Source organism: Lolium rigidum, chromosome 7 (assembly GCF_022539505.1).
Source record: "Lolium rigidum isolate FL_2022 chromosome 7, APGP_CSIRO_Lrig_0.1, whole genome shotgun sequence".
Lineage (NCBI taxonomy): Eukaryota > Viridiplantae > Streptophyta > Magnoliopsida > Poales > Poaceae > Lolium > Lolium rigidum.
The window spans coordinates 65,860,345-65,931,395 of record NC_061514.1 but is presented as its reverse complement, the minus strand read 5'-3'; the positions used below and the strand labels follow the sequence as shown (position 1 = coordinate 65,931,395).

General features: G+C 44.1%; 4 protein-coding genes and 1 non-coding gene across 5 annotated transcripts; 2 read left to right on the top strand and 3 right to left on the bottom strand.

The window, feature by feature from the left end:
- Positions 1-11,347: 11,347 nt before the first annotated feature.
- TRNAV-UAC lies at positions 11,348-11,420 on the bottom strand. Its single transcript has one exon. It is a non-coding gene; the product is annotated as a tRNA-Val (tRNA).
- Positions 11,421-12,042: 622 nt separating this feature from the next.
- On the bottom strand, positions 12,043-14,363 carry LOC124671471 (cytochrome P450 87A3-like). The gene is made up of 9 exons (XM_047207839.1): positions 14,164-14,363; positions 13,748-14,072; positions 13,506-13,652; positions 13,123-13,392; positions 12,934-13,035; positions 12,746-12,824; positions 12,484-12,590; positions 12,237-12,367; positions 12,043-12,133 (listed from the first exon to the last, which is right to left on the bottom strand). The coding sequence occupies exons 1-9, from the start codon at positions 14,361-14,363 to the stop codon at positions 12,043-12,045; spliced, it is 1,452 nt and encodes a 483-aa protein (XP_047063795.1).
- A 3,126-nt stretch (positions 14,364-17,489) lies between these two features.
- On the top strand, positions 17,490-20,501 carry LOC124671470 (protein FAR1-RELATED SEQUENCE 5-like). Its single transcript, XM_047207838.1, has 6 exons — positions 17,490-17,647; positions 17,781-18,045; positions 18,158-18,848; positions 18,946-19,403; positions 19,496-19,783; positions 19,872-20,501. The coding sequence occupies exons 1-6, from the start codon at positions 17,490-17,492 to the stop codon at positions 20,499-20,501; spliced, it is 2,490 nt and encodes an 829-aa protein (XP_047063794.1).
- A 16,554-nt stretch (positions 20,502-37,055) lies between these two features.
- Positions 37,056-40,763, bottom strand: LOC124674620 (probable methyltransferase PMT15). Its single transcript, XM_047210663.1, has 6 exons — positions 40,037-40,763; positions 38,845-39,055; positions 38,454-38,751; positions 37,969-38,361; positions 37,800-37,877; positions 37,056-37,632 (listed from the first exon to the last, which is right to left on the bottom strand). The coding sequence occupies exons 1-6, from the start codon at positions 40,742-40,744 to the stop codon at positions 37,410-37,412; spliced, it is 1,911 nt and encodes a 636-aa protein (XP_047066619.1). The 5' UTR covers positions 40,745-40,763; the 3' UTR covers positions 37,056-37,409.
- Positions 40,764-63,691: 22,928 nt separating this feature from the next.
- On the top strand, positions 63,692-67,368 carry LOC124677112 (E3 ubiquitin ligase BIG BROTHER-related-like). The gene is made up of 8 exons (XM_047213107.1): positions 63,692-63,831; positions 64,374-64,539; positions 65,110-65,338; positions 65,421-65,485; positions 65,579-65,623; positions 65,893-66,017; positions 66,719-66,827; positions 67,292-67,368. The coding sequence occupies exons 2-8, from the start codon at positions 64,393-64,395 to the stop codon at positions 67,328-67,330; spliced, it is 759 nt and encodes a 252-aa protein (XP_047069063.1). The 5' UTR covers positions 63,692-63,831; positions 64,374-64,392; the 3' UTR covers positions 67,331-67,368.
- Positions 67,369-71,051: the final 3,683 nt, after the last annotated feature.

Genomic DNA, 71,051 nt, shown 5'->3' with positions numbered 1-71,051 from the left:
TGTTGCCGTGTCGTGCTGACGCCGCGTCAGTTCAGACTTCAGAGTCTCGGCCTGTTGCAGCACCGGGCACTTGTTTACTGTACGTAGTCTGTAGGGTAGAAGCGTAGTCACGGTCACTGTATGGCTCTTGTGAGATTGCTTTTGATATGCCGCGTATTCAAACGATTACAAATTGCTAGTACTACTTGTCATCCTTTCATTTTGCCCCTATCACATGGTGTAGAGAGACAAGTAGCAAGTTAGCAACTGCTCCATCCTGCAGCATTACGGCTCCCACCTAAAAAAACATAACGGTTCCTACCTCTTGAAGCCGTAGAGGAGCATAGAACTCGTTCATAAGATAACACGGTTCCCAAGTCCCGAACTTTTTGGAGATTCGGAGCAAGCAACAAGCTGGAACTCTGAAGTTAAGGAAAGCCTGTTGACATCTAGGTAGATTGGAACGCATGTGCAGTTTCAGAAGAACACGGCCAGCTACATGCTGGACTTGCTAGAGTACGTGTACGTACTCCAGTACATGATACATCACTTCGTGAATGGATCACAATAATAACTACACGAACAGATATTAGGTTGAAGTATATTAAAGAGGCTTATTCGTGGCAGGACACATAAAAAAGCCGACGCTTTTTAAACATAAGGCTTCGTCTCCGACTTTTATATATAGATAAAAGAACGAACAGCAATGAACAACATAAGTTCAATCCAACCCAGATCAGGCCATGAGGGAGGATCATATGTCTAGTACAGCACAATCTCTGAAGCGGGCCAAATAAAGATATGTAGATGAAGCTCAAGCCCTAGCCTGCGAGTGGCCCCTCCAAAGGTGAAGTTTTTTGCATAGCTTCTCTACCAAAACAGGATTTGGACGGCCGATCGCCTCGCCAAGCGCAGATGGCCAAACTGCGGATTATGTCCCCTATGTAAACAATGCACGGAAACCCATGACCACCTCTTCGTTCATTGCCGTTACACCACCCACCTTTGGGGCTTCGCCAAGGATTGGATGGGCATCAATGTGATCAACCCCTTACAATGGGCAAACCATGGCATTCACTCTTGGTGGGACTCCATGACGGGGGGCATGTGCCTAACCGGAAGGCCATGGCCTCGGTGGTGCTTCTTGTGTCGTGGGAGCTGTGGAACGAGCGCAACGCTAGGGTCTTCAACGCGAAAAGTGCACCGCCACAGGTAGTCTTCGATAAGATTAGGAAAGAGGCATATCTTTGGGTGTTAGCGGGTGCCAAAAGGTTGGGAAACATGATGCCGCGAGAGTGATTGTTGTATCCGTGGACCTTGTGTCTGTTTTCTTTTCCTTTTCGCATGATCTCTCATGTAAAACACCTTCTTAATTAATAGATTGGAGTAAAGTTTTTGCCCCCGTTTCAAAAAAAAAAGTGCACCCACTGACTCGTCCGGTAGCATCTGGTCCCAACGCCCTCCAACACTGTATGTACCAACATTTGGAAAAAGGCATCAGTAAGGTTACCAATCATTTTCCCTTCAATCGTTTACTGTGAATGTTCCAAAGGGCCAAACATTTGACCGCAAAGGTTAACCTACCCAATCTGTGAATGTTCCAAAGAGTCCCTGGGCACTAGCTAAGAAGTCTCCAGCCCGGCTGGATTCCCCTCGTAATGGAAGAATTCCCTAACTCCGGCCCAAATGAACCTTGCCATGATGCATGTGAAGAAGATATGGTTGTAGTCTCCCGGGTCTCTACAGGGGCCGCAAAGATCATTAGATGGGCCTTGCCGATTTGCCACCTGAAAACTAGATAGTAATCTCCCTTCGATGAGCTGACAAAGAAAGACTTTAATCATGGGTGTCACCCTCGTTCGCCACGTTACCCTAGTTCGTCAATGTAATGTTCCACCAGATCCATATCGTGTACTGCTCGTGCAGCTCCTTGTCATTCGGGGATGTCTCGCCGGCCAGTGGGCTGCCACGTGTGCATCCTTTGGCGTGCGTTGGAGAAGTAAAAGGTAGTGAGGATGATGGGGAGGATGAAGTGGGCAGGTGGTCATGGAGTTGTGCTAGATTCGGTGGTCTGGGTGGTCGGCCTCGCGTGAGTAGGATGTCTTCTTCAATGATGTGAGGTGGTGGGATCTCTGGATGCCAGGGAGGCGGCCCTAGTCGATGGGAGCTGTAGCACTTGGCGGGCGTCGCGGATTGCATGTTGCCCAATTTCGCGTGGGCATCGTTGTGACTGATGAGTGGCTAGCGGTGGGTATGGTCAGTAGCTGCTAGTCACTCTCGGGTTCGGATACGAACTTCTTGTCGGGGTGAAAACCTTCATGGCCTGTTCGGGGCCAGCAGCGTGCCAATGGGAGAATCGTCGCGGCTTCCTCCCTATCCCTTACGATGCTCTGGGTGAAAACCCTTGAGCCGCTTGGATCAGGCAGCGGCGGAACCTTTTGGTGTCGCTTCCTTACCGAAGGCGCCTTCTTGGAGCCCACTATGTGTCTCTTAGTCGGCGGTGATGTTGGCGATGGCACTGAAGCTTCCTGGAGACGATGTTTGGGGTGGTGGTGGTGCACGTGTCTTGGCCACGTGCAACATATGTTGGTGCGCCGGCTCGGGTTCTAGGATGAGCTTTGCCCCAACGTTGATGGTTTCTCTTGCTTGTCTAGGGACATATTTTCTCTCTGGTGACAGAGACTGAATCCAAGATGATAATGCCCTGACGTACATCGCGTTACTCATTTTCATTGGCGTAGTTCACCTTAGGAGTTTCTTGCTTTCTGTTTGGCGCTTCGGGTTAACCCGGTTTGCTGCCGGTGTCCAGTTCACTCTGCCCTCCTAGTCCTAAGAGCATGTATAAACGCGAACCAAAAATCCCGAGTTCAGTGTCTTAAATTATTCGGGTTCGATGATTTTAGTCGTGGCGTAGAATAAAAATTGAAAACACGAACTGAAAAGTAGAAATCAAACGTCGCGGAAAAGTTTGCTTCGATCAACATGTGAAATGAAAACATTTAAACATAATTTACATCTAGAAATCCTAATCCTACACCATCGTGCTAATTTGACCCAAAATTGGCCTCGGGATAGTCACGGGGGCTTGATGTCTACGGGAGCTTCTATTCTTGTAGACAGTGTTGGGCCTCCAAGAGCAGAGGTTTGTAGAACAGCAGCAAGTTTCCCTTAAGTGGATCACCCAAGGTTTATCGATCTCAGGGAGGAAGAGGTCAAAGATATCCCTCTCATGCAACCCTGCAACCACAAAGCAAGAAGTCTCTTGTGTCCCCAACACACCTAATAGGTGCACTAGTTCGGCGAAGAGATAGTGAAATACAGGTGGTATGAATAAGTAGTAGCAACGGCACTGGAAAAGTGCTTTGCCCAGGACAAGTAACCAAGCAGTAGTAACGCAACAAGTAGTAACGCAGCAAGTAGTAACGCAGTAAAACAAGAAACAAGCAGACGATAGCGATATTTAGGAACAAGGCCTAGGGATTAGACTTTCACTAGTGGACACTCTCAACATTGATCACATAACAGTAATAGATAAATGCATACTCTACACTCTTGTTGGATGATGAACACATTGCGTAGGATTACACGAACCCTCAATGCCGGAGTTAACAAGCTCCACAATAATGCTCATATTTTAGTAACCTTTAGTGTAAGATAGATCAAAAGACTAAACCAAGTACTAGTATAGCATGCACACTATCACCTTCATGCATATGTAGGAGGAATAGATCACATCAATATTATCATAGCAATAGTTAACTTCGCAATCTACAAGAGATCATGATCATAGCATAAACCAAGTACTAACACGGTGCACACATCTGTCACCTTTGCACACGTGCAGGAGGAATAAAACTACTTTAATAACATTGCTAGAGTAGCACATAGATAAATTGTGATACAAACACATTGCAATCATAAAGAGATATAAATAAGCACCTCACTATGTCATTCAACAAGTGAATAAGTATTCTGTGAAATATAGCCTAAGAGACCCACACGGTGCACACACCGTCACCTTTACACACGTGGGACAAGGAGTCTCCGGAGATCACATAAGTAAAACTCACTTGACTAGCATAGTGACATCTAGATTACAAGCATCATCATATGAATCTCAATCATGTAAGGCAGCTCATGAGATTATTGTATTGAAGTACATAGGAGAGAGATGAACCACATAGATACCGGTACAGCCCCGAGCCTCGATGGAGAACTACTCCCTCCTCATGGGAGCAGCAGCGGTGATGAAGATGGCGGTGGAGATGGCAGCGGTGTCGATGGAGAAGCCTTCCGGGGCACTTCCCCGCTCCGGCAGGGTGCCGGAACAGAGACTCCCGTCCCCCGCATCTTGGCTTCGCGATGGCGGCGGCTCCGGAAGGTTTTCCGTATCGTGGTTCTTCGTATCGTGGGTTTCGCGACGGAGGGTTTATATAGGCGAAGAGGCGGCGCAGAGGGTCGAAGGGGTGGCCACACCATATGGCGGCGCGGCCGTGGCCTCGGGCCGCGCCGGCCTATGGTCCGGGGGCCCGCAGTGCCCCCCTCCGGTCCTTCCCGGTGTTCCGGATGCTTCCGGTGAAAATAGGAACCCGGGTCTTGATTTCGTCCGATTCCGAGAATATTTCGTTACTAGGATTTCTGAAACCAAAAACAGCAGAAAACAAGAATCGGCACTTCGGCATCTTGTTAATAGGTTAGTTCCGTAAAATGCACGAATATGACATAAAGTGTGCATAAAACATGTAGGTATCATCAATAATATGGCATAGAACATAAGAAATTATCGATACGTCGGAGACGTATCAAGCATCCCTAAGCTTAGTTCTCGCTCGTCCCGAGCAGGTAAAACGATAACAAAGATAATTTCGAAGTGATATGCCATCATAACCTTGATCATACTATTTGTAAACATATGTAGTGAATGCAGCGATCAAAACAATGGTAATGACATGAGTAAACAAGTGAATCATAAAGCAAAGACTTTTCATGAATAGTACTTCAAGACAAGCATCAATAAGTCTTGCATAAGAGTTAACTCATAAAGCAATAAATCAAAGTAAAGGTATTGAAGCAACACAAAGGAAGATTAAGTTTCAGCGGTTGCTTTCAACTTGTAACATGTATATCTCATGGATAATTGTCAACATAGAGTAATATAACAAGTACAATATGCAAGTATGTAGGAATCAATGCACAGCTTCACACAAGTGTTTGCTTCTTGAGGTGGAGAGAGATAGGTGAACTGACTCAACATAAAAGTAAAAGAATGGTCCTTCAAAGAGGAAAGCATCGATTGCTATATTTATGCTAGAGCTTTTATTTTGAAAACATGAAACAATTTTGTCAACGGTAGTAATAAAGCATATGAGTTATGAAAGTTATATCTTACAAGTTGCAAGTCTCATGCATAGTATACTAATAGTGCCCGCACCTTGTCCTAATTAGCTTGGACTACCGGATCTTTGCAATGCACATGTTTTAACCAAGTGTCACAATAGGGTACCTCCATGCCGCCTCGTACAAAGGTCTAAGGAGAAAGCTCGCATTTTGGATTTCTCGCTTTTGATTATTCTCAACTTAGACATCCATACCGGGACAACATGGACAACAGATAATGGACTCCTCTTTAATGCATAAGCATGTGGCAACAATTATTATTCTCATATGAGATTGAGGATATGTGTCCAAAACTCGAAACTTCCACCATGAATCATGGTTTTAGTTAGCGGCCCAAAGTTCTTCTCTAACAATATGCATGCTCCAACCATAAAGGTGGTAGATCTCTCTTACTTCAGACAAGACGGACATGCATAGCAACTCACATGATATTCAACAAAGAATAGTTGATGGCGTCCCCAGAAACATGGTTATCGCACAATAAGCAACTTAATAAGAGATAAAGTGCATAAGTACATATTCAATACCACAATAGTTTTTAAGCTATTTGTCCCATGAGCTATATATTGCAAAGGTGAATGATGGAATTTTAAAGGTAGCACTCAAGCAATTTACTTTGGAATGGCGGATAAATATCATGTAGTAGGTAGGTATGGTGGACACAAATGGCATAGTGGTTGGCTCAAGTATTTTGGATGCATGAGAAGTATTCCCTCTCGATACAAGGTTTAGGCTAGCAAGGTTATTTGAAACAAACACAAGGATGAACGGTACAACAAAACTCACATAAAAGACATATTGTAAACATTATAAGATTCCATACCGTCTTCCTTGTTGTTCAAAACTCAATACTAGATATTATCTAGACTCTAGAGAAACTAAATATGCAAACCAAATTAGCAAGCTCTAAGTATTTCTTCATTAATGGGTGCAAAGTATATGATGCAAGAGCTTAAACATGAGCACAACAATTGCCAAGTATCAAATTATCCAAGACATTTTAGAGTTACTACATGTAGCATTTTCCAATTCCAACCATATAACAATTTAACGAAGATGAAACTTCGCCATGAATACTATGAGTAGAGCCTAAGGACATACTTGTCCATATGCTACAGCGGAGCGTGTCTCTCTCCCATAAAGTGAATGCTAGGATCCATTTTATTCAAACAAAACAAAAAACAAAAACAAACCGACGCTCCAAGCAAAGTGCATAAGATGTGACGGAATAAAAATATAGTTTCAGGGGAGGAACCTGATAATGTTGTCGATGAAGAAGGGGATGCCTTGGGCATCCCCAAGCTTATACGCTTGAGTCTTCTTATAATATGCAGGGGTGAACCACCGGGGCATCCCCAAGCTTAGAGCTTTCACTCTCCTTGATCATATTGCATCATACTCCTCTCTTGATCCTTGAAAACTTCCTCCACACCAAACTCGAAACAACTCATTAGAGGGTTAGTGGACAATAAAAATTAACATGTTCAGAGGTGACACAATCATTCTTAACACTTCTGGACATTGCATAAAGCTACTGGACATTAATGGATCAAAGAAATTCATCCAACATAGCAAAAGAGGCAATGCGAAATAAAAGGCAGAATCTGTCAAAACAGAACAGTCCGTAAAGATGGATTTTATTAGGCCACCAGACTTGCTCAAATGAAAATGCCCAAATTGAATGAAAGTTGCGTACATATCTGAGGATCATGCACGTAAATTGGATTAATTTTCTGAGCTACCTACAGGGAGGTAGACCCAGATTCGTGATAGCAAAGAAATCTGGAACTGCGCAAGTAATCCAAATCTAGTACTTACTTTACTATCAAAGACTTTACTTGGCACAACAAAACATAAAACTAAGATAAGGAGAGGTTGCTACAGTAGTAAACAACTTCCAAGACACAAATATAAAACAAAGTACTGTAGCAAAATAACACATGGGTTATCTCCCAAGAAGTTCTTTCTTTTTAGCCATTAAGATGGGCTCAAGCAGTTTTAATGATGCACTCGCAAGAAATAGTATTTGAAGCAAAAGAGAGCATCAAGAGGCAAATTCAAAACACATTTAAGTCTAACATGCTTCCTATGCATAGGAATCTTGTAAATAAACAAGTTCATGAAGAGCAAAGTGACAAGCATAGGAAGATAAAACAAGTATAGCTTCAAAAATTTCAGCACATAGAAAGGTGTTTTAGTAACATGAAAATTTCTACAACCATATTTTCCTCTCTCATAATAACTTTCAGTAGCATCATGAGCAAACTCAACAATATAACTATCACATAAAGCATTCTTATCATGAGTCTCATGCATAAAATTATTACTCTCCACATAAGCATAATCAATTTTATTAGTTGTAGTGGGAGCAAATTCAACAAAGTAGCTATCATTATTATTCTCATCATCAAATATAGGAGGCATATTGTAATCATAATCAAATTTACTCTCCATAGTAGGTTGTACCAAAAGACCACTATTATAATCATCATAAATAGGAGGCAAAGTATCATCAAAGAAAATTTTCTCCTCAATGCTTGGGGGACTAAAAAGATCATGAAAACCAGCTTCCCCAAGCTTAGAACTTTCTATATTATTATCAACAATGGTGTTCAAAGCGTTCATACTAATATTACTACCAGCATGCAAATAAGATTTCATAGGTTTTTTAATTTTCGCATCAAACAATCCATGTTTTAAATCAGGAAATGGAATAAGAAGCTCATTGTTGTCCATTATGCCAAACTAGTGTAAACAAGAAACAAAAAGATGCAATTGCAGGATCTAAAGGAAATAGCTTCGAGCACACACACAACGGCGCCAGAAAAGTACTTTACCCGAGACCGGAGTATGAGTGCCTTTTACCTTTCCTCCCCGGCAACGGCGCCGTAAAAGTGCTTGATGTCTACGGGAGCTTCTATTCTTGTAGACAAGTGTTGGGCCTCCAAGAGCAGAGGTTTGTAGAACAAGCAAGCAAGTTTCCCTTAAGTGGATCACCCAAGGTTTATCGATCTCAGGGAGGAAGAGGTCAAAGATATCCCTATCATGCAACCCTGCAACCACAAAGCAAGAAGTCTCTTGTGTCCCCAACACACCTAATAGGTGCACTAGTTCGGCGAAGAGATAGTGAAATACGGGTGGTATGAATAAGTAGTAGCAACGGCACCAGAAAAGTGCTTTGCCCAGGACAGGAAACAAGCAGTAGTAACGCAGCAGTAGTAACGCAGAAAAACAGGAAACAAGCAGCGATAGCAGTATTTAGGAACAAGGCCTAGGGATTAGACTTTCACTAGTGGACACTCTCAACATTGATCACATAACAGAATAGATAAATGCATACTCTACACTCTTGTTGGATGATGAACACATTGCGTAGGATTACACGAACCCTCAATGCCGGAGTTAACAAGCTCCACAATAATGCTCATATTTTAGTAACCTTTAGTGTAAGATAGATCAAAAGACTAAACCAAGTACTAGTATAGCATGCACACTGTCACCTTCATGCATATGTAGGAGGAATAGATCACATCAATATTATCATAGCAATAGTTAACTTCGCAATCTACAAGAGATCATGATCATAGCATAAACCAAGTACTAACACGGTGCACACATCGTCACCTTTGCACACGTGCAGGAGGAATAAAACTACTTTAATAACATTGCTAGAGTAGCACATAGATAAATTGTGATACAAACACATTGCAATCATAAAGAGATATAAATAAGCACCTCACTATGCCATTCAACAGATGAATAAGTATTCCGTGAAATATAGCCTAAGAGACCCACACGGTGCACACACTCGTCACCTTTACACACGTGGGACAAGGAGTCTCCTGGAGATCACATAAGTAAAACTCACTTGACTAGCATAGTGACATCTAGATTACAAGCATCATCATATGAATCTCAATCATGTAAGGCAGCTCATGAGATTATTGTATTGAAGTACATAGGAGAGAGATGAACCACATAGCTACCGGTACAGCCCCGAGCCTCGATGGAGAACTACTCCCTCCTCATGGGAGCAAGCAGCGGTGATGAAGATGGCGGTGGAGATGGCAGCGGTGTCGATGGAGAAGCCTTCCGGGGCACTTCCCCGCTCCGGCAGGGTGCCGGAACGCAGAATCCTTGTCCCCCAGATCTTGGCTTCGCGATGGCGGCGGCTCTGGAAGGTTTTCCGTATCGTGGTTCTTCGTATCAGGGGTTTCGCGACGGAGGCTTTATATAGGCGAAGAGGCGGCGCAGGAGGGTCGAAGGGGTGGCCACACCATATGGCGGCGCGGCCAGGGCCTGGGCCGCGCCGGCCTATGGTCTGGGGGCCCAGTGCCCCCCCCTGGTCCTTCCCGGTGTTCTGGATGCTTCCGGTGAAAATAGGAACCTGGGTCTTGATTTCGTCCGATTCCGAGAATATTTCGTTACTAGGATTTCTGAAACCAAAAACAAGAAAAACAAAGAATCGGCACTTCGGCATCTTGTTAATAGGTTAGTTCCAGAAAATGCACGAATATGACATAAAGTGTGCATAAAACATGTAGGTATCATCAATAATATGGCATAGAACATAAGAAATTATCGATACGTCGGAGACGTATCATGGCTCTACGCGCGGCGGAGGAAGAGGGTTTTTTCGCGCCGGACGACGCCTATGCAACGACAACTGCGGCGACTCGAACTGTACCGCCTCCGCGGAGCTCCCGCAGGTGAGGGGAAGAGCCGGCGCGTCTTCGTCGTCGTCGTCGCTGTCGCCGCACGGCGGAAGCATCGGCATCTGCGGGCGGCACGAGCCGCCGGATGGGGCCTCGGCTTCCCCATCGCGCGCCTCGGAGCGCATTGGCCGGCGCGCGAACCTGCGCGGCCACCTGCGGGCCGCCCGCTTGCGTGCTCCCTTGGAGCGCGACCACCTCGCGCGGTCCGCCTCCGCCACCGATTCAGCCCCCTCCCCTACCGCCCCGTCGTGCGCGCCATTGCGAACGGAGGGGAGGTCCAGGCGGAGCGGCTAAGGCGAAGACGCGGAAGGAATTGCTCGCCGGAGGAAGAGCCCTTTCGCGACGGAGCGGCGACGGGGAGTAGGGTTTTGGAACCCTACTCCCCTCCACGACTCGGGTCCCCGAACTGAGTTTACGGGCTAGGCCGTGAATTTAGGCTCTAGCCTTTTGGCCCGAACTCGTAAACTCGTCGGAAAAGTACGATTCCGACAGGTTATTCGGTATCTGTTAGAGTTGCTATAAGGTGATGGTCTTTGGTCAAAGTGTCAAAGGTCCGCTTCGCTATACATGCGTGCAGCTAGCTAACGAGGCTGGTCAACATACTTGCACTACTCAACGTACACATACCTCTGCGTATATGTAGGCGCTCTGCGTTCCACACGGCCAACACATTCATGTGCGCCGAAAACGTACACGCAAACACGGTGGAACGGCCTGAATTAATTGTGTTGCAGGCCTGCACCTTTTGCAGATGGAGTCTCTTCACGACCAAGCTGCTTCGCGGGCATGACATCGGAAGTGTCCAGTGTCCACGAACATATCGATGGAGTTCTTTTTCATCTTTTTTGACCGGATTCTTCGAGTGAAGATTAAGTCTTTGACCGTATAAAATTCAGATGAGTTACCTTGCTACAGTCGCATGACAGGAGGAGACAAGCGATACTGCCATCATACGTATGTTTCATTGACTAATATTCATTGGGTCGGGAGTGTTTTACTTTATTTATTCATTTGTTTTTGATAGGAAGGAGTGTTTTACCTGTTGGGTCCGTGGCAAGGTTCGTCAGCAATGGATGAATGGGCGGAGTGTGGCCATCTGATTTTTTTGTTTTGCTTTTGATGAGGGGCTCTGAACTTTTGTGTGCGCGTGTGCTTCCAGGCCTGACCAGGGAGACGTAACTCCGAAAAAAAAAGAGGTCCAATGGGCCTGGCAAAGACTGTTTAACCGACTAACCTTAAAAGGCAAAAAAACATTATGCTGCTGCCCAGGATCGAACTGGAGACCTTCAGTGTGTAAGACTGACGTGATAACCACTACACCACAGCAGCTTCGTTGTATAATTAAAGAGTTGTATGCATAACTACTATATTTACAAGTGACATGTCAGCAAGGTGATGGTTTTCAACAAAATTAATGCTAGAACATACTGGCCTAAGGATATAATATGTCCGACACAATCCGTATGCCCTATGGCACTTGTTACATTGTACCGATACCATGCGTCCATGCCTTAATGTTACTAGTAGGATCTTTGGTGACTTGTGTGTTAACTGTACTGATTCATAAAGTTGTTCATGCCACTACCAAACAATTGATAATAAGGCTGCAATAGAGTGTATCCAAGTTATTCAACAGGAGGAGATACAATATATCTGGCTCATGCTTTATTTTCTGTCACACTCTGCCATTGCCTCCGTTTCAAACGAAAAAGCTGGCATCCCCAATTTTTCATTTTATTTTGATTTCTTCTGTAAGCTATTTGTTGGTGTTTTCCTGGCAGGTTGAGGATTTTAATTTACGAGCCTTCCATGTCCACAGAATCAACAAAAGATAAGTAATTCTGCGCAACTGTTATTTCATCCGACAGTATACTAGAGTGATAAAAGCACCAAATGTAACGAGTACTTCTATTCTATGCTTTACTACTGCTATCAGGACAGCCAGCGCTGATTAGTTTTTCTGTCTGATTTGGATGTGGTAACCATCAGGAAATTCTAGCCCAGGAGTCCGTACTATCTTGCCTCCACCTAATTGTATCCACCTGAAATATTTTGAAGAACACGGTGACAAGAAAATGGAAGAGATGTGAACAATTACAAAAATTTGAACCCTATGTCGGGTCGTATGAAAAACAAAATGAGCACCTATATTTGGTGACAAGAAAATGGAGGAAAATGGCCATTTGTAGCTTGCTGAAGTCTGCTCCAACACAGAAACGGATACCTCCTCCAAATGCCATGAAGTTTCTTGACCCACGGTTTATCTCCATTTTGTCCTGTGTGCATGTGGAGCCCCTGTTAACTAAAGTACCAATAACTTGTACGTGGTACAGTACCCTGTATATGCATACAAGGGGTTGGGCTGTTTGATCCTTCACGAATTGAGCGTTACCTTAAACCTTGAAGGGTTGAAGGTGAGGGGATCTGGGTAAATTTCTGGATTCAAGTGTACTGCTAGAGGGCAGACCATCACTCCCCATCCTGCTGGTATTGTATATCCTGTCGGCAGTTTGTCAATGAAAAGTACTCACTTAATTTTCTATTTCTTACTTTGTCAGAATGCATGATTTATATCGTAACATCATAATAAAATGTTTTGGTTCGTAAGTATGAATGCATGATATATCGGTCTTGTGCAGTAAGGACGACCTCACCTCTGAACTGAACATCTTTCAGAGTCTTTCTGAAAATGCCAGGCGCAATGTTGGCTAATCGGACCGTCTCGCTTATGACCTGTAAAAAACAGGAGGTATAAATCAGGAGTAGTGGGTTTGAGTGTGATTAGCAGCAACTCATTTTTGTAAATTTCTGAGAGGAACATGGATTGCATGCTGTCGGCTACCTGGGATGTGAACGCCATGGATTTGTACTCTTTCCATGTGACTGTATCACCATCAGACTCGTTGCCTGTCTGACGCTGGTTCAGAATCGTTTCATGCTCCACCTACAACCAAGCCAAATTCTTAGAACACACAGCTGCTCACTGACCACGCGAGCATGCGGGGGCACACACACACACGTACGTACTCACCGTGAGCTCATCCAGCACGTGAGGATGGTCGGAGATGAGCTTGACGGCCAGCGTAAGCGCCAGCGACGTCGTGTGGAAGCTCGCGAAGAGGAGCAGAAACATCAGGTCCAGCGCCATTCCCTCCGTCAGGACCGGCTTCTCCTTGGTGATCTCTTGGACGACATAGTCGAGGAAGTCGCCGTGGGGCCGTGCCCCTCCTCCGAGCGCCTGTGCCGACTGCTTCCTCTCCTCCAGAACTTGCCGCAGCACCTCCATTGCGCTCATCCGTCCCTGAAAGTGATCCTAAAATTCCTTAATCCCCAACTTGTGCACATAAATATATCGACTTCCAGAATCCAGATACACAGGCGAGGCGAGTATAGTACAGTAGGTAGATTGATCACCTGCATGCATGCGTAGTAAGCTGTCCCTGGCAAGTAGAGCGGGAACGAGATGAGCCCTCGAACGAAGTCGAAGAAGCTCTTCCGTAAAACCTTGGACCTCGACGGCTCCAAGCCGAGCAGCTTGTTCGCGGAAAGCTCGAACACCATCTGCAATTAAACACCGTACGTGAGGAAGCGACAGATCAGAGCTGAAAATTGTGTACAGGCGATCGAACCATAAACGAGATGGACAGGGGTTTTACCGTGGAGACGGCTTCTTTGAGCTCGACGGCCGGCAATGTGGACCAGGTGCAGAGTGAGCTGCAGACGGCGTGCTCGACGTCGCGGAGGATGGACTCCCTGAGGCTCTCCGGACCGAAGAACCTGAGCACCATGTTCTTGAGGTACTTGAACATGGTGCCCTGCTGCTCGCCAACGTTGTCGCGGCCGAGGATCTCCACGAACGAGTCCGGGTACCAGCTCTGGAACAGCTCCCCCTCCTGCTGGAACACCATGTGGTTCAGCTCCTCGTCCGCCGACACCACCACCGGGTGCCCCACCAGGCTCGTCTTGAAGATCGGGCCGTACCTATCTCACACCCCAAAAAGGAAATTGACATAAGAAACTGGCCAGCTAAATTCTCTTGGGCCTCACCCCAACAGAGAACGTGCAGGTGTACCACGCGAGCCGTTGCCGGATGAAGGGAGGAATGTCGAAGGAGGCGTCGGGGGAGAAGAACTGGAAGGTCTCGCCGATGAGCGGGAGGCCCATGGAACCCGGCGGGAGGCGGCCGTTGCAGCGAGGGTTCCTCCACCTGTGCACCGTGTACAGTAGCAGCATCGCCACCGCAGCAAGGGCAGACGCCGCGTAGTCGATCATCTTCTAGGATGGAAGCGCGAGTACCTCAAAGTTGCAGACTTTCTACATGCCTAGGGTGATCGATCAGTTGATCGAAAGACAATGGAGTAATCGGGTAACGGAGGGACACTAGCTAGTTTAGCGAGCACGGTCAATCGGTATGTAATGCGCGCTGGGCAGGATTTCGGGCGTGGTACAGGGGGAGCCGCCCAACGTAAAGGTTGTGACTTGTGAGAAGAACAGTGGTTGCTGAACTCGTTGCAGTTGGTGGCAAGGCTCGAATGTTCGGTTCGGCGGTAGCTTTGAAATCCAGTGCTCTTCCTATATGGGCCTCTAATAAAACGCTCCGAGTGTAATGCGCTCGGGTTCGTTTAATTGCGCTGAAAATCCGACCTAGGCCTTAAGAATACTGACGCAACTAGTAGGTTTTCAAAGGCAAATCTTATTTGACGCCCATAGCTTCGGTAGATCATATATGCCGCACTGGTCGGCGGCTACCAAGCGCCGCACACCCCCCATACTGAAAAAAGTTCAGATTAAAAATGTACAAATTTGAAAAGAAACACAACAAATCAGAAAAAGAAAAAGGAAAGAAAATCAAACAAAAGGCCTAAAAACAACTATGCTGACCCAACACCCAGCATGGGGTATGCGGGGCGTGGCACCTATCGGCCAGGTCGGCATACAGACCCTCGCTCTGGCTTCGGCTATCGCGATGATGCTTACACGAATATCGTGGGTCTCGACCCGTTTACACCAGAGAAGACAACTTTGGAGGAAGAACACGATGCACCATAGAACATGAAGAAAATTCACATTATGGTGGTAGGTTTTGGTGTAGGGAGTTCGTCGGTGATAGGGTATTAGGATTTAGGGTGCGAGGGAAGGCTCGCCAGCACCGGAAAAGGCAGGTGGGAGAGGCCAGGACGGTGAAGGTCTTTTCTCTAGTTGTTGTTTTTTGTATCCTTTAGTTTATTTTTGTTTATATTAGATTTTTCTTGTCTTTCCTTTTCTTATTGGTTTTCCTTTTTCTTTATTTTTATAACATAAATTAATTAATTATTTTTGAATCGTTTGACTATGCATTTCCCACTAAAATGTTTTCTAAAACACATGAATTCAGGAATTTATAAAATGTAAATATGAAAATGTACTTGCTAATGGGCTCCGACAAAAGACCTTTTTGAAATCTATTAAATTAGAGAATCAGGAAAAAAATAAAAATAAATAAAACCTTTTATAGGGTTGTGCCTAATGTGGCCCAAGTTAAAACATGCTCCATCCATAAGCGAAGCTCCCACGAGAGATGCGTGAGCTCGTGTGCGATGTGTCGCCTAAAGAAAGTCGTTCCTAGGAGGTAGTATCTGGACCCATTAACAGGGTGATTTTTTATTTTCTTTCTTGTTTTTTCCAACCCCTTAACATTTTTTAGATGCATGAACATCTCAAAATTTAAGCATTTTTTAAAATAAAATCTGAACATTTTTCAAACTAAACATTTTTTAAATCTAAACTGTTTTGAATTTGAACATTTTAAAAATTATGATTTTTCAAACAAAACATTTTTCAAGTCTGCACATTTTTTAAAAAGTGAACATTTAAAAAATTAGAGCATCTCCAGTCGCGTCCCCCAAATAAGCCGCGGACAAGAAATGGGTAAAAAAGTCATCCAGTCGCGTACCCCAAAGCTAATTAGCGCTAGAGTCTCTACCGGGGACGCCGGACACAAAATGAGGCGTCCACATGCATGCATGCAGCCCCTAGTCCCACATGCTAGTCTCTTTCCCCACTCTTTCTCTCACCTACTTTTCCCACATGGTGTGGTCCCTCTATTAAAATGCATGCATCCGGACGTCGTTTGAGGGACGCGGCTGGGAAGGGTCTCTTTTTTGTACAGATTTTTGGTCTCTTTTTGTCCGGCGCGGTCCCAAACGTGCCCCAAATCACTTGTGCCGGACGCTTTTTGAGGGACGCGACTGGAGATGCTCTTAAATTCTAAATATTTTTCAAAATTAAATATTTTATGAAATCTGAAGAGAGAAGAAGATCCAAAAACCTAGAATAAGGACAAAATACCATAGATGAAACTGTCAAACACTACAATAAAAACCCGCAAAATGAGTGGGCCCAAATCATCGCAGGGGGTGCGCGTATAGGATTTGATACGAGTACAATACTTGATCATGTTTGATTTAAAAAAAAACTGAATTTTTTTACTTCATTTGAAATTACTATTTTTTTAGGTACATATAGGGTGCCCCAAAAATTCCGGTCCGATTTTACTCTTTTGTCCTCCCGCTTCTTCTTGAACCTGGGCAGTTGGCGCCAGCGGGAGCAGAGAATTTTCTTTCGTAGATGAGCACGTCTTGGTCCAAATGTCAGGTTTCTTTGGAACAGATCGATGCTCCCCGGAATCTCCTGCGGTCCTGCCTGCCTCCAACGAGCCATTGTCCCTGAATGCTTTCCACTTGTCCTAGCAGATGTTTGTTTGGTCAGATAGAACTGCATAGCTGGATGTCCCCGGACAGGGCGTTTCTGGTCACGAGCTCAGATGCACTCGTTTTGTGGACCGTTCGTTCTCCTGGGGATGCGGTCCTGTGGGGACAGTACGTGTCAGCGTGTACGACTGGAACAGTGGGTAAACAGGAGTATACGCGTATGTCCCGTGCGGGTACGGCGTCTCTGGCTGGGACGGACGTTGCGGTCGGAGAGACGGATGAGTAAATGTGCCAGTGGCACATGTAGGTAGGATTCGCTGTACCCGCGGCACAGAATCGAGCTTCCCATGTGCGTTAAATGGCGGATAGACTGGTAGGCGCTTTCTCTTTTTGCAAAATGAATCTGAGATAAAAGGGGATCGTTCCCCTAGCGCCGACCGGCGGAAAAGGGGATCGCCGTCGCGGCGAGGGGAAGAGGAATAAGATGGATTTCCCGCTGGATCCGGTGCCAGGGTATGCTCATGAGTGCTTTGTATCTGTATAGAAGTCGTATATAATGGTTGATTCTGTAAGGGTAATGTAGATTGTTCTTTCAACTTGCTATGGTAGGGTGGCGGTGTACGAAGGCGGCGGGGAGAGTTTCGCTCCCCTGGAGCACTATGCGTTGATGCATCGTCCGGGCGACGAAGGATCCGGTGTCGTCGCGGAAATGGTCGCGGCAGCAGAGTCAGCTATGGGGATTCAGACAGGTTTGCTGGGTGGTGAAGAAGGAGGCGTTCAGTCCGGGAGCTGTGCGGCGGGCGACATAGAGGAATCAACACAGTCGGTGGTGCGCCCAGATCCAAAGGCTCCAGGCTGGTTTAAGAGGTACGTCCGAGAAATTGTGGTTGGTTCAGTACAGGGGGTTTGTTAGTTATTATGAGCAGCATCAGACATGGTAGGATAATCACAGGTGGCAAGCAAAGTGAACCTTTTTTTTGTTTGTTCTGGTACTTTTCAGGGTAAGAGTAGGGAAGGCACCACCTGATAGAGCACCTTGCCCAGCTAGACTTGGGGCGCTTGAACAGACCGTGAGAGATTTTGCGGAGAATCCTTCTGATCATGTAATTAAAATTGAGTTGGGCCTAAGTTTTGATTCGTTGAACGAAGCTTATGATCTCTACAATCTGTATTCGTGGGAGAATGGATTTGGTATAAGGTATGGCAAGAGCAGGCTAAATGTGGAGAGGACAAAGTGTATGCAGGAGATCGTCTGCGGCTGCTCGGTGAGTCAAGTTAACTTTTTGGTTTTTTCTTATGAAATAAGCACTGTGAAAATGTTGTCATGTGAGTAGATGAAGGCTGACACAGTGGCAATCCAATAATATGGATTTTCAGGGGAAGCCAGAGAAGGAGCACACAAGGTCTTGCAGGTGTGAATGCCCAGCTATGATTCGGTTGCTCCGGACTGATGACAACGGATGGTTTATTGCTGAGCACCGGGTATCGCACAACCACTCGTTGTCTTTAACTTGTGGCGAGAGGGTTCACTGGCCTTCGCACAAACACATAGACATATACACAAAAAACCTTGTGAAGCAGCTTAGGGAAAACAACATAGACATTGGTAAAGTGTATGCCATAGTGGGAAGCTTTTTTGGTAGTATGGAGAATGTTCCATTCACGAAAAAAACCCTGAAAAACCTATGCGGAAAAATCAGTCGTGATCAGGCTGATGATGATGTACACAAGACGATGCAAGTTTTCTCAGAGATGGCGAAGAAAGATCCTGACTTCACATTTAGAGTACAAACAGATAATGAGGGGCGCATAAAAAACTTGATGTGGGCAACTGGTGCTGGAAGGGCACAGTATAAATATTTTGGAGATGTTCTGACCTTCGACACGACATACAAGACCAATTTGTATGACATGCCATTTGGGCTGTTCGTCGGGGTTAATAATCACTTCCAGAGCATTATACTGGCTGGGGTGATGGTTAGGGATGAGCAGTTGGAGAGCTTCGAGTGGGTTTTCTCAGAGTTTGTAGCAATGATGGGAGGCAGCCCTCCACAAACTATTTTGACAGGTTAAGTACCTATTGTCGTTTGTAATGAGCTTGTAGTTGCGGCACATTAGGAATAAAGTTCATGTCTATATCTAACCCTACTGTACCCAAATTGCAGACCAGTGTAGGGCCATGGAGGTCGCAATAAAGAATATATTGCCGAGCACAGCCCACAGGTGGTGTAAGTGGCATGTGCTGAAGAAGGCGAAGGAGTGCCTTGGTACACTGTACACGAAGAGAAATGAGTTCAGAGCCGAGTTTCACAAGGTAATCAACCACATGATTACGGTCGAGGAGTTCGAGACTGCTTGGAAGATGCTGGTTGAGAAGTATAACCTCCAAAACCATCCGTACATGGTTCAGCTCTATGAGATCCGAGATAAATGGGCAAGCCCGTACTTCAAAGGAGTTTTCTGTGCTAAGATGACAACCACACAGCGCAGCGAGAGCGCGAACAACATGTTGAAGACCTATGTTCCACCGGCGTGCCCAATGCACATGTTTGTGAGGCATTACATGAGGCTACAGTTCGACAGAGATTCAGCTGAGTGTGCTGAGGAAAAGCGGACACGTCTGGTGAGTGCTTTTGGGTCTACATTATCTTACTCTTCTGCTGTATGGCCCCTGCAGTTATATTGTTGAGTAACATATATCTAATTCTTTGGCAGGCGCGGCCCCTGCTAAGAGTGAATCGAGCCTTCGAACGGCACGCGAGCAAGATATACACGAGGGCAATGTTCGAGAAGTTCGGGGAGATCCTTTATGAAGCAGGATACTATGAGGTTGAAATGGTGGAGTTTGGGAAGATATATATTGCAAAGAATATACAGGCTGATAAAAGGGAACAATGGAGCAGGGTGCGATTCAGAGTGACCGTCGCAGAAAACAGGGACGAATTCGACTGCGAGTGTGGCCAGTTCCAGCACATGGGTTTGCTGTGCTGTCACATATTGAAGGTGAAATGGTTTACATGGTTGTTTCTATTTGTTTCATAGCACAAAGCTCCGCTGAGCTGGGATGGTAACATGTATTGTATGAATGCAGATCATGGATCACTTGGATGTGAAGGAAATACCTGAGAAGCACATAAAGAAAAGATGGACGGTGGATGCAAGGGATGTACTACCAGATCACTTGGCACACTACCAACGAGACCAACTAGCAAAGGGCACTTTCACTTTCCGACACTCGAATCTATATATTCAAGCCATGCAGCTGGTAAGGCTGGGTGACACGTCGGTAGAGTCGTACGAGAAGCTTATGGACATTTTCAAAGATGCACTTGTAGTAATGCAGCCGTACGGAGAGCAACCAGACGGACTTGGCCTGGAAGAACAGCTAAAGGATAAGCAAAAACAGGTGCAAGCTTCGGCGGGGGTACGAGCCGGTGGGGTAACACAGTCGGAAACTGGAATTGATGCTCTGCGGGCGCCGTCGAAGAAGCGTCCTGCTGGCAGACCAACAAATAGCAGAGACAAAGCACCGTACGAGGGGACAAGCAAGCGAACAAGGTTCTGTACGATATGCAGAAGGCCAGGGCACAAAAGCACGACTTGCCCTGATAGAGGGGACCTGCCGAAGAAGCCACGAAGGGCGGGGAGATGCACAGTTTGTGGAGTTGAAGGGCACAGGAAAGACACTTGTCTGAAGCCCAGAGGGCTAGAAGGTTGCTGATGTTGAGAGTGAATATGAAGATTTAATATGGCTTTGTGGCCACATGTTGTACTTTAGTAAAGTTATATATTAATACATGGGTCATAGATTCTATACCTTTTAGTTTTGTTGTGGTGATGAGGCGATGGTAAATGTGATAGATACTATAAGATGATTTATGTATTGGGTGTAGAGTTGGCTGTAGTAGTCATGTGTGTGAATTGTAAACTGGAATAATGTTTGTGGACTTAGAACTTTTCATTTGTGGGTGCTGTAGTTTAAACATGGTGACAAGGATTTGCATTTTGAGTTTTTTGCTGACATGCTTTGTGAGACATGGTGTGTGCAGTGTGTCAAACTGTGAAGTCAGGTCAGTGGGCTGTAGTTTCAGCTTGTCAGTTCAGTTTTGGTAGAAATGTGGTTTTGGAATTGAATGTGCTGCATGGTACTAGCTTGTGGGCAGGTTTCCTTGGACACATGGCCACTGACGTTTTCAAATTTTGAATCTGTGTTTGGTATCGGATTTCAAATTTCGAGCTAGGCTGGTGCTGGAGGGCTTCGGCTATTTAAGGCCAAGCTTCTTTGGTTGGACCAGCAGCATGCGCATAACCAGCTTTGCAAGAAACACTTTGGGGGAGTGCCTGAAGCAGCGAGATGGCACCTGCAGCAAGTTCTCTTTGCACGCAGGCGCGGCTGGTGCTTGAGGTGAGCTCTGGTCATGGCGAAAAAAAGGTTAAGTTTCCTTTCTTCGGTGTGAGATTTGCTAACCGATTTTACCTTTGCTTCCGGATAACAGGGATCCGATTGGAGGAAGGGGAGGGACGAAAGCGGTTCAGTTGGAAGAGGAGGCCTCCCGGACCGGAAGGAAGTTGTCGACGTGGCTGAGCTGAAGGAAGAAGATTTGAAACCAGCGAAGGCAGAACCCATCAGCGTACCTAATGAGGTCAGTTGGCCTACATCGTTGACCCTTTTTTTTTGATGTGCAAGCCATCTATGAACAAGCAAAAATAAATCTAGGTTTATTGTCTGCAGGTTGTTGGTGTTGATTCGAGTGGACTTGGGGCTGAATCTGAAGAAGGGTTCGGCGAGCACGATCCGCTGGCTGATCAGGATGATGCAGATGAGTGGCTGGACTTTGAAGAGGGTGATGAGTCAGGGGTTTGGGACAGCGGATGCTCCTGCAGCGAGGAAGAGGAAGACGATGAAGTTTCGAGCCCACCGGAGAAGAAGATGAAGTTTGACTACTAAATGTGGGCGAGGAAAGAGAGCAAAAATGCCTGCAGCTAGGAAAATTAGTACTTTGGTGTTGTATCCGTGCGTGTGTTGTAGTCAACCTAGTTTAGTTGACTGTGTGTTAGCAATAATCAAGTAGTTTAGAGTAGTTGTGCGGTGCCATGTGGGTGTCTCGTATGGCTGAGCAACATGTGCCTAGGGATTGATTACTGTAGTTGTGTTAGTTGTTACTGTTCCTCTCGGCCAGACCGTATCTCTGGTTCGCACAGCGAAAGTACTTGTTTTATGGCTCTTTCTGCGTGGGGATCGGACGACATCCTCTTTTTTTGGCATGATGCTGAACTTTCCATGTTACTACATTGGGCCCTGTCCCAGATGGAGGAAGAGATCTCTGTCCTGAGTGGTCCAAATGCAGCAACTACTGTAGCCAAACAGGATTACGCAACTCCTTTTTGCCCCCTCACTCGGAACTGGAGTGCAGATGGTCTCGGTTCCATTTGTTGATATTACCGATTTTTAGTGGGAGCATATGTGCTGCCGATGGCTAGGTTAAATTTAACATGCAGTCAAATAAATCAAGTTTTTTGGGTCATTTTGCATCCATGTTGTGTCGATCTGCGTTTCTTAACAGGGATTAGATGCTTGGTTTGACCAACGGTTCCTGCATTGGACCAAACAGTGCGGCCGGAATCTTGTAGAAGGGGAGTGCGCGGGAGAAATCCCGCCACCGCACAAGGGAATTAGTGAGCAGTAGCGTAATTGTGCTGAAAAAAGAAAGTGAAAAATGAAAACAGTGTTGCTTGAACAGTGGTCACTGACAGCTTAGCGGTGGTTCAAGGCAGCTTTATATTTACTGCTCCCCTCTATCTCCTAGCTGAACTCGCCGCTCCTGCCATTTCCACCTCTTGTCTGAACCACAAAAAAGCTGAGTTGATCTAGGTCTTCGGCGATTTCGAAAGGAGGTGGATGCGAAGTTCTTTGTGGCGGTGTGCTCTTGGAAGGTACGATTCTTGCGTTCAAACCTGGTTGGCATCGTTCTGTATGTAGAAATAAATTGATTTGGGCAGTGGGAAATTTTTTTTATCCCCGTTGTTGTGATTTCTGAAGGTCGAGGTGAGAGCTAATGCCGCGGTCGTCGGCTAACCAGACGAGGGGAGGGAAGGCGAAGCGGGAAGACGATGAGGCGAGCGGATCTGGGAGCAAGAAGCAACGCGCAGCGGCCCCTGACGGAGGGATGGAGGTGGAAGAGGCAATGGCTGCCCAGTCCTTCCGCAGCGGTTTCTCCGTCACGGGGATTCTGGGCATCGGCAGCCATGTGTACCCGCATGTGGAGAGCACGGGGCTTGCCAGCCTTCTAACACTGAGGTACTCTGGCACGATTGACCGAAAGTTTTATGCCGCTCTGCTGGCAAAGATGGATACGAGGATGATGACGCTGCCGTTCCCTGACGGAGCTGTGAGGCAAGTCAGTGCATCCGAGGTCGGAAGGTGCCTTGGGCTCGTTTCTGGCAAGAAGCCAATAGATATACGAGCGCCGAGGCACAGATCCCGTGTGGTGCAACGAGTGCAGGAGCTCATGGATATGGATGTGAACAAGTCGGGTACAATCTCGGTGGAAGACCTGAAGAAAGTTCTACAGATCTGCAGTACAGGTAAACTATCAAAGAAAGTTGGGGAGGCCGTGAAAGTAGCGTACACGTTGCTCGTGTGCGCGACGTTCCTGGCGCCAAGGCAGACGGTGGCATCGGTACCAGAAGAGTTGTTGTCGTGCGTGCTAGTCCCTGGCCGAATCGGACAGTACGACTGGGGGCAGTACGTTGTAGATCTGGTGAAGGAATCGGCGGAGAAGCTGCAGGCCGACATAGCAGACCAAGCGAAGACCCCGGTGCTAGCAGGTTGCAGCTTGTTCGTGCAGGTATGCCCAATGCTGTCATCAGTAAGTCTACATTGTTGTTTCCCTGTTGGAAAATTGTTTACTGAATGAGTTGATGCATGCAGATGTTCTACCTTGACTGGGTTGATTTTGGCAAGCTGAATGTGCCACACCTATTTGTGCCTAGAGTGGCTTTCTACACTGCCGAGAAGTTGAAGGAATTAATCAAGATCTTTGCTGACAAGAAAACAACATTGCAGGTTAGGAGTAGACAGTAGGTACACTGCAGAAAACATGATCAGGTGATTTATGATAGGATCTAACTGTAAGTTTTCCATGCAGACTAAATCAGAGGGATACCTGAAGGGAGAGAAAGAAGTATTGCATCCTTTGATTCTGCCAAGCAACACTGCGCTAAACAAAACTGAGGTATGTGCAAAATACAGTGTGTGTGCTATGTTTAAGTCCTGGTATTGTACAATATGAAGCTTACAGTGTGGGTGCAGTTACACATAGTCTGTTGCTGTCTTATGAGATATGTACCGAATAAAAGGTTACACGAAACGGTATTAAACTAGGATACAATTAATGGTGGATTAAACTAGGCGTAGGGATGGAATTTAGTTGGTACCCTTTAATAAGTTGTTGGGTTTATTACAAGTCATGGTGAAGCAAGGCTCGATGTAAATTAACAGACTGCAGGTTCACTGTAAAAAAAATGTATTCTTTGCAAATCAGATGTAGCAATGGTGAAACGTTTCTGTTGAGTGGCTAACATGTTTTTTGCTGCCGTTAGGTCAAGGGGAAAATTACTGCAGTGGTCAGAGACAATGTTATGTGTATGATGAAAGATGCCGTGATAACATATGCCGCTGATGCTGCAAATCTACCAGCTGACCATGGCATGGAGGAACAATCAGAGTTAGTGAACAACCTGTTTGCACGTTTGGGGATTGAAGAGGAAGCAATTGTGGAGAAGTTTGTCAGCATGCTCCTGCCAGAGCATGAAGAGGAAGCTGATTCTGCTATGACTGGTGAGTCTGGACTTTATATATTGTTTCTTCTATTGAACTGTTGTAGATATTTCATGATGTTCAGGTGAAAACATCTTTTTAATTTTAAAAGATGTTGTGCAGGTAAAGGGCAGGGCATGAGGAATGCGGGAGCTTTGCAGATCAGGGAAAATGTATCAAACAAGTTGGTTGCTGGTAAGTGCCATAGAATTTCTGGTGTGTATTTTTAATCAAACATGGAGCTATATAGTAATTATGACACGCTTCCAGCAGTGGGAGAGGCTGCTGGTTCAACGGTGGCTGTTAGTCCGACAGTGGGTGCACGTGTTGGAAATGTGGATAGAGGAAAAAAGCCAATGGTGAATGAAGCAGAGGATGATTCTTCTGATGAAGATGAGAGCATGATGGAGCGAGATGCTCGGATGGCTAGGAAATGTCAGCTGGAAGAGTGTAGGGCAGGTATGGAAAATGTGCATGATTTGTTCTGATGCCACATAGGAAAATTGATGACTTGATCCATCTGACTAGAGTATTCTCTTTCTGACTGAAGCTGGCATCACGGTAGGCGAAGCGATACACTCTGCTGAAGGATATAAAACATGTGCAGGTACATTCAATCAAACCATGTATGATAAATTGGTTTATCGATGTTTGAAATGGCAGAACTGCTTATTTAGGTGAGAAGTAATTTGTTGTCTTCTGGAGCAGGTCATGATCAAAGTGGTGGGCAGGGCGTAGTGGATGGTACTTTGGAGCATGGTGATGGCAAGGTCGGAACACATGTTCGTGAGGAGGGATGCGATGAAAGAAACTTCATCACTGAGGATGACATTTCAAGCAATGATGCTCCAATACCAGAAAATACAGTTGCGGACGCAGCTGCTGTGATGGCAGCAGTTACAGATAACATTGTCCAAGCCGATGCTGCAATATTGAGGGCTATGGAGAATCTAGAGGGCAACACCGGTAAAAAGATCCTTAGTTTTTTTTTGATAATTCACTTCGTACTTGCGCTGAAATTTAACTTAGGTGCCACTTTTGTTCGGTACTAGACCGGGAAGTCGTCGACCATGGCGGTGGCATGGACGTTGATGGTGCAGATGACATGGACATTGATGGGCCGGACTTCATGTCTGGGAATTCATACAATGTATCGTACTGGGTTGCTGTCATAGAAGGTAGTAAATTAGTTATTGCTTTGTGGTGTGCATCCGTTTACAAAAAATATATGATTGGGCATTAATGTTCATAATGCTGGCAGGGTGTGGATTGGTAAGCTCTGCTCCATTGGGTGGAGAGGACATGGACATTGATGTTCCGCAGTTCACGGATCGGGCAATGTACACCTACTCCCACTGGGTTGCCGTCATAGAAGGTACAAAAATATATGATTGGGCTCCATTTTCATATACACATTATTGTGGTAGTGTAAGAATAACATTGGACGGCTCGTCACAGGCTATGGATTTGTGAGCTCTGGTCCCTTGCACGGAGATGATGCGACGGAAACGGGTGGAGATGCAACAAGTGAAACAGGTAGGAGAGGAACGAAGCGTTCCGTCTGTACTGTAAGTAGTTTTAGGGGAAAGAGGGTGCGTTTCTGTGATGACATAATAATGGTAGATGCACCAGGAGTGTTGTTTGAACCATTGGCAACGATGCCACCTGTGGCGGTGCAAACTAGTGCGGAGGAAGCACCGGCACTCCAACTTGGTAAATTGTCCATTTACTAACTTTTGGTTCAGCAGCTATTCTAGATTTTTTTTTTCACAAGTGTGTTGATATATATTTAAACTACTGAGCAGGGTACGAGGTTGGCGAGCCTTCGTCGCCACCAGCTGAGACCACCGACAACACACTGGTGACTGTCCAGGAGCTGCCTGCAGTTGCAGCTAAGCCCACTATGGGGTCGTGTTTTGGGGAGAAGCATCCAATAGAGTTTTATAAGGCACACGCGGTGCCCCACCCCATAGCCGTCGCCCAGTTCTACGACAGCATGATGAGTTGCAAGCAAGGGGAGCTGGACAAGTGAGATCAATCTTTGCTTTGTCCCGTTAACTTATATGAGAGAATGTATCGAACTGTGTTTCAGCATTGTTGCGCGTGGCATAACTGAATGTGTATGTGTTCTCTTTAGGAAATGGTTCAGGCACAGGAAGCCATGGATGGTCGTGCTTACTGGTAATACATTCCGGGATGCGTACCGCCCCCGAGGGGAGGTTGAACCGACTGACTGGTGTGCAATCGAAAGACTGGTGTGGGAACAGGAGAAAAAAATCTACGGAGATAGCCCGGAGCGCTACAGGGCAATAATGCCGCTTCAGTTAACAGTAAGTAATTCATGTGTCTCCTATGTGAAAGCAAACTAGACGGTGAATGGGTATGATAAAAGTGTGGGTTGAATTAATTGCAGCAAGAGCTCGCTGAGGACCTAGAGGACATTGATCTCGAGCTTGTGAAGAGGATTTTGTCTCCAGAACAAGTAGGCTGCAAGATACAATTTGCCAAGAAGGTATGTGTCGTCGTTTTTTCGGAATTTCTAAAATGGATACGCACGGTATGAGAACTTAAAATTGCGGAATAAGTGTCATGGAATGAAATGGAGGAATTTTATGTTGCAGCTGATGCTACCATCGTTCGTGCAAGATAGCTACAGCCTCTATGTGGTGGACACGAAGAAGAAACATGTCCACATAATGGACCCAACAGAAACCTGTTCTCCAGAGGACGACGTGAGGGAGAAGCATCATGCTGTGGCGGTGAAAGTTATCAAGAATCTCCGCAAGTGCATCAACGCAATTTTTGATGACTGGGAAATGGAAGGTGGTGAATGGAGGTTCGAGTACAACCTTGATATGCATCCAATTTGTGAGAGGTAAGGGTTTGTATGACTCAGGAAATTTATGTTGCGGCATGAAAAGAAATGAGCTGATTGAAAAAATGAATAACATTTGCAGGGAGGACAGCCCATTTTACGTGCTCCATTACATCAGGGAATACAAAGAGGGGGACCTACGATACGCCCTCACGGAGGTGAGATATACAAGTTTGTTGGCCGGTACAACTAAGGTGAAAATTATTCTAATTAGTTTGTGTTTGATATGGCTGCAGACAAGCATCCGGTTCGTGCGAGAGGCAACCGCACTGCAGCTGGTAGGAATGGCGGACAATGAAGGAGAGCTGCCAAGGTTCTTCTATGATGTGAAGGTTTGAGAACCATGTGGTGCAGAAGAAAGTGGACAACATGGGTGCCTAGCCATTCATGTACATGGATGGCATGTTTGTGACGCCGTTGTCTAAACAGTCCAGATATTATAAAACCTATCGTATGAGAGCCTTGCCAGAAGTTGACGGTTAGCCATTAATGAGTAGAATGGCATGTTTGTGTCTTCCTGGTGTCAAAGGTCGACAAATCATGAAACCTATCCTATCTTATTGTAATGTGCTTGTAAGACCTGATGCATTATATTCTGAACCTGGTGTTTATCGTAATTGCATCCCATATATTTCTCTAAGACATCTTGTTCGATATGCAGAAGATGTAGACTTACTATGGTTCTAGTGGAATTTGTTGGAATCCAAATCAGTATATGGAGGTCTTTAAAAAAAGGTACATGTCTTTAGAGCTGTGATTCGACAACTAGGCGAATGAGAGAGTACAAACATCCACAAGAGAAGGGTTGAAAGCTTAGTGGTACATTAGATGGGTTCAACACTTAGTAGTACATGCAAATTAAAAAGTTCAACGCGTAGAGAGAGTCATAGACATCTGGTACAACTAAATGGTGGTAATAACTAGCATGAAGCCGAATTGGTGAGCATATCATCAACGCCAGGAGCGAGCACAGCCCACAAAGCATCATTTGCAAGGGTGGTCTTGTTGTGCTGTATCTTGAGGACCTCATGGAGAGTATCCCTCTTGATCTTGTATAAGTTGAACTGATGCAATAGATAGCATAGTGAGCCAGTGAGCACGGGGAAGGAAAAAAAAAGTTGCAGGCGAAAGGTCACCTTCGTTAGAGGCAGTTTGAGATGATGTCCATCATAATGCCTTGAGAAATGGATAATGGCTAAACCGGACTCCTCCCTGTGAAATGAAAAAGTGATTACGTAAGACATGCGCAGTTAGTTAATGGAAGAAACACAAAAGTATTCTGAAAAAAGTACAGACTTGCTGAAGCTGGTGTCAGATAGATGTGGGACTTTGATGTCCCATTGATCCTTCGGTGTTGACCAACCAGCATAGAATTCATGCAAACATGCAAACAATGCATCATGTAGCTTGGAAGCAATGAATTCAAGCTGGCCGTTAGGTCTTTTGCCTCGCGAGGGATCAAGCACATGCATTTCCCTGGATTTCATGTCCCACATGATAAGGATCCAGCCATCCTCGAGCGGAACAGAAGCGAAAAACTGGTACGACAAAAAAATGTTTGAGAATAAATAGTGGTGAGTGCTGGGCAAAGCAAGCAAAATGTGGACGTCGTATTGATGAAATGTTGTACCATTTGGCAGTGTGTGACGTCGTATGGGATATGATCGCCAACAAATTGATTCTGGATGGATATAGTGTGCAGGTAGTCAACATCGGCAAGGACAAGAGTCTGCACGTATGGAAAATAAAAAGGGGTGAGTGAAAAGTGTCAGATAGATACAACGATAACTATAGTGCTGAGTATGAGTGTGTCCTAACAGCGAATTCTGGTTCTAGTTCATGCTTCCAGCTCAGGTAAGGGAGTTCCTTATTTGCGAGATGGTCTGCCTGAGCATACCGCCTTGATACAATGGTTAACATTTCATGGTCCATTGGTCGATGCCCGACCAATTGCTGCTGCAGTGTGAGGCCAGTAACTCTAGCAAGCCGTGGGATATGGTGAACTATGTAAACCCTGTGCAGGGAAGAAAGAAACATATTTGAATAATCATCATTCCAGGATAAACGACAGATGGAATTTGAATCAGCGGTTCGCTATGATGAACTAACCTTTGCAAATCTTGTTCTGGAGCGTCTGAAAAATGCTTCTGAAGCTGATCACCCACAGAGATTGAAGGAGGGTAGGGGATAGCTCCTCTATTCCATGGATTGGTTGCAAAACCAGTGTGAAACACATACTGACGCTTCGGTAGGGATGATGTGGTTTGTCCAAAAACGATTATATCTCCCATGTCTGGCAAGTGTGAGTACAGCTCGCTTGTTTTCGCAACTATTTTTTTTGCCCACTGGGAAATGGTGCAGGAAATTTGTGAGTTCGACTCCATACAACCCTTGTGCTTTTTGCGGATTCCACAGGTTGTGTCCGGTGCCAATGGCCTTTTGGCAGAAGCGTCGTCACGAACAGTCGAGAGCTGTCAGCTGTTCAGAAAACGTAAGGAAGCAGAATTAGTAGTAGTGCAAGCAATCAAAAGGTGGAGGCGGGTCTGTCTAGAAATACCTTCAGAGTCAGATAGGTCTAGACGCTGCCCTGCGATCTTCAGTGCAACAGGGGTGCGGAATGGATTAGTCGATCTGGCTGTGAAAAAAATGTGGGTGTCAACTAACGAAAAAGAAAATTACCACAGTGCTAACCAAACAATTGAGGGGTAAAAACCTTTTGTGTCTTGGGATTTCTGCAAGGGGCATTCACTGAACCCGCGCGCAGGGCAGCAAATGCATCGTTTGCTAAGTGAATGGATAATTCGATCACAGTACTTAAGCATGTCATGCATGATATTCTGCCTTGCATTGTTGATGTGCATGATTGACCTTGCATTCTGTTCTTTCATAATCATCGTAAGTTCATCCGCGACCTAGGCAAAAGATGCAGTAGGCAACTTAGATTGATTATGTAATGTGGGTGGTGTTACAAATAAAATGTGTGCTTACCAGCTGTGGGTACTGCTTTCTTAGGTAATTGGCAAAGTCCATCGCTCCAATTGGCCCTGATGTTGGTGGGGTCGGTTGTGGGTGATTTTTTGCAGCAGTTTGCGGTGGCAGCTGAAGAATCGGCGTAACAACAGGTGTAGCGGCTTCGAGGTTGCGTGTGCCCTCAGCCATCTGGACTACAGTCTGATCCTCTAACTCCAGGTTCAGGTGATCATCAGGGATGTAGGATCGCGTGTAGCAAACAGAGGAAGCTTCCCTTAACTACAAAATGGTGCATGTGTTTGAAATATGGACTCTGGATATGATGCCATAATTTTGAGATACTGTACTGAACTTACAAGTGCAGAACTATATGTGGAAGGACCAGGGGCGATGTCGGACGCCATTGTGGTCATTCTTCGTAATGAGTCCTGGTCGAATAAACTGATCCTAGGGAGGGCATTGTGTGGCTTGTTGAAAATGCCAATATCAAGGTTGTCAAGGAAGAAAACCTGCACCAGAAGGACAGAAAGTTATCACAATTTGGTGTGCCTAGCTGAACAAATGTTTGACATGTGTACAAAAAAATGTGGATTAACCTGTAGAAATAGATGACATCCAAATAAGTTCGTGCTAGGACTTTGTGATGCAATATCCTTTTTAACCTTCCGTACGGCATCCATAAGTGCTTCGAGAACATAATCACACCAATTGTACTGTGGGATGTTCTCTGTGTTCCCAAGTGCTCCCCAGAAATCGATGGTTGCGTAGTCATATTTGGTAGTGGGTGCTAGAAGATGACCCATTACGAAAATGACAAAGGCAATCTGGAAGCAGTCTTTCTCGAGCTTGCTTGACTCATCAGTGATATCTCTCCTCAAGAAAGCCTCAGCAGCGCGAAGGCTGTGAACACCAGAATTGTGCATTCCAAGAGTCTGCTTGATGAAATCTATTGCTTCAGGGGTTATGCGCGCATCGCGTCCGTTGACGTCGCGGTTACCGCAAGGAATGCCAAAGACCTTGTGCACGTCTGCTGCCCTGAACTTGATTGCTTTGTTTTTTGCCAAAACTATTGCACGATTCCTGGTGTCCACCTTACTCATGATCCAGGAACTGAACTTCAAGTTGAGCTTCTGAATGTCTGGGAGACAGAGCATACCTTCGAAGCCTATCTCCCGCACCAGCCACTGCTTGAAATCACCGAATGTTTGCACAAGAGCGTGCACATGCTTGACGGAGCAACGGGATGTTGGTGCCGGGGGTCTGGGGTCACTGCTGCCAGTTTGAGGAGGGCGAGCTGAATCAGATCTGCCATCGTCATCATCGGACTGAAAACCGCAACTGCCGGCGTGGGACATGATACCTGAACACAGCATGAGCATAGATGTCAAACATGGGAGGTACAGCGTGCATGTCAGTACTCGTAGATCTATGAAATTGAAAGATTGGCTGCAAGCAAGGGGCAGAATGCCATGGCTGCTCTGCAATACGATGCAGCGGCAGCGAACGAATTGTCTGAAGCATAGAGAAGAACACAAGAACGAATGAAAAAGCGAAGGTACCTGTGGTGTGCCAATGGCGGCGGCGGCGGAAACACGAAAGATCTAAGGCTAGGTTCTGGTTGAAGTGTTCCACCAGTTTTGGTGCGCAAGGAGAGCGGTAGGGTGAATACAATGAAGCAGAAACTGGTTTCCACGTTGACAAGTCTGGATGTCAACGACACATGTCGCGAGCCACCGGCATTTATTTGATCTGGGGTGGTTGAGGCTTTCTACAGTATGATGGGTTTATGAATTAAAGAAAAAGAGTTCCGATACGAAAGTGGAGGTCGAGACCAGAGTTTCTTTTAAATGCTGACAGGAGATAATGTGGCATTACAGACAGTTGACCTCAGTCAATACAGAAACACGATACGCTAAATGTACTAATAACCTGATACAAGCCGATAAACTGACATAGTGCCTAGCCGATAAACTGACATAGTCCCTACAAACAGTTGATGTAGCCTATGAACTACTGCCTAGCTGCGACTGTCATGAGCAGGACAACACCCAGGACCAGCACAGTTGCGATCAGGTTAATAACAGCGATCAGAAGACTAATCCAGGCCATGTCAGGATATCGATCTGTGCGCTGCGGAGTCTGCTGAAGGATTGGAGACGCTTCGCACCCACCGTGCCCGCGACGAAGGACTGTGCCTGTAGGCACCGATCCATGGGCGTCGTTGGCAGCTGCCTGTGCTGTAGCGGCCGGCGGCGCGACCTCTAGAGGGCGGCCCTGAAGCAACGGCAGCACGGCTGGATCGACGAGCCGACGCGGCAGCTGACGGGATTGATCCCCTACTTGGACACCTTGAGATGCTTGTTGCGGTTGCTGAGCCGGAGCCACCGCGTCAACATTTTGTAGCTGCTGATACTGGTCAAGGTTCCCCGCGTACACATCCTGCCACTCGAAGAAAGGGCAGACGCCATCCTGAACGAGCAAAAAAACATGTATTGAGGCAGGTGCGCAAACCATAAAAGAAAAGGGAAGATGTAGAATCAAGCGATCAAGATGTCGGACTAGGAAAATTACGCTGTAATGGCTGCACATGTAGAAACGCACGCCCGGTCTGGTGCCGCGGCGACAGATCTTGGTGACAATCTCGGAGCCGCATCGCGGGCACGGCACCAGTGGGAGGATCTGCTGCATGAGGAAGGATCCAGCGCTGGACGAAGCCGAAGACATGCTACTGTGGCCCAAAAATGAGGTAGACCCTGGATAGATCGGCGACGGGAGAAAAGTAGTGGAAGACGAGATGCAAAGAGGCTTGTGCCGGAAGGAGGAAGAACCCAGATGGGGAAAAAGGTGGGTAGACCGACATTAAATGGGATCGGCATGACGGTGTACCCGCAGTACATGAAACTGTTCACACGGTTCCTCTCCAACTATGGAAACTGGACCAGTAACGCCCATCGACGGAGTGGACGCGCATGTGTGGGCCATGGCACAGCAGCCTTTCCCGTATACCAAGGGGATACGACGTTCGATACTTGTCAGTAGCACAAATCTATGCGCATCTGGACGGTCCACAAAACAGGATCAGCTGAGCCCGGGTTCAGATGAGCATTTTCGGATGTCCCCGGCACAAAGTACTAGGGTTGTTGCAAAGCTCAATTCCTTTTCGTTTCATTTCATACAACGGTTTTGTTGATACAGTAACTAGTGTCGCAGTCTTGCAGGATAATTGATCGTGAGACTCATTATATTTCATGTCATGTCAGCGACAGAGATTCTTAACCACTACTAGCATCCTATGTAGATCTTGCGATATTATTGGCTCATTGTCATTGCTACCACTAAACCAGCCGACTGTTTACATGCAGAGCCTGGAGAGGTACAGGCTCTATTATGCAGTGTTAGGTGAACTTGACACTTTAGCTAGCTGTAAGCTGCCCAGAAGATTACAAGACGAATCTCAGATGAGAGGGACCTCCGGTAATGTCCAAAAGTCTATATGTCAATTCAATTCAGTACATACCCCCAGTCACCAAGTGTTTGGTCTTTTGCTCCTCCTGGCCGGGACCAGTCCATTCTTGGGGCCGTTTCATTACTTTCTACGAATGTAGTACTGTAATTATTGTTGCAAGATCCACCTTTTGATCTCACTAAAGTTTAGGGTCCCTACTATTTCGGGTCTAGACACGCAAACTTTTACTTGGGTTTTATTAGATTTAGGTGGTCTGATGTATAAGCAAATGCTCCGAGTATTGGATGTCTTTGTGTTAAGAACCGCTAGTGAAGAAATCAGGATTTGATCAAATAGATAGTGTTGACTTAGGACTCGTTTGGCTGTTCGGGCTAAACTTCTCTGGTAAATATTCTCGGCCGGGAGTAGGCAGAAACAGGAGCAAACCCCCGGAATTATTTTCCCGACCTCCGAACTAGGGGCAAAATCTCCCCGTGAGAAGACCGGGATCCCGCCGGGTTTCCTGTAACCAAATGAGCTACCAAATGAGCCCATATAGCGTTTAATCACTGTTGGACAAGGCTAGGCAACGCTTAAGGGCATCTCCAACGGGGAGATCCAAATCGACGCGATGGGCCATCCGTGTGTGTCTGTTTGGGTCGGCGCGCAGATAGTGGCTGGCGTCCGCCCGACCGCGCTGCACCCAACGCTGCCAAATATGGGTCACGGCCAAAGTATTTGGCATTTGGTCTTTAACTCAATATAAGGCATATAAAATCATAAAAGATAAATAAGTTTAAATTATCCAGATTTATTACATAAAATTATTGTACACCTATTAAATGACAAAGTACCTGTTCAAATAAAATGTAAAATTATACAAATGACCTAGGCATTGTTTTCTTGGGATTTTCATCATTGTTGTTGTTTGCAACATTGTTGCCAACATGTGCTCAACCAAATCAACCTAGAGCTGGTTGTGAGGTTGGGTTCCGAATTTCGTGATGCACATGGAGGATATCCTGGAATAAAGCCGGACTACCTTGAGGAGCAACCAACTCTCCCCGCCCTTCCCAATCATTATCATACAGTGAATCATCCTGCTCTACCTCAAGCACAAGTCCCTTCCTTAGAGACTTTCTCTAGTTTTTTTCTAGTCTTTTAGCTCTTAGTTTTCTTCATGTTTTGTACATAAGACCTTTTTATATCTAATAAAATGTTGTTGTGGGGCTTTTTGCCTCAGAGTCTTGCTTCAAAAAAAAACAATCATGTTGTGCATGATTATACAAGCGGTTATCACCTACCACATGGTTTGCACACTCCATGTTCTAGCAGGGTGCCTGACGATAGCCCAACAAGCTTGGAGGATACCAAACGTCGTCTTTCCGGGCTGCCTCTTGCTCTTTGGTAAACCTTGCCTCCTGTTCTGAATTGGGACGACGGATTGTCTTCACGAGCGTCGCCCAAGGTGGATAAATACCATCAGCAAGGTAGTACCCCTTGTTGTAGTGGTGGCAATTGATCTCAAAATCCACATCAGGGGACTGAGCTTGCGCAAACCTATCAAACACCGGAGAGTGCGCAGCACATTGATGTCATTGTGTGAGCCAGCCATTCCGAAGAATGAGTGTCATATCTATGTGTCATGTGAAGCAACGGCTTCAAGAATCACTATGCACCCCTCCGAATGTCCCTTGAACGACCCTGCCAACCAAAAGGGCAGTTCTTCCACTCCTAGTGCATCCAATCTATGATGCCAAGTATCCCAGGAAACCATGGATGTGTTGATTGACAATAGATGGGTCATGTCCTCTGTAGTAGGTTGTCTCAGAAATTCTTCACCAAAACAGCGATCACTGCTCTGCAGAACCTGTACATCGCTTCCAAGCATCTGGACTCGCTCATCCGGACGTACTCATCTACTTACTCACCGGCAACACCAGATGCTAGCATCCTAATCCCTGCCGTGCATTTCTGATATGAAGACATGCCTACCTTGCTAACTGCATCCTATTTGGCGATGAAGTAGTGGTCTTAGATCTTGACGCCATCCATTATCCGGTTGAACAACGATCCGGACATGAAACATTTGCGGCGTGAACAATTCCTTGTTGTAGTGGAAGTAGCTGTAGAAGAGCATGGCGTGCTCGCGTTCTCTTTTGCGATCCAAGACCGCCGCGCGTCCCGAAAAGGACCCCCGGTACACAGGGATCTGCGCGACGGTTTGCTCGTGGATGAGCAATGTAGCCTCCATGAGCAAGTCATCGTCGGACTCATCGTCCGAGGACGTGTCGATGATGTTCTTGTAGAAGAACTCGTCGCCGCAGTCCATCATGATCTACAAGTGAAATCTAGAACGGATTATGTGCAAACGAATTTCTTTTATTTTGTAAGAGGCGAATATAGTGCGATTGTTCTACCGTTCTAATCCTAAAAGTTCTTATAAAAATGAATAAAGTTTCGAAGAAACAAATGGATCGCCTCCTCATCATCTCTACTTTGCCACACCGTTGTCCATACTTCACTCGCATCATTCTTGAGTACTAAGTTCTTGTTTTGCCAGAAAACTTGCATCTAAGAAATATGTCGTCTTCGCTTAGCAGGACAAATGAGTATGGCGTGACAAGGACAAATTTGTGCTATATACATCTCTGACAATGTCGCTTTTGGGTGCTTTGCTTGGCTGCGGTTTTTCTGGCAGATAATTGGGAAATTTTGCTTGGCTTGTCTTCCTCCCCTGCTTTCAGCACCGACCATGACGTCTTCACAAAATAACCCGGAGATGCTGGCTCTGAAGATGACATGTGACCTCTGCATTTCATTTACAAGTCTCTTCTATTGTTAAATAGTCATGTCTCCTCTGAAGAACAGCTCGGTGAGAATGTTTAGGTTGTGCGAAAAGGAAAACGTGACCAGCAACCTGATCTACAATTGCTTTCGGTGTGGTGCACCAAACTTACAACCAGATGGAAGGTCAAAGGCAAAGGTCAAGTTCAGAGTGACAACTGCATGCGCACGAGTGAAAGTGGCGTGCATGCATTCAGCACCATGGGCGTCTCATCAACGGATTATGTACAGTTACAAGTTAGGTTATGCTGGTCTCACCCTCATGGTCAAGGTAGTTAGAACCAAATTACTGAAGAACTGTAACCATTTGTTCCCGAAGTGCAAAGAAATGTCCCTGTGTACTCCATTTTTGGGTCTGACTCAGTAACCACTGAACAGCCATGGGATTTATAATTAACTCTGTACAGCAAAAACATAATAATCTCTCTTCACCCTATTTGGCTGTCCTTTCATATCAAAATCTTTGCTGGTTTCCCTTCTCATATGCGCCCCATCTCTTCTACACCATAACCCATTGGGCAGATCTCCACTATGTAAACTCTACTTCGCCAAAAGAATACTCAAGAAACTAAATTTCAAAATCAGAAGGCAAAACAGTGGAAGCAAGCCAACTGAGAGATCTGCCCAGCATGTCAACTTCTCTGCTTTTTTATGCTTTTATTTCACGTTATTGCTATTGATTTTCATCCCCAAGTGTCCAGTATGTCTTGACAACAAGGAGGAGCTTCTCCCGGACGAGCGGACCATCTTCGTGATCCACGATCTGGCTATTCCATCTCATCCCGTCCGCGATGCTCTTTATCTTCACTAGCAAATCAACATCATCTCGGATGATCACCGTGCCCTCCGGCCTCAGGATTCTGTCCATCTCCAGCAGAATGGTGTCCATCTCACATCTTGCAAGCAGAAGTTAAAAACATCAGATTTTAACAATGGATTATCAGATTTTATGGGACTAGCATCGTACGGGAGACTGGAAAACATAGACAAGAACAATCACTGTCTGAATAGGACAAAGAAAAGGGCAACCCAAGATTCAGTTTCTACTGCAACTTATGCTTACCTGTCCTTGTACAGACTGAAAACTGAATCAGCATGAATAAGGTCGTAGGTCCGGGGATAGGTAGACATGCCCTCACACCTGCAGTGATACAGAAAGAGGTCACACACCCCAACAAAATACATGATCTTCTCACTGATGGGCGGGCCATGTTTGCAGTACGAGAACTCACCAGTCTTGGTAGTTTCCAATGAGGCCACGCTCAAATATCACACCAAGAGTTGTCGAGTTCCCAACAGTTGGGACCATATTCATTACCCACATAGGGTCACCCACCAATGCCGCAGCAAAGCCACCAAAGCGGGCATTCATGTCCAGCAAGTTGCGGTACCGGCCCTTCTGCCCAAATTGACTTATCACGGACTTGTAGTGCCCAACCCTCTTCTTCCATAACTTGGTATCTTCCTTAAACATTTCATCGGTTACACCCTCAATGCTGCCACTGGCAATTCTAGGTGGTACGGCAGTGAGCCTTTGCGGCCACTTCTTTAACTCACCACCAGCAACCTCCTTGATGTCACTAGCCTGCGGGAGTGGAGTTATACAAGCCTCCATCTTGTCATACCTACAAGCAATCACAAGAATATAGTTTATCATACATAATAATCACGAGTTGGACTTCAAAATGGAGAATGTGGTACTGCAAGTTTAAGTTACCAGGCAGCATCTGGATTTTTATTCGAGCAGAATGGTGGGGACTTGATGAGTTTGCGGGAGGCCTTGCAGTGGATGTGATTAGTAGGTTTTTGCCAGATTGCAATGTCGCCAACTTCCTTGATCTTCTTCCAGCAGAGGCTTTTGGCAACTGCCTCGATGGCTTGTTGCTCTGCATTCAGGTCCTCCCTGGTCCTTTGCCATCCCTTCGCGTGCTTCTTCCAGTTGATTGGTGGTCCTGACAAGATCCAATAGCCCCCAGGACGCAGAATGCGATCGACTTCAATCAAGTACAGACCATCTGTGTGTCCATGTGCACATTAAGCAACGGATAATCCACTGAAAGTTCTCAAACATTGGTGGTTTTGGGGTGCAATCATGAAGGTGCACATACCGTAGAGCTGCCAGGGGATTAGGCAGCGGGAGCAGTGCGCCATGTCAAAGGCGCGTGCAGGATAGGGGAGCCGGTTGGAAGCGAGCACGCCGATCATCGCCGGCACGCCACGTTCCAGCGCAAACTGCACCTGCGCCTCGTGAGAGTCCCGCGGAGCGAAGGACATGGCCAGGATGTTGCGTGACAACAAATACGCTCCCCAGCTTGCCACCTGAGTAGCACAATGCACCACATTAGGGAAACCAAAAAACCAATTCCTACAAGGCGCCCTAGAATGGCAGACTCTCTAAAACAAACAGACCAAAGTTCCAAGGTCAAAATTGACTCAATTCTGTAGATGCTAGAAGGAGAGAGAGTGAGTGATCTAAAACAAACAGGCCAAAATTCCCAGGTCAAAATTGCCTGAATTTTATAGATGACACAATGAGAGTGAGAGTTATCTAAAACAAAGAGGCCGAAACTCCAAGGTCAAAATTGGCTCAATTATTTATATGCCACAATGAGTGAGAGCGAGAGTGATGAGAGCGAGAGTGAAGAGTGAGAGTGATACTGTAAAGGCAATCCATTTCGACAACATCACTGCAGAAAGCAAATTCACCTTCTTACAGTGCTGCACCCAGAGAATTTGATCCATGGAAAGCAATGGCAACAGGTAGGCTCAACACGCCGAGTTGTAATTGCTGTGCACGTGGGACACTTTATCAACGGACTAGCGTGTATGTGCACGTAAGTAACCAGCAGCAGCGTCCTTGAAAAGATAACAGATCTGGTATGTGTGCCCAGTTCAGCCTTTCTCAAAGAGAAACGGGCGTGCGACAGTTCAGTACAGCCCGTCTGTGTAATGGCTACGTTACAGATGCAAAAGGTTAATAAGTGCTACCAAATCTTCTAAAAAAAGGCTGCCTGATGGAGTGATCGGTGATCGGGTCGGAGAAGCAAAGCTCCTTCCCGGGCCAGAACCCATACGCGCACCCTCCAGAGTCCAGACTACGATCATGAAATCTGGAAACTTCGGACACCCGCAAAGCAAATCCCATCCCCGAGATCTCCGTCCCCTGTTCCTAAACCTCAGTTAATAACCCCCGAATTTTACCATAAAAATGCTTTGTTAATCGGCGGCTCAAATGGTAGAAAGTGATTCGAGAAATGGCAAGCGAATACTGTCTGTGTTTTGGGAGAATCGATAGCATACCCCGCATCCGGTGTCGAGTGCGGTCCTGATGGATCCGTCGTGGAGCGGGATGAGCTTCCCGATGTCGTCGATGTAGGCGCTGGCGCCGTGCGGGAACATGGTGCCGCCCCCGGGGAAGCGGAACTTGTCCCCGTCGACGCGGATCCAGTTCTGCACGGCCTTCTCGACGGTGAGCTCCTTGTGCGGGACGTTGGCGAACCAGGCGACGTCGCGGCTGGCGGGCCACGGGAAGGGATTGCGGTACCCGCGGGGCGCCGGCACGAGGCACCGCAGCCGCTCGCCGCCGGACGGGCAGTGGCGCTCCCGGTACACGAGGCGGTCCCTTGGGAACCGCAGCGAGCGCTCCACGTCCTCGCACGGCGTGTACTCGGAGTACCTGGCCGGGCACGCCTCGTAGGCGCGCGGTGCCGGGGTGGACGCCGCCTGGTTCGCCTCGGCGGTGTGGTGCGCGCGGAAGTCGAGGGGAGGGGTGGGGGAGGCGCGGTTGGGGAGGGAGGGGGAGGGGGTGGCGCAGGTGACGGCGGCGGTGGTGGCGATGGAGACGGAGGGAGCGGTGGGGGTGGGGGTGGAGGTGAGGCCGCCGTGGTGCCAGACGCCGGCGAGGTAGGAGAGCGAGCAGAGCACGGCGACGGCCGCCAGCTGGTGCAGCGTGGGGCGCCGGGCGAAGGGCGAGATGTGCAGCTTCGTGGCGGCCGCGCCGACCGCCATGGCGTGCGTGCGGGCTTTCCCCTGCGCGCTCTGCTCCGCCGCCGCTGGACTGACTGGGCGCGTCGCTTTTCGCACGGCGCCACCCTCCTCCCGAGACTGTGTGGTGTGCTTAAAGTTTTGACCTCGGATTGGGGAGCCGATTAGGTGGAGACTGGGGGAAGGAGGCCGAGGAAGGGAAGGCGTATATGCGTTTTGATTTGGTAGGGAAGAGCGGCGGGCGGGTGGTTAATTTCAGTATGCAGAGGATTGCGCTTCCAAATCCCCAGCTTGCTCTTTCCTCCATTTGGATTTTTTTGCAGCTGTACTTTGTCTGGCCCTCCGTCTGCCATTAAGTTAGTCAAAACTAGCAAGGAGTATGCGTGCGTGCGCGTACCACAGGTGTATGCCGCAGCAGGTGCGGTTTTCGTAAAGCATTACGACAGGTGTATGAGTACACGGGTGGCACGTAAAAAAAACACCTACGGTAAATCTATAGAAATTTTATTTACGGCAAATCTAGGTTTACAACGGTCCGACCTTTGCCGTTCGATTTGGTTTCAACGACCCGGATATGTTCTGACCAATCAACTCCTTGACCTCTTTCCCACGACCATATGGCGTTATGCCCCACCCCTCTTGTGTCCGCACCACTCTTCCTCTCTCCTATGGGTGCCGTTGCATTTCTCCTCCTCTACCTCTCTGTTCTGCCTCCACCGACAACTCCTCCCTCCTCCTTTACATCTCCGTTCTGCCGTCTCCACTCTGCTCCGATCGAGACCACTCGTTGTCAGCATTAATATGTGTCGCTATCCAACCCGCGCGTTCGCGGAGGTATTCATAGCGTATCCCTTCTCCTACCACCTGTCATGTAGCTTGAACGGTATGCCTTTTGTAGTGCATGTGTAAGTTAATTTAGGGTTCTTGGGTATTGGTATAATTTAGGCGCCATTATATGTTGCCATTATTGAGGTTTTTGCATATGTGGAGTAATTTTCCCACTGGTCTTGTTATTTGTGGGAAGCACATCCGTAAATATTGTAGCTCCAGTGAGCCACATGCATAGTATATAGTATATTGGTCTAGACTATACACCACGAAACACCGAACTAGAAATGATTATCAAGTAAAATACAGATCAAAGCATTATGATAGATGATGTTGATGTTATTTTCAAGTGGATCACTAAACGAATATTGTACTCCCCTTGTTATCACTGGGTTTCTCGCGTAGACGCCGTTGACCACACATCTCACCTCAAACCTTGATCAATCATCAGGGTCTTGGGTACTTGACAAGTCCTCAGATTGAGGTAAGAGACATCGATAGATATACAAATTCCCTATGAATCACCACACAATATTCTCATGTAATTAAATGCATATAATTGCAGCGATGCTAATCCTCAACCTGCAGCCTGTAAGAACTACTCACTCATAACCCTAACAATATCAATGAAAGAAAACATTGTAGAATTTCTTAGATCAATACCAAATATTCTTACAAGACCGCCAATCGCGAGAATCCCACTTACACAAGCTATGGCGATGACTATGAGATGTGATGGGGATGGATATGATTAACAGTGGTGGAGGTGAAGCGGTGGATCTTCCTCAGGGTGTGTTTTTTATGTAATCTGAGAATGGCGGCTCTCTATGCGGCTGGAGTTTCAAAATATATAGGTGCTTTTACGAAAGTTGCTCCGTTTGAACAGATGAGGGCGATGCGATGTGGTACGGGCATACGGTACGAACGAGCCCCGCCCATACAGATGCTCCTTAACATTACTGGACGCGTCTCTTCAACCCTAGTTGAGTTGTTGGTATTGGCAACCCATTATTCTTCCCTTTTTGCTCCAGATTTTGTCATAAAACGTGATTTCCTATACCACACAATTTAAAACAAGGATTTGCATATCTTTGCAATAATTAGTCATTAATATCAAGGCTAGAGAGTATTTCGTCAATTGGTTGACTTAATATACGATTTAAACACGTATAAAGATGATTGTTTCCACAATCATCAGCACAACGGTCATTTGTGGGCGAACATGGGCGCGAGCGTAACCACGACGGCGACAGGAGCCGTGGACATGGTGTGAGGAGTTGTTGTCATCGCGGCGGGAGCTCCATACACAACGGCAGTCAAGGCGAGGGGGGAGGGGCGTCGTGGCCTCCACAGATTGACATAGGGCACGACAGCTACGAGGGTGGCGGTTGGGTGAGTGAATAGGGAATAGTGGCTGACCTTAGGGCCCATGCAGACAAATAGCCTATAGGTCACCATTGGGCCTCACAATTTGCCCATTTGTCCATTTGCGGGTCTCCCGTAGAGATGCCCTTTTCCTCCACCTTGTCTTGTTTGTTTTTTTTCTTCTTAAATTTTTTCACTCTTGTAATTTTATTTCATTTATGAGTTTCGTAATAACAAAATCAAAGTATGGGTCATTGACGAGGTGGCTCCTCGACAATGCCCACCATGAGAGCCTTAGGGTTAGCGGAAGCCTGCATATTAGCACGAGACATCAGATACCAGACAAGCGGGAGGCGAGATTTACCCAGGTTCGGGGCCCTCGTAGAGGTAATACCCTTACGCACGGCTTGTCTGATCTTGATTACGGTTGGAATTGGTTATAATGGGGCAGCCGAAGGACTGCGTGGTGGTGCTCTCGCTGAGAGGTAAGGTGGTTAGGGTTTGGTGTATGCGTGAGTAGTTGAGAGAGAGATCCGGGAGTCCTCTCCTGACATTTATATAGGAGACCAGGTCCCGAGAGTCCTGCCCGGATTTAGTTACAATATAGAGTGATTCTATCTAATCTTTCCATATTTAAATGTCTCATTGCCTTGCACTTCAAGAAATCGTCTCCTTCCATCTATTCACCGGCAACTCCAGATGAGCCCCTTGTTGGGCCATAGGAGGTAGGGCAATGTCGAGTACCCGAAAGATAATGTCCAGATCAGCGGCAGCTTGGCCGGTCAGAGAGCCGGTTTGGCTGGTCTGGGCACCGGCCTGGCCGGTCTGCGGCCCGGTCGAACCGGCATGCACGCCGGTCGGGCCGGCCTGGAGCCCGGTTGGGTTCCTCCGTAAATCGGAACATCCGGTCATGGTCCCGGTTGACCGACCTGGAAACCGGACGTCTTGGCCCGACAAACAGAACATTGGCCCGGCTAGCACCGGCCTGGGGCCCGGTCGTGGCCGGTCCTGGAGCTGGTCGACCGGCCCTGGCATCGGATTCCGTCGCGAATCTCCTTCTTCCTCGCGACGCCAAACACCAGAAAACGCGATTTTGGCACCTGGAACCGCCATGGATGATAGGAAAACTGCACCACAACAGCACCAAACGTCCTCCAACCAACCTCCTTCAACCTAGAGCCAATCTCCTCCGATGCAACCCGATCCGAAGAGATCGATCAACAAAACCTCGCCGTGAGCAACCCAGAAATCTGATACCACATGATAAGGGAGATCCGCTATCTCCTATTTTATTTAATATAATAGCTGATATGTTAGCTATTTTAATTATGCGGGCTAAGGAAGCTGGTCATGTGGGTAGCCTTATTCCCCATTTGGTAGAGGGGGGGTGTCGGTTTTGCAGTATGCAGATGATACTATTATTTTTATGGAGCATGACCTAGAAAAAGTGGTTAATATGAAACTTATCTTGTGCAGCTTTGAGCAGCTATCGGGGCTAAAGATAAATTTCCATAAGAGCGAATTATTCTGTTTTGGTAAAGCATCGTAAATGGAACACCAATATAAAAAAATATTTGGGTGTGCATCTGGTTCTTTGTCGGTTAGATATCTTGGAATCACAATTCATCACCGTATGCTCCGTAATTCAGAATGGAATCTGGTGGAAAATAGATTTCCTGCAAAGTTAGGTTGTTGGAGGGGAAAAATGCTATCGTATGGAGATCGTGTCACCCTTATCAACTCAGTTATTACTAGTCTACCCATGTTTATGCTATCATTTTTGGAGATTCCGATAGGAGTGAGAAAGAGACTTGATTTTTATCGATCTCGATGAGCATAAGGAGAAATATAGATTGTCTCGTTGGAATATCATTTGTAGACCCAAGGATCAAGGGGGTTTAGGTATTGAAGTTCTTGAACTGAAAAATAAATGTTTGCTAAGAAAATGGCTTTTCAAATTGTTAACTGAGGAGGGAGTGTGGCAACAGGTGTTACATAATAAGTATCTCAAACATAAGACTTCAGCCCAGGTTGAGGAGAAACCCACTGATTCTCCATTTTGGAAGGGATTAATGCGGGTTAAAACTGATTTTTTAAGAGGGGCAATTTCAAGATAGGGGATGGGTCGAGTATTAGGTTTTAGGAAGATATATGGTTCGGTGAAGTGCCGTTAGCGCAACAATATCCGTCTCTATATAATATTGTCCAAAGAAAAAATGTATTGGTATCTACGGTTTTGAGGCAAGTGCCTATTAACATTGGTTTTAGGATATCTCTAAATGAACATAAGTGGAATCGGTGGCTGCATCTATGTGAGCATTTAATGTCGGTGCATCTAACTAATAAAACTGATAAGTTTATCTGGAACTTAACAGAGTCGGGTGTGTTCTCAGTTAAATCTATGTACTTGGATCTTATGAACGGTCATACTAGATTTTTACGTAAGTATTTTTGGAAGATTGATACGTCTCAAACGTATCTATAATTTCTTATGTTCCATGCTACTTTTATGACAATACTTGAATGTTTTATATATACTTTACAGCATTATTATACATTTTCCGGCACTAACCTATTAACAAGATGTCGAAGTGCCAGTTGCTGTTTTCTGCTGTTTTTGGTTTCAGAAATCCTAGTAAGGAAATATTCTCGGAATTGGACGAAATCAACGTCCAGGGTCCTATTTTTCCATGAAGCTTCCAGAAGACGGGAGGGATAACGAAGTGGGGCCACGAGGTGGCCAGACCATAGGGCGGCGCGGCCCTGGCCCTGGCCGCGCGGCCCTGTGGTCGGGGCCCCTCGCGTCGCCCCCTGACCTACCCTTCCGCCTACAAATAGCCTTCGTCGTGAAACCCCCTGTACCGAGAGCCACGATACGGAAAACATTACTGAGAGGCCGCCGCCGCCAATCCCATCTCGGGGGATTCAGGAGATCGCCTCCGGCACCCTACCGGAGAGGGGAATCATCACCGGAGGGGCTCTACATCATCATGCCAGCCTCCGGATTGATGCGTGAGTAGTTCATCCTTGGACTATGGGTCCATAGCGAGTAGCTAGATGGTTGTCTTCTCCGCATGTGCTATCATTGTTTTGATCTTGTGAGCTGCCTAACATGATCAAGATCATCTATTTGTAATGCTACATGTTGTGTTTGGCGGGATCCGATGAATATAGAATATTATGTCAAGTTGATTATCAATCTATCATACATGTGTTGTTTATGTTCTTGCATGCTCTCCGTTGCTAGTAGAGGCTCTGGCCAAGTTGATACTTGTAACTCCAAGAGGGAGTAATTATGCTCGATAGTGGATTCATGCCTCCATTGAATCTGGGATCGTGACAGTAGGTTCTAAAGTTGTGGATGTGTTGTTGCTACTAGGGATAAAACATTGATGCTTTGTCTAAGGATATTTGTGTTGATTACATTACGCACCATACTTAATGCAATTATCTGTTGTTTACAACTTAATACTGGAAGGGGTTCGGATGATAACTCTGAAGGTGGATTATTTAGGCATAGATGCATGCTTTGGATAGCGGTCTATGTACTTTGTCGTAATGCCCTGATTAAATCACATAGTAATCATCATTGATATGTATTGAATCTTTATTTGTCAATTGCCCGCTCTGTAATTTGTTCACCCAAGCATGTTAGTTATCTTATTGGAGAGACACCACTAGTGAACTGTGGACCCCGGTCCATTCTTTTACATCTGAATACATTCTACTGCAATCATTGTTCTTTACTTTTCTTTGCAAACAAACACCATCTTCCACTCGATACATTTAATCCTTTGTTTTCAGCAAGCCGGTGAGATTGACAACCTCACTGTTACGTTGGGGCAAAGTACTTTGATTGTGTTGTGCAGGTTCCACGTTGGCGCCAGTTTCACTGGTGTTGCGCCGCACTACACTCCTCCACCAACAACCTTCACGTGCTTCTTGGCTCCTACTGGTTCGATAACCTTGGTTTCATACTGAGGGAAACTTGCTTCTATACGCATCATACCTTCCACTTGGGGTTCCCAACGGACGTGTGTATCTACGCGTATCAAGCTAAATTTCTGGCGCCGTTGCCGGGGAGATCAAGACACGTTGCAAGGTGAGTCTCCACTTCCAATCCCTTTACTTTGTTTTTGTCTTGCTTTACTTTACTTTATTTACTGTCTTGTTTGCTTATTATCTAAAAACACACAAAAAATAGTTACTTTACTTTCTGTCTTATTTACTAGCTCTATATTAAAACACAAAAAAATTAGTTACTTGTCCTTACTTTATTTGCTTAGTTTATTTTTATTGCTACTAAAATGAGTAATCCTGAAGTTGAAGTTCGTTCTTTTAAGCAACAAGGTGGAGAAAGTTTTAAAGATGCTTGGTACAGAATTAGTAATGCTCATCATAGGTGCATTAAGAAACACTCCACTATTATCCTTCTTAGGAACTTTTATGTTGGCTTATCTAGTTGGAATCGGTATGTTCTTGATACTCTTTCGGGAGGTAATTTCATAGGTACTCCCGCTTTAGAAGCTAGTTGCATCATTGAGAGTCTAGTTGGAATACCACCTGTTAATGAAGTTAAAATTGAAATCTCTCTTGAGGATGTTATGAAAAAATTGGAAACCATAGAGAAAAAATTTCCAAGTATTGAAACTAAATTGGAAATGTTACTTGATAAAACTGATGAACTTGATAAATCCTTAGGAGGAATTGATGAAAGAATTAGTGTCCTAGGAACTTGTGTTGTCCATGATAATCAAACCAATGGGATTGGTGAACTTGAAAAAGCTATGGGAACCTTGGGTTCAACTTTTTCTTCTCTTAAGTATAAGGAGAAAGCTTATGTGGGTAAAGAGCAAAAATTCACGTATGCTTCTAAGGTCCCTAAACAAAAGAATTATTATAGGCCTAAAATTGATAAAACCCCTAGCACCACCATAGAAAATTTAGATAATGGAGCACCTAAAGTACTCTCTGCAACAAGTTGTGTTTGTAAGAAAAATAGTAAAGTTGATGCATCATCTCTTGAAAATACTTGATTTGCACTTTCTGCGCCTAGTTGAAAGGCGTTAAAGAAAAGCACTTCTTGGGAGATAACCCATGTTTTATTTTATTTACTGTATTGTTGAGTCTTGGAAGTTGTTTACTACTGTAGCAACCTCTCCTTATCATGTTTTTGTGCCAAGTAAAGTTTCTATGTTAAAGTTGATGCTATATTTGGGATTGCTGCGCAGAAACAGCATTGCTGTCTGTCACGAATTCTCGCAGAGCTCTCTGTAAAAAAATCGAACAAATCTGAAAATTTACGAGCGTGATCCTCAGATATGTACGCAACTTTCATTAGTTTTGAGTTTTTCCATTTGAGCAAGTTAAGTACCCCTGCCAGATTCATCTTTACGGACTGTTCTGTTTTTGACAGATTCTGCCTTTTATTTCGCATTGCCGCTTTTGCTATGTTGATTGAGTTTGTTTGTTCCATTAACTTTCAGAAGCTTTGTGCAATGTCCAGAAGTGTTAATAATGATTGTGTCATCTCTGAATGTGTGAATTTTTGGTTATGCACTAACCCTCTAATGAGTTTGCTTGAAGTTTGTTGTGGAGGAAGTTTTCAAGGGTCAAGAGAAGAGGATGATATACTATGATCAAGAAGAGTGAAAGGTATAAGCTTGGGGATGCCCGGTGGTTCATCCCTGCATATTTTAAGAAGACTCAAGCATCTAAGCTTGGGGATGCCCAAGGCATCCCCTTCTTCATCGACAACATTATCGAGGTCACTTCTAGTGAAACTATATTTTTATTCCATCACATCTTATGTTCTTTACTTGGAGCGTCGGTTTGCTTTTATTTTTGTTTTGGTTTGAATATAGTTGGATCCCACCATTCTTATATTGGAGATATTACGCTCCGCTTTTTCATATGGAACACTTGTGTTCTTAATTGTGCTTTAATGTTCATGGCGAAGGCTGAAATTGCTTCGTTAAATTGCTATTTGGTTGGAATCAGAAAATGCTGCATATGGTTTGGCAACTTGGCAATTGTTTGAGCTCTCATAGATCATGTTTAAGCTCTTGCATCATGTAGTTTAATCTATTAATGAATAACTACCGTAGAACTTGTTTAATTTGGTTTGCATGATTGGTCTCTCTAAGTCTAGATATTTTCGGGTAAAGTGTTTTGAACAACAAGGAAGACAGTGTAGAGTCTTATAATGCTTGCAATATGTTCTTGTGTAAGTTTTGCTGTACCTGTTCATACTTGTGTTTGCTTCAAACAACCTTGCTAGCCCAAACCTTGTACTGAGAGGAAATGCTTCTCGTGCATCCAAACATCTTGAGCCAAAATCTATGCCATTTGTGTCCACCATATCTACCTACTATGTGGTATTCTTCTGCCATTCCAAAGTAAATTACTTGAGTGCTACCTTTAAAAATTTCATTCCTTTACCTTTGCAATATATAGCTCATGGGACAAATAACTTAAAAACTATTGTGATGATGAATATGTAGTTATGTGTCTTAGTTCTTATAAGTTGCTTGCTGAGCGGTAACCATGTTTCTGGGGACGCCATCAACTTTTTACCTTTGTTGGATATCATGTGAGATGCTATGCATGTTCGTATTGTCTGAAGTAAGTGCGATTTCATGATCAAATGGTTTGAGTATGCATATGTTAGAGAAGAACATTGGGCAGCTAACTAAATCCATGTATCATGGTGGAAGTTTCAGTTTGGATATACAACCTCAATCTCTTATGAGAATATTAACTGTTGTTGAATGCTTAAGCATTAAAAGAGGAGTCCATTATCTGTTGTCTATGTTTGTCCCGGTATGGATGTCTAAGTTGAGAATAATCAAAAGCGAGAAATCCAATGCGTGCTTTCTACTTAGACACTTGTACAGGCGGCATAGAGGTACCCCTTTGTGACACTTGGTTGAAACATATGTTATGCGATGATAATCTGTGTTTTCCGAGCTAAGTAGGACAAGGTGCGAGCACTATTAGTACTCTATGCATGAGACTTGCAACTTGTAGGAAGTATTATGCATAGCACATATAAATTATTACTACCGTTGACAAAATTGTTTCAATGTTTTCAAAACAAAAGCTCTAGCACAAAAATAGTAATCCATGCTTCCCTCTGCGAAGGGCCAATCTTTTACTTTATTGTTGAGTCAGTTTACCCACTTCTTTCTATCTTAGAAGCAAACACTTGTGTTAACTGTGTGCATTGATTCTTACATGCTTACTTATTGCACTTATATTACTCTATGTTGACAAATATCCATGAGATATACATGTTACAAGTTGAAAGCAATTGCTGAAACTTAATCATCCTTTGTGTTGCTTCAATGCATTCTACTTTGAATTTATTGCTTATGAGTTAGCTCTTATGCAAGTCTTATTGATACTTGTCTTGAAAGTACTATTCATGAAAAGTTTTGCTATATGATTCATTTGTTTAGTCATTATCTTTGTTAGCAATCTTTTGTTCAGATCACTCCATTCATCTCATATGCTTTACAATAATGTTGATCAAGATTATGTTGGTAGCATGTCACTTTAGAAATTATTTGTGTTATCGTTTACCTACTCGAGGACGAGTAGGAACTAAGCTGGGGATGCTTGATACGTCTCAAACGTATCTATAATTTCTTATGTTCCATGCTACTTTTATGACAATACTTGAATGTTTTATACATACTTTACTGACATTATTATACATTTTCCGGCACTAACCTATTAACAAGATGCCGAAGTGCCGATTCTTTGTTTTTCTGCTGTTTTTGGTTTCATAATCCTAGTAAGGAAATATTCTCGGAATTGGACGAAATCAACGCCCAGTGTCCTATTTTTCCACGAAGCTTCCAGAAGACCGGAGGGATAACGAAGTGGGGCCACGAGGTGGCCAGACCATAGGGCGGCGCGGCCCGAGCCACCGGCCGCGCGGCCCTGTGGTCCGGGCCCCTCGCGTCGCCCCCGACCTACCCTTCCGCCTACAAATAGCCTTCGTCGCGAAACCCCACATGCCGAGAGCCACGATACGGAAAACATTGCGAGAGGCCGCCGCCGCCAATCCCATCTCGGGGGATTCGGGAGATCGCCTCCGGCACCCTGCCGGAGAGGGGAATCATCACCGGAGGGGCTCTACATCATCATGCCCGCCTCCGGATTGATGCGTGAGTAGTTCATCCTTGGACTATGGGTCCATAGCGGTAGCTAGATGGTTGTCTTCTCCGCATGTGCTATCATTGTTTAGATCTTGTGAGCTGCCTAACATGATCAAGATCATCTATTTGTAATGCTACATGTTGTGTTTGGCGGGATCCGATGAATATAGAATATTATGTCAAGTTGATTATCAATCTATCATATATGTGTTTTTTATGTTCTTGCATGCTCTCCGTTGCTAGTAGAGGCTCTGGCCAAGTTGATACTTGTAACTCCAAGAGGGAGTAATTATGCTCGATAGTGGATTCATGCCTCCATTGAATCTGGGATCGTGACGATGAGGTTCTAAGGTTGTGGATGTGCTTGTTGCTACTAGGGATAAAACATTGATGCTTTGTCTAAGGATATTTGTGTTGATTACATTACGCACCATACTTAATGCAATTATCTGTTGTTTACAACTTAATACTGGAAGGGGTTCGGATGATAACTCTGAAGGTGGATTATTTAGGCATAGATGCATCGCTGGATATCGGTCTATGTACTTTGTCGTAATGCCCTGATTAAATCACATAGTAATCATCATTGATATGTATTGAATCTTTATTTGTCAATTGCTCGCCTGTAATTTGTTCACCCAGCATGTTAGTTATCTTATTGGAGAGACACCACTAGTGAACGGTGGACCTCGGTCCATTCTTTTACATCTGAATACATTCTACTGCAATCATTGTTCTTTACTGTTCTTTGCAAACAAACACCATCTTCCACTCGATACGTTTAATCCTTTGTTTTCAGCAAGCCGGTGAGATTGACAACCTCATTGTTACGTTGGGGCAAAGTACTTTGATTGTGTTGTGCAGGTTCCACGTTGGCGCCGGTTTTACTGGTGTTGCGCCGCACTACACTCCTCCACCAACAACCTTCACGTGCTTCTTGGCTCCTACTGGTTCGATAACCTTGGTTTCATACTGAGGGAAACTTGCTTCTATACGCATCATACCTTCCACTTGGGTTTCCCAACGGACGTGTGTATCTACGCGTATCAAAGATCAAAATACCGCTTAAGATAATAAAAATTATGTGGTTCCTTATTAATAAGGTGTTGTTAACTAGGGATAATTTGATAAAGAGAAAGTGGACAGGTTGTCAAAAATGTTGTTTCTGTGATGAGAATGAGAATATTGACCATTTGTTTATTTTCTGTCCGTTCGCAAAACTAATTTGGAGGATGATTTTTTTGTCTTATAACATACCTCCTCCATCCAATATTACTAATATGTTCGGTAATTGGTTGAATGGAGTGGATAAGAAAGATAAGAACGTATTCGTATTGGTGTTTCTGCAATTTGTTGGTCGATATGGACTAGTAGAAATGATATTGTGTTTAATAAACAAAAGGAAACCAATTTTTTGCAGGTTATTCTTCGTGCGGTGCATTGGATACAGGAATGAGCATACCTACTTCCGGAGGAGCAGGGGGATATTATGGCTACTGGATGCAACCATCTAGTGACGGTTACACGGGATTGTTATTTCCAGGCTACTGGATGGCGGCATATTAGAAGAATTGAAGATGGATAGTTTTTGTGTACTTTTCATCTTTGTTTGGTGGTCTTTGTCGCAACCTTAGATTATGCATGATTGTAATAAGTACACACTTTGAACATCTTTTAAATAAAAAGATTGATGCAGAGGCCGGGGCTATGCTCCCATATCGAAAAAGATATCAATCATTATCTCTGTTTTTTGGTTTGATGAACTATGAGAGGAGTAGACTGTTTAAGTGAAGCAAGAGCAAAAAAACTGAGGGCTCTTTAGGGGTGTGTTCGGTTTGGGAATTAGGTGGAATGGAATGACCATTCCATTCCCCGAAGCCATTCTCGCGTTCAGTTCAAGAATAAGATGGAATGGAATCGTTCCTCGAAAGGGAATATTCTGTCCAGATGCGGAACGCACCCGTCCGGGCAAATCAGCCGGACGAGGTGGAATGTCTCGATCTGCGTGCTAACCAAGTTTAGCAATAATTAATCAAGTTTAGCAGTACTAATCAAGTTTAGCAAATAATTAATCGAGTTTAGAATAATTAATCGGGTGACTATCTCACCCATTCCATTCCATTCTCATCCCACTCCAAAACCGAACACAGGGATGGAACCGTTTCGTGATAATTTTTTTGTCCAAACCGAACACAGGGATGGAACGGTTCCGTGACAGTGGAATGGAATGGTTCCATTCCATTCCACCCCATTCTCAAACCGAACACACCCTAGATTCATAGGATAGAAAAATCATAGAAATACGAAAAATATAGGATTGAGATATCATGGCTAGCTAAATCCTATAGAAAAATAAGTGTGTTTGATTGTGCCAAAAGAATTTTTCCATGAGGTAGGACCTAATGGTTTATTCCTATAGAATTCACACTACAAGATTTTCTATAGGATTAGTTTTTATAGCATACGTTCATCAGACAACTAGTATAGGAAATATTTCTATAGAATATAAATCCTACAAAATTCTTATAATAATCCTCTGTATTAAAAAAGGCCAGAGCCGTTCTTAATCACAAATGGTCTCTTTTTTGGTGTCTTTTTTTTGCATAGAACCACAACAGTGGTTTGTTTTTGCAAGGAACACCACACTTTGTTGTAATTATTGCATACAACCCATAATCAGTAATTAACACAATTGATGGTCAGTTAGTCAGTCCCGTTGTCAGCATTCCAGCGTGGTAATTTCTCTTCATTGTCTCATCTCTACCAGGCGGAGGCGAACACCCTAGAGACAGCCGGTGGGGCGCCATCGAGAAATCCGCACAACCTGCAACGCGAGGAAGTACATCGGTCCTTGCCAGAATACCTCGGCCTCGGCGCACCGCTGTCAGCATCAATGTTCAAAATTGGAAAAGGTTTAAATTTTAATAAAAAGTTCAATTTTTTGAAAAAAAATAGATTTTAAAAATGTTAAGATTACCAAAAATATTCAAATTTTTAAAATTTATGAATACAAAATAAATTCTTAAAAATAAGAATTGCAAAATTCCAAATTTTACATTTATTCAGATTTAAAAAATGTTCATAGTTTAACTCAGACCCGGTCACCTGCCGCCATCCCTATATGCCGACCAGGTTGGCGCCTGCATCGGTCGCACACCCCCACACGGGGTGTGGGTTGGCCCCATTAGGCGTTTTTTTCCTGTTCTTTATCTTTTTCCTATTCTTTTCTAATTCCTTTTTTGAACGATTTTCAAGCAGATTTTGAACAATTTTCAAACATATTTTGAACGATTTCCAAATTTTAAACAAATTTATAATTTTGAACGATTTTCAAATTTTGAACAAATTTAAAAGCGTACTTTTCTAAAATCTATAAACAGAAAATTTTGAATAAAAAAGGCGTTTACCTAATGGGCTGCGACCCAATTAATAGCCACCGGGTCCGAGGGTATGCGGTACGCCATCTGTGCTGACCCAGTCGGGATATAGCAGCTCCCCCAAAAGACGTTGTACTTGAGCGCCCGTCCATACCGACGACGCGGTAGCTAGACTACATAGAGGAATTGCCACGCTAGGCCACCTGACAGTAAACCCAACTAACTAATTGGCTATTAAGCTGCTTAATTACTTTTATATGTTCTATGCAAATAATTATAGCAAAATGTGGTGTTCCTTGCAACAACAAAACACTATCGTGGTTTTTTTTTTAAAAAAAAACACCAACAAGTGGTGTGATCTCCTATTTCCTCCGCTGGAAGCCGGATCGTAGCCCAACGGCAGCGGCGACGGGCACCTCTGCTGCCATCAGTCCACGGGAGGAAAAGCTGGCCGGCGGTAGCATCTGTCGCCTCCCGGATTCTGCAACACTTGATTTTCCTTTGGAAGACAGAACCAGGGATGCCACTCCACGTGACCGCCATGAATATTCTTGGCCTGTGGGCTGTAGGAGCTCGCAGGTGGCCAGACTCAGCTTATCGGCGCTTGACTGAATAATTGGCGCCTTTGAATGTTGTAAACGGCGTCTCAACTCTCAATTTGAATCATTGCAAGTTGGACTGCTACGTAGGTTAGCATTGTTTGTTCGTAGGCGTCCCCTGTTTTAACAATGCACATAGTCCACGCGATCCTATGCCAAGCTACTCCTACTATACTCCCATCATGTGTGTGTGTGATTGACGCACGCTAGCTACCACCAGCCTACCCTATTGCCAAACGGAGTATAACCTGTCGAAAGGCGCCAAGCAACGATGATAAACCAACTTTAGCAGGTGAAACACCGACAGTTAGGAAACCTACACAGAGTCCAAAACTTACCTTAAAAAAATAGTCCAAACAGACACACACATGAAAGGGTCCTCATCTCGACATACGCACCATGACAGGTGAAATGAAATTCCTCCGTTCCATAAGTACTTATTACACATTTAAACTAAAACCACGACAGAAATTATAAAATTGGTTAAGAACTATGGTGATTGGTTAAAACCACCACAGAGATTAGCATCCCGATTGTCTGGGCTGGGCATATGGCTGGTCTGCTGGCACCCACTAGCCGAAATCAGTACTCTGGCGTCGGATACCAGGGTTTTCTTTACGGTGAGACACTGCGACTTCACCACCTCACCTAGTGCGTGGCGTAGTGCCCGGGAAGGCGAGCGTGGGGCTCGCCGCTCGCCGGACACAGGAACGACGAGAAGGCACCAACTGCCACGCCACCTTTCCACTCGAGAAATGCCGGGAGGCTAAAGGAGGCATGCACGTGCTCTTCACAGAGCTCCAGAAACGGAGTAGGAATCCCGAGTTTGGTTTGAAGTGGCTCCTCTTTCGAGCAAAGCGACGGTCTATAGTACTCATTCTTTTGTGTCATCCAAAAGAAGAGTACTCATTGTTTGGTACTGTATTGTTTTCGTGGAAAGTGATTTTAGCAGCAGAAGCATATCTTACAGACTTACAGCGATCTCCAAGCTCCTCCTGTGACCAGGCACGCAAGTCCGATCGACGCATGGAACACTACGAAAACAGAAGCTCAAACTGTATTCGAGAAAAATGGTCAATCGCCATGAGCTTGGAGTATGACTACATCTTGATATCCTTGTAGCTCTACTCCCGGTGAGAAATCACTAGTTTCCATGCGTGAACACCTCATAGTAGCTAGTAGGAGACGGGACTCTTGATGCTTCCCTTGTCAGGAATCGAGAGTACGTCGATTGCAGTGCATCTGCGGGTCGTCTCCGGCGTAGCTAGGGCAGAAGCAGAATGGACAGTGACGATCCACTTCACAGGCCTGTTTTCCTGTTCATTTATGGACCACAATGATCACCAAAAGTCCTTAGCTGAAAGTCTCATCATCCCGAACGCCCGAACACTCCATCCCCATGAATCCATTATTGTGCTCCATACACGAAGGCCGAAGAGACGGCCTGGGCAGAGCGTCGTTGTCATCATTGTCGTCCATCGCTGACGCGTTTCCTAGGACCAACGGCGGAGAACGAGTACCCAGCTACACATGCTTGATAAGATCCATGACGTACGTGGGCAGAGCGAGCCAGCTCTGCCGAGACGTGCGAGTGCATGTCGCGCGCTACCCAGAGGCCACAGCAAGCGCTGCACGCTGCAGTTCGTCTATTCAGATTTTACCATACAATATGTGTTCAAGTGACATTTCATCCGTCATCCTTCTACAGTTCGCAACTTCGCAGGCAGATACGGAAGCAAATGTTGAAATCACATTGACGGAGCTCGATCAGGGTTAATCTTTTGTGCAGTATTACGTTTGTAATACTTATGTGGATCTGGAGGTTGAAGATGAAGGGATTCTTAAGGATCTCGTTGTAATTTTTGTTTTTCTTGGACTGTTTTGTACCTTTCGATGTTTCTTTTAGTGCCAGTGTTCTGTTCGCAAAAAAATAAAAAAACATTATGATTGAGCTCAGGGTTATATTCGCAAATCTACTCAAATCACCTAATATGATGCATTTTCCATTTTTCTTTATCTGCAAGGTAGTTTCAAAAGTTCTTGACAAATTTAAAACTGAATTTCTCTCAATTTAATTTACTTAGTCCTTGAAAAATAAATATCTTCCAACATGGATATATTATTGGCCACAAGAGGCAGATTAAAAGAATGGTGGTCCTAGACAACATCGTTTATCTTGAAATACATGAGGAAAGAAAGTGGTGAAGTTCACAGACAAATATTATGCCTTAATGGATCTATTTCTCATGGATAAAACCAACCTATAGGTATTCAAGTGGATACATCAAGGCCAAATATGGTCCGCAACAATCTAGTATATGTGATAATTGTCCAAAGATTGCCATTGTCGGATCCATAATTGAGACAAAAATATCTTAGGCGCAAGAGTTCATGGGTTGGGGGGAGGGGGGCACCCCCCCCCCCGACATGTACTTTACTCTAGCACTGACAAATTGATGGTGATAGTAGAAGAATATGTATCTTTGTGCACCCCTTTAGAAGTTTTCCCAACCACAATGCATCATGTGAAGAAAACATGTAAGAGTGTGATCCTTGGCAGATCATTTTCTTTTTCAAAATGGAGAATTACATGAAGGCATGTAAAAAATGAGTGTGAGGCATTGAGATCAGCTCTCTATATAGCTTGTTCCCGTTCCTACCTTTAACCTCCCTCCAACCCCCTAAGTTCCTCTTTCTCCCAACCAGCAAACCATATAATTTGTTGTCCGCGGTACTCTTTGACACGTCGTCCGCCTGCCGGCGAGAGGGGCGCCAAGAAGCAGCATCACCACGGTTAGTGTATGCAAGTTCCTTTCTCTTGTTCATGGACGATTTCAATTTCTTTGGATTGTTAATTTAGTCTCCGAGTTTAGAGACTAGGCTCGATTTATATCCCACTTAACGCTTGTTGCCAAATTTGATATGAGGGCACAATACCTGCCAGAACGTGTGTTATGCTTGAGATCGGTAACACGCCTTCCTGGAAATTGTAAGTACTCAGGGTGTTGAGACGTTGATACATGGAGGTGGAGTTATGTACATGCTAGGGGGCGCTGCCCCCCCCCCCCCGCATGAACTTTTACAGCCGTAGTTTGTAAAAGTCCACCCTTTTCCGTGTAACTAGTGGAATAACCCGTGTATTTGCGCAGCTAGAATGTGTAACGAAAATTAAATTTAAAATAGAGACGATCATGTTATTATACTCGTCATGGATCTGCCTTCTTATTTAAATTCACGGATCCGAATTTACGTTATTTCTTTTTCATCAACATTATACAAAAATTCATATATTTTTCCTTCAAACCTCAACAACAATGTCAGAACCTTGTCTACACAGCAGAGGACACCCGACAAAGCAGTAGCGCCATCCATGGTGCACCTTCTTCGAACAGTGATCTACCTTCAGCTGAAACATATAATGTGTGGCGTATTGGCCGGGAGGATCGCATTGGGCCCGCTGGACATAAGAACACTAAGGGCATGTTTGATAGCCTGGGCCGTATTTGGGGCTCCATGCGGGGCAGGCCTCGTTGGTGTTAGTCCGTTGCAAAAGAACCACGGGTCACTTTCGACAGGCCCACTAGTTGGTAAGCTCCATGGGGGGACGGTTCGTTTGGTTGCTCGTGAAGACATTTTCTGCACCGGATAGGGAGCACTGCCCCACTGTTTGGTAGGTTGCACACATGTCTTTCTGTCCTGCTGGTGAAATGCACCTCTTTACATACGAGAATCGTATGTCGTGCCCGTACCACACCTAGAATCATAAATCCTTTCCAAATTAAATGAGTCAGACTTACATACCTGTGGCCGGTACGAACACTACTAGTTCGTATGGGCCCGCCATACCGAAAGTTACCGACTTTGATATTACTATTTTTTTTGTTTTTTCAGTTTAGCTGAAGTTTTTGAAACAAATACCTGGTTACCGAGAGTTTAGCGACCAGGCGTACGGCGGTGTCCGATCCTGCCGTACCGTGCGGTCATACCAAGCTCCAAAACCTGTCATTCAGCTAAGACAAACACAAAGAAAACGAAAACAAAACTCTAAAGTTAGCAACTAAAAGTGAAAATAACTACAAATTACTTAATCTATCTTATCACCCTCTAAGTAGGGTCGTCTGGGGAGTCTATCTCCTCCAGCTTTACTGAACTTTTCTTCTTCCGAAGGTGCATGACTTGATGCACTACAAACTTGAGATAATCACACAATGAATATAGGTGATTTTTTTATCTATTATTGTACCTCTAGGAATATGTATGGTTGACACATTTTTCTTGAGTTCTTGCTCCACAACCTTTTCTGGTGGTCTTGGTGGTTCCTCTTTCTTTGAACAATCTGCAACTCAAATTCTTGCAGTAACAAAATCCAACGAATCATTCTAGGTTTAACATCAGTTTTTCAAGGATTTCTTTTAAACATCACGAATTCGTGTGAACTTTAACTAAAGCATCAGATATGTAAGATCTAAACTTACTGTAGGAGAAAACAACAACAAATAGTTCCTTTTCTACCATGGGCCAATTCCTTTGTGCTTCATTAAGAGTACGGCTAGCATGGAGAATGATATTAAAGTTAGCACCATCATGCTGGCAAAGAACAGCTCTACAGCTTCATTACTAGCCTCACATAAGAGTTCAAAAGGTTTGTCCAACATGGGAAGTCTGGTAACATGAGCATCTAATAAGGCTTTATTAAGAGAGTTGAAGGCAACAAGGCAACCTTCATCAGAGTTAAAATGAACATTCTTTTGCCAGAGGTTAGTTAGAGGTTTTGTAGTTTTAGAGAAGTTATTTTGAAGATTCCATAGAAATCTGCATGACCAAGGAAACTGCGTATACCTTTGATGTCTAGAAAAGGTGGTAATCTTTCTATTGCTTCCATTTTTTGCTCTTTCAACCTCGATACATTTACCTGATATTTTGTGCCCAAGTACTATCTCCTCTCTTACCATGATATGGCATTTCTCCCAATTCAGGACAAGGCTAGTGCCTTCACATCTTTGCAAAACTTTGTCAAGATTATGGATACAATGATTAAATGAAGTGCCATACACAGAAAGTATCATCGTTGAAAAAATTCATTATTTCTTCTACATAATAAGCAAAAATAGCAGTCATACATCTCTGAAAAGTAGCAGGTGAATTGCATAAATCGAAAGGCAAACCAAATGAGAAAGTAAAAGTGGTTTTAAGTTGGTCTTCAGTATGAACAACAATTTGAGAGAATCCAAAATATACATCCAAATAACAAAAGTGAGAGTGTTTAGCGAGCCTCTCAAGTGTTTGATCTATAAATGGCAATGGATAGTGATCTTTCCTTGTCTTTTTATTTAGTTTCCGGAAATCAATACGCAGCCTATGTCCAACAACAATCCTAGTTGGGATTAGCTTATTATGCTCATTAGCTACAACTGTAAATCCCCCCTTTTTAGGAACAAAATGGACTAGACTTACCCAATCACTTTCGTTCACATGATATATAATACATATGTCAAGAAGATGAATTATTTCTTTTCTCACCACTTTCTTCATCTATGGTTTGAGTCTCCTTTGGTACTCTGCAACTGGTTGAGCTCCTTACTCTAAAAGTATTCGATCAGTGGCTATCGCGGGACTGATTCCCTTCAAGTCATCCACAAAATATCCAAAGGCCTTGCGGCGTTTTATCAAAACCCTCACAAGTCTTTCTTCTTTTCTTACTGAAAGGTTATCGCTTACAATAACAATATACTTATTTGTGCCATCTAAGAATTTGTATTTAAGTTCTCGAGGTAAAGGTTTAAATTCAGGAGGTGGGAGTTCTTCATCTCCCTTCCTCTCAGGTAGCTCATAAGTCGACTCTAGTATACGAGCTTCATCAAGATATTCATTGAGCTCCTCTGTTTCTTTGTCATCGGAGGTATTATCATTATCAACTAAGATTCTCTCCAATTCATCAATTGGTGTACCAAACTACACAATTGCAAGATCGACGATAGTCTTTCCTTGTACTTCTTTTGGCTGTTCAAGTTCCTCACGATTGGGATTATCTTGGAATTTTGGAGAAGCGAAATTTCATTTTCTCTTCCCCAAACTGGAGAATAATATCATCTCCTCCTTGCAGTTTATGATTGCACTTCCACTACTATAAAGTCAATGGAAAACGTATGTGGAGCAACACAAATAGAAGTATTTTTAACTTGTCACATAGGTATCCTAAGGGAATTATCAACCAACATAATTGTCATATCAGTGTCTTCAAATTTAGCTGGTTCTAGTTCATGTTGTATTTCCATATAGAATTCATAGGGAACGACGTTAACAGCAGTTCCCAAATCACATAGGTCATAATGAGAAGATCCTCCATCCTTCTTCATATAGTGGTTAACGGCAATTCCCAAATCACATATAGCCAGGTGCAATGAAGAATATGTTTACCTACATTCTTAGCTTTGGCCTTGCCTTCTTCTTCATATAGTTCAACAGCAAACATAGCCTTTACTTCTTACTTTGTGATTTCATTCTCTACTTGTTCTGTATATTCTTCAATGGCTTCTTCCTCTACATTTTCCGCTTCTTCCTTTTCTTTTCAGGTTTCCACTTCCAACTCTTTTTGTTGTGCAAGTTGATCCATCATAATATGTTTTTGCAAGGTCCATGGAGAAGGAACAGGCGCAAGCTCAACATATGGTGGTCTATCCTTTATTGGCTCATTTGGTGCTGTAATGAGAACATTTACTTTCACCACTAGTTTTTGGGGTGGTGGATCAAAATAAAGCCAGTCCTTCTTAGATAACTCCATATGCTTTGTAAAAACTTAAATCACTTGTAAAACAAAATCATCATCAAGATAAAGATCGCTAGCTAATTTTTCTACTTTACTAGTTTTATTAAAAGCATGAAGACAATCATAATTAATTTCTACGCCGCCTTCACTTACTAAATCATGGAACCAACATTCCATAGCCAACACATTTTATCTAAAAGTTTCTAGGACTTAGTGATGGAACAATTCATAAAATATCCGCATGCAATTAAATCTAGATCAGATCTATTTTCGTCTTGTAGTCCTCCATAAAAAATATGTAAAACATACCAAGTAGGTAAACCATGGAGAGGACATTTATGTATTAAATCCTTCAAAATTACATGTGCCCTTATAAGGCCTTCTCCTAGGCGGTTCTTGAAGTTCCGAATTAAATTGTCTCCCATCACTAACTTTGCTTTCCGGATAAAAGCAGGACACGGATGCATTGGATGAATTCTCGCAGGTAGTCAAGAGTTCTGCGGGACATGTTATATACCAAGAGAGAGCAGTATTAGTAAGAGTTTGACTAAATAGCTTTAACATTACCTCATCCTCGGTATAATTTGGCAATTTAACAATCCATCATATATCTTTGAAATATGCCAAATGTTCAAATGGGTCTTCAGAAATACATAACTATAAACAAAACCATATGAGTCACGTCTTGTCAAAATTTGCACTATATATATATCCATATTAGAAAATTGGATGCAAACTCACCATCTATCCACTAGGTTAGAAAATTGGGCAAACATGTTAGGAATGGAATCCAGGTTCAAACTATATTTTCATCCTGGTCTTTTTTTTTTTGCGAAATTCCGTCAATCTATTTATAATCATCAACTTGAAAAGTATAAAAAACTATAAATAAACATTTAGACCACCTAACGACGAGGTGCGCCGCCATCCGCACCCTTCCATCACTGAAGCCAGGTTCTCTTGGTCCTTACATATAGCTTAACATGTAAAATAGGAAATCATAGTCAACATTGATGTATGGGAGTGCCTAGGTTCCTCTTTAGTTGGAACAATAATTCCACAGCCTCGAGCGAACTAAAATGGACAACCATTGATGATGAATACATTTTTTTTGCTAATGTGTAGTAATTATGGAAATCATTTAAAACTCACTTTTATAGGTTGATGGAAAGTATTTCGTGTGGATTAACTTTATTTTTGTTGATACATATTGATGTATCTATTTTTAACAAAATATCCACGCTACATGAAAAGTTGGTAGCCATGTCTAAGACCCAATCCTTTATAACTATTGTGTATAAGGAAAAAAATAACCCCATTAAAAATATCTGCAATCTTTTGTTATCAAATGTTCTGGCCACAATGAGCATTTATTCTTCGCCCCTGGTCGTACATAATGCCTTATGGTATTGGTATTTATTGCTAATTTGCATCTCTATCTATCAAAACAAATGTTCATCCTACCAAAAAATGTGCACATATTTAAAAAAGTTGATCAAAATGCAGATTTTTTATGTATGTCGCAAAGAATGCTCAGATACTTGCTGCAAAGAGAAGTGAATTTTCTATAAAACGAACACATAGTAACTTTTTGAATATAAAGGATAACCAAAATCAAAATAATAATTAAAATTAATTGGAAGAAACAAGGTAAACCCAAAAGGCGGTAAAGTACAAAGAAGAAATAAAAAAGTAAAAAAAATCGTATTTGGCCGGCCCGATAGGAGCTAAATTTGACAGCCGCCGTCACGGATATACAAGTGGGCCCGTGAACTACTCATTTACTGCAGGCCCACGCGCGCGTGCGTCCCCCTCCGACGGCCGGCGCGGTGGAGCCGGTCTACGGAGGCCATGATTTCAGCTGCGCCTGCGCTGCACTCAGCGACACTGGAGCCGAAAAGGCAGCCGAGCAAACAGGCTCCTCTCCCACTCCTCAGTCCCCTCGCCGCTCAGTCCCTCGCACTCGCAGGTCGCAGTCTCCCAAATCTCCCGTTCCCTGGTCCGCTCGTCGGTAAGTTTCCGCTTCCAGCTCCTATGTTCTCGCAGATTCGCCTGCTATTTCGTTTCGAGAATATTTTTATCTGGGAAGAATATTTTGGCCTGTAGTCTGTAGGGGAGAGATAGCGGTGTTAGATCCGAAGCGCTGTGGCCACGAATTGGTGGAATCCCTTTTGCATTCCGCCGATCACTTTGTTGTCTGTCTTTTCTCGAGCAAAGATTGTCTGTTTCTTACCGTAGAATCACATGTATACTGGATTTCATGCTGTTAAATACTTGTGTTGGTGGCATTTTACTTGCTCCAGATTTCCCCCCAGAGGAAGGTTTCCGATTTTCATTTCTAGGTCTGCAGGGGGTTGCAATTGCACTTTTATAGTTCATAGCTAAGATTATCCAATGCTTGAAAACAGTTATTAGAACAGTGCTTGTGAGGATTTGATGTGTAAGTTGCAACCAGCGAGTACTTTTCTTGTGTAATTTGATAGTATGGTGGTAAGGATCACGTGTTCGTAAGTCTAGCAAGATCCGGTAATGTTCTGCATGTTCCCTTGCTAGGTGCTCATGACTCGTGAGCATGGTGGTGCTACATGATACAACAGGGAAGAAGAAGGAGGCGGTTGTGTGCTATATGGATGCCCCTTTACCGTACGCAATCGAAGAGAATTTTGGGGGATGCTTCTTTGAAGATGATGTTGATCTTGCACTAGTTCTTCAAGATCAGGTTTTTGTTCCAATTACCTGTCCATGACTTACCTGGTTGTGTCTATTTTCCTGATTTGTGTGTATGTCGTCATTGTTATCTATGTTAGTTTGCACTAGAAATCTCAGTCACACATTCTATCCCAGGCATTTGTCTGTTGTGGAGGATATTATTCTGTAGTTTTCTGTTGCGTTGTGCATAGAAATCTCAACCAAATCTTTTATCCAAGGGCCAAGGCCGGTTATTTGTTATGTGGAGCTTGACCAGGTCTACTAATATAATACAAACCTTTTTCTGGCGGATCATCTTTGGACATATGTTAAATCACATAACTTAAGAAACAATGGTTCATCTTTAGGAGTTACTTTTTAACATATTCATGGCTTGTAGACTACCATTTTGATGACATGTACATTGCAAAATTACAAACTGATCACTTGTTGACATATCCAAATAACCATTGTCAATGACCAAATATCTGGACTCTTCATTTCTAGCTGTTAGGTTGAATTGATATGTTTTCTCATATGTGGCCCAACAGCATAGGACAAAAGCTTCGTATTAACTTGCCTATTGTTGCACTTTGCTCAGGAAATAGCATATCAATTACTTCAAGGAAATGATGTTAGTGGTTCATCTAGGACTCATTCTTATCCTAGTTCTAGTTGTGGTCATCAGCGGACATCGGGTGAACCAAAATTAAGAGGAGCTGCAAATTATGAGTCACAGCTAGCTGTCGATGAAGCTTTAGCTAGAGAGTTGCAAGAGATAGAAGACCAAATTTCTAATACATCAATTGGTGGCAATATCTTAAAAGAAGGTGATTAATCGTCTACTGGTACTCGTAAATATACTATGCCAATCTGATTCCTCTTGTAAATGTTGTTAAAACACCTTTTTAGGAAGAAAGCCAGTACGTTCTTCAATACCCAACCATGGCAATACTTCTGCAAGCAGAACTCCTCAGGTATTCAGTACAGCAGCTTTGGTTCTACAGGTTTACCTCAAACAATCATAGTTTTGTATAATATGTACTTTCATCTATGTTTCCAACTTACAGGTAGTAACGGAGGATAGCATCGATCCTGACAATATGACTTATGAGGTGTGTATCATCAATGCTCTGTTTGGCCAGTATATTCCCTACTGTTCCATCAAGGGTCATGCCCCACTGCCAGCCGACTATGCTCAATTATTTCTTAAAGGACTCTTACATGTCTTTGATATGAACTGTGAATTGAATTTCATTAAATAGTTCTTGTTTAGTAATCCAACAAACAGGGATGCCTCAGTTTGTTTTTTTAGCACTTCTTAAATGTTTACCCTACAAGGAAATGGGACTTCTTACTTCATTTTTCTAATCACTTATTTCAGGAGCTGCAGCAATTAGGGGAAACTATTGGTACACAAAGCAAAGGTTTGCCAGAAGATGTGATAGCACTCCTCAAGTCTTCAACATACAAAATTAGGATATTCTCAAGAAAGGAAAAACACGATGAGTATGTCCTCAAGCCCATACGATCACTCAAGTTCTTTGTTTTTTCTGTTGAATACGTGGTATATACTTTATATGTGGTTGTGATGAGCAGCTTTGCACAGCTGACCCATCATTTTACCCCAAGTTCCTGCTTTACCGATTAGTCTATTTCGTTTTTTTAGAGAAAAGGCCCCCCAAAAGGAAGGCCGTGCTTTTTTATGAAAGCAACACATAGCCATTATTACCAGTTCAACGCAAGGAAAACAGGAAAAGAGTAACTACAACTCAGACAGAAAACGAAAAACTAAACAGAATGCTCATAGAGCGTGACAAGTGCAGAGTGCCACTAAAGGGTTATAACCAAGATCACTTTCCCACCAACATACGCATTCACCCAATCCCTCTTCTTGGTCCAGCCAGCAGATGCATCTTCCGCACCAACATCTGCAGCTGATCCACCAGGTTCCTCCATTTGCCCTCAAGCTTTACCAGGCAAATGCATTTCCACTGCGTCAAGAAATTAATCATTTTATAATTTTTTTGCTAAAGAGAGCTGGAAACTTTTCCATTGAAAACAACATCCTTGCGAGACATCCAGATTGACAAAGCCATCGCCCCAAATATAGCCCACCAATTTGATTAACACCAGCCCTGGGAACACGCAATCTATTTAGTAATATTTTTGTGGTTTTAAGTTCTCATCTGTTAATGTTTAAACAACAGATGTGTGATATGCTGTATGGCTTACAAGAACCGAGATAAGCTGACTACATTGCCCTGTGCGCATCAGTACCATCAAACTTGTGTCGCCAAATGGTTGAAGATCAATAAGGTAAGCTACCTTGCCTGCTGTAGTCATCCTGGTGTTTTACATTCTTGTATGGATTGCTGTAGTTTCTTTGAGTGTAACCTGATAGCATCCCTGGTTTCCTGCTGAGCCATCCTGCTTTACTTGCCATAAGAATAATCTTATCTTCAGTTCTTCACTTTTTAAAGTTGATCAGATGTTAATATGTTAGCGCAGAACCCTTTTTTGTATTTCATGTCATATGTGCTTGGCAAGTGCAGTTTTTTTTAATCTTTGCCAAGATAGGAATGTGTATCATGCCTAAAAATCTTACAATTGGAATAAAAGCTGGTGCTGGAAGAAACTACCCACTTAAGTTGATAGTGATTAGGGGATGTCCTGTAATGCTTTTCAGTCGTCAGTGTGATCTTTTTTTTGTTTCTCTGTTTTTTTCTTGAGAAGTTTGACCACTGATCAGGCCAGTGTAACTCACTGTGCTGTGATGCTAGGTATGCCCCGTTTGCAACAAGGAGGTTTTTGGGTCATAAAAGCGAAGATTGCAGATTCATCTGATGGTCAGCGTCTATGTGGTCAAGAGGTGTGTTACTGCCATTGTGCATCACTTCATTAGCATGCTACCTGGTTGCGGAAAATGCAAGACTAACAAGAGTTTCTGTTTCGTTCACCAAAATAAACAGGTTGGTGCTTATGTTCTGGATTTCTCACTGTCATAAGACTAACAATAGTCGCTGGAACTTCCCACATGTCCCATACGTGTTGCCTCACTACATATAACCATATTGTAGAGCATTGTAAGCATATTGTAGTTTTTCACTGCTTGTGACTACTATTAGATCCGCCATGCTTCATCTGGGCTGGAATTTTCCACAGGCCGCATTATTGTCTTGTTCCATGGCCATGATAAATTGCGCTCTGATGGAATCTGACTTGTCTGGTCTGGGGAATAACAAGAGCCTTAAGATTCCACGCACGCAACAGTAACACTAGGCAGTAAAGTAATTGCTGCCAATAAAGTATACAAAAATTCACAGCTCATTTGCCTTGCTTGGACTAGATATTTTTGTGGGCATGTAACCTAGAACCAAGACTACTTAACCACAAGAGCTGACACAGTGACGCTGCCCGATGTTGCAGAAACTACGAAAATTAGCATTTTCTATAGGAAAACGCTTCAGATCAGGCGACCGATCGCTCGCCAGCGATCGGTCGTCGTCCCTCGCTCCGCGCGGCCCTTTATGGGCCTGGTTTTCGGCCCAAATTGGAGTGTTGCTTTTTTTTTAAAGAAATGTACAGTATTGTTTCCAGATTTGTAACAATTAGATAAAAAAATTGTTGTAAACTCACACGACATATTTTGTAAGATTTTTCTAAGTGATATGTTACGAAAATGTGTGTTTCTTGATACGTTGTAAACGGATGACTTTTTTGTTGTAATTATTTGTGATTTTTGGTGTAATTGTTTAGTCATGGACACTTTTTTTCGTAGAGATGTTGTATAGTTAGTTTTGTAACAAATGCATATAATAGTTATAGAGAAAGCATGTCAGAGATGTTGTAATGTTCACCTGGACGTTTTGCTATAAATTATTTTATTGTAATCGCTAATAATTTTTGGTAAAAATAGCTGGTGATTTTTGTTGTAATTTAATATATATAAAATGTGTTATTTTCAATCAAATGTTCACAGCCACGAACACATTTTTTTTGTTGTTATAGCTTTTGATTTTTTATTGTAATTGTTGTCAATTTTTGTTGTAAACCAACCTATAGCAAAACAATTGTTGTTTAACAATTTTTTTTATAATACTATTTTGTTTATATTTTTGTAATTTTTTGTTGTAATAGTACATATTTTTGTAAGCGAAGTGAGATATTTTGTTGTAATACTTAGTATAAGGACCGCGGGTTAAGTTTCAGAAAAACAGGGGGCAAAATGCAAATCTCGCACCGTGGTAAATTTCGGACGTCGGATCATCATCATACGGCGCGGAGAACGACTGATTTTCGGCCGTCCCATCCGGCGACCGACGCGTAGCGTCCGCCTTTTCTATATGCCAACCCTTGGCTTCTGATCAGTACGTCATCTACTCCCTCCATGCCCTTTTACCCTTTTACCGGGCTATTACGTGTTTCAAGAAAATATTTTGAGTACTAATTTGGTTAACAAAATATAAGATATCGATCACAAAAATTATACCATTGAAAACTTCTTTTGAATATGAATCAAATGGAGGTAATTGCCTAGTAAACCAGTATTGAGGTAGTACATATCATTGCATTTACTCAAAATATTTCGTCTCCCAACAGACATCCATTAGTAAAGCAGGGTTTGAAGTTTTCAAAAGGGGTAATCTAGACGAATTTTCTCTACATCAGGTAATTGATATCACAAATGCACAATTAACTAGAGGACAGAAAGGTGAAATTCACTCAATAGGCTGGGAAGCAATGGTGCCTCGGAAAGTTGATGTTTAACTCAATTTTTCTAGCAATTCTTTTCATGAAATGTTCCTGCTCAAATCCTTTGGAAATCCAATCGCATTTTCTTGAATATATCTTGGAATTTGGTATTGGGCCTTAGCCCATAGCTCAATACAAAATTCTGAAAATTCTCATATGGTTCATTGATGAATGGCTTAGACGTGGGACTAAAGTTCAGTCTCATATTGCTTGTTGGCGAAGAGGTAGAGTGGTTTATAAGGTGAGTTTTTTCTAGTCCCACTAAGGTCTGAGAAGAGAAGCAACCCTCACACACTCCTCCGCCGCCCGCCTCGTCTTGTATTCCGGAAATGAGCCGAGCCAAGCTCATACCCATGCATGTTGTTTGGAAAATTAATTTTGTATTAACTATGAGCCATTAACAGACTTGTTTTTTTAGACTTTCTAGTTTTTTTTTCTGGATTATGGGTTGTGCTGACTCAGATGTGGGTTGTGCCCCACGTCCTACCCAACCTGCAATATATAACTCGAGACGGGAACCCTAGTTGGTACGGCTACCTGCTTCCAGAACCTTGCGTCGACGCCCCCGTCTTTCCTGTTCCATCTTCCGGCATACACCGAAGGATGGGACTTTAGGACCCCGAAACCCTTCCACTCGTTGACCTTTACGGGTGAGGGGCATTCAAGATTTTGAGAGAGCGCTCTAGTGCGACTACTAGCAAAATGACGTCGTCCGGCGATGAATTCCCCAACGACGACTTCTTTTCGGACATCAACAGCCTCTTCGGGGACATCGATGTGGGTGATAACATTGATGCGAACGCTGCCCCTGCACCGTACTCGACCATGTATTTTTTTTTCCTTTCGGACCTTTCTTGATTTTTTTTATAGTGATTGAAGTATATGTGATTGTTTATCTTGTTAGATACATTGTGGTCATCTACTTTGTTAGCATGGATGATTAGTGTAGTTACTGTCCTATGATCATTCCTTTTCATTTATTTATCCATATTAAGTCATATGCTAGTTTTCGGAAATCCCTATTTGAACATGGGAGTATATGCTCCTGCTACATAAGAACAACATTTTAAAATGTCAACAAAATCTAAACAAATATTTGGCACGTATATGTGCATGCTAAGTTTCGCGAAAAACTGACATTTTTTGCGCCCCGTGTAAAAAGGACAAAGAAATGTCTCGTGAAAAGCTTTTTTTAAGCACCAAATTTTTCTTTTTCGCGCACGACACACAAAATGTTGATTTTCCGCGAAACGACTTTCTAAGCACATATGATGTCGAGATGTACACGTAAATTTTATGTTCGAAATTTTTAACATTTTCAACTTCATTTAAAAACATTTCAAAAATGGAGAGCATATGCTCCCGGGACCCATAACGCCTCGTCCGCTAGTTTGCATATATCCGAAAAAATAAACTAAAAAGCCTTGGACACTTATTATCACAGATGCAGGGTAAAATGGTAAAGTCACTCTAGATGTTTGAACTCATAATTTTTCTAGCAATTCCTTTTTATGAACGGTTCCCGCGATATTCCTTTGGAATTCAAACCATTTTTCCTTGAATATATATACGTGACGCTTCGGCCGATACGAGAGAGCCCAGAAATTGGAAGAAGAAGAAGAAGAAAACATGATTGCTGGATTTGATCCATTCACCCAGGCTCGGCCTGTCTAAGCTGAGATGGGCTCTCGACCTCGTGCGTGCAGGCCTGATATGAGTAGGAGGTTCGGGTGAGATGGGCTCAGGCCGGCAAATCTTGCGTGAGTGCAGGGTACCAGATTTAATTTG

What these genes read in the sequence shown, in the direction of transcription:
- LOC124671470 (XM_047207838.1), top strand. Translation starts at nt 17,490, where the DNA reads ATGGTCGCGGCAGCAGAGTCAGCTATGGGGATTCAGACAGGTTTGCTG. An exon ending in AGATCGTCTGCGGCTGCTCG is followed by an intron (nt 18,046 to 18,157) that starts GTGAGTCAAGTT and finishes ATGGATTTTCAG; the next exon opens with GGGAAGCCAGAGAAGGAGCA. An exon ending in TCCACAAACTATTTTGACAG is followed by an intron (nt 18,849 to 18,945) that starts GTTAAGTACCTA and finishes CCCAAATTGCAG; the next exon opens with ACCAGTGTAGGGCCATGGAG.
- LOC124677112 (XM_047213107.1), top strand. Translation starts at nt 64,393, where the DNA reads ATGGTGGTGCTACATGATACAACAGGGAAGAAGAAGGAGGCGGTTGTG. An exon ending in TGGCAATATCTTAAAAGAAG is followed by an intron (nt 65,339 to 65,420) that starts GTGATTAATCGT and finishes ACACCTTTTTAG; the next exon opens with GAAGAAAGCCAGTACGTTCT. An exon ending in AATGGTTGAAGATCAATAAG is followed by an intron (nt 66,828 to 67,291) that starts GTAAGCTACCTT and finishes CTGTGATGCTAG; the next exon opens with GTATGCCCCGTTTGCAACAA.
- LOC124671471 (XM_047207839.1), bottom strand. Translation starts at nt 14,363, where the DNA reads ATGATCGACTACGCGGCGTCTGCCCTTGCTGCGGTGGCGATGCTGCTA. An exon ending in CTTACTACGCATGCATGCAG is followed by an intron (nt 13,393 to 13,505) that starts GTGATCAATCTA and finishes GATCACTTTCAG; the next exon opens with GGACGGATGAGCGCAATGGA. An exon ending in TCAACCCTTCAAGGTTTAAG is followed by an intron (nt 12,368 to 12,483) that starts GTAACGCTCAAT and finishes ACATGCACACAG; the next exon opens with GACAAAATGGAGATAAACCG.
- LOC124674620 (XM_047210663.1), bottom strand. Translation starts at nt 40,744, where the DNA reads ATGGCGGTCGGCGCGGCCGCCACGAAGCTGCACATCTCGCCCTTCGCC. An exon ending in AATCCCCTGGCAGCTCTACG is followed by an intron (nt 38,752 to 38,844) that starts GTATGTGCACCT and finishes ATGGACACACAG; the next exon opens with ATGGTCTGTACTTGATTGAA. An exon ending in ATTGGAAACTACCAAGACTG is followed by an intron (nt 37,878 to 37,968) that starts GTGAGTTCTCGT and finishes GTATCACTGCAG; the next exon opens with GTGTGAGGGCATGTCTACCT.